The 72,089-nt window shown below is 40.3% G+C and overlaps 2 protein-coding genes across 5 annotated transcripts; one reads left to right on the top strand and one right to left on the bottom strand.

Moving 5' to 3' along the window:
* Positions 1-17,942: 17,942 nt before the first annotated feature.
* On the bottom strand, positions 17,943-21,101 carry rpl36 (ribosomal protein L36). The gene is made up of 4 exons (XM_084548724.1): positions 21,037-21,101; positions 18,899-18,993; positions 18,371-18,505; positions 17,943-18,097 (listed from the first exon to the last, which is right to left on the bottom strand). The coding sequence occupies exons 2-4, from the start codon at positions 18,989-18,991 to the stop codon at positions 18,008-18,010; spliced, it is 318 nt and encodes a 105-aa protein (XP_084404850.1). The 5' UTR covers positions 18,992-18,993; positions 21,037-21,101; the 3' UTR covers positions 17,943-18,007.
* A 4,216-nt stretch (positions 21,102-25,317) lies between these two features.
* pde6d (phosphodiesterase 6D, cGMP-specific, rod, delta) lies at positions 25,318-50,747 on the top strand. 4 transcript variants are annotated; one of them, XM_084548041.1, is made up of 6 exons: positions 25,318-25,581; positions 39,376-39,464; positions 41,178-41,303; positions 47,360-47,465; positions 48,923-48,983; positions 49,189-50,747. In XM_084548041.1, the coding sequence occupies exons 1-6, from the start codon at positions 25,532-25,534 to the stop codon at positions 49,411-49,413; spliced, it is 657 nt and encodes a 218-aa protein (XP_084404167.1). In that variant the 5' UTR covers positions 25,318-25,531; the 3' UTR covers positions 49,414-50,747. The 4 variants fall into 4 exon arrangements, with proteins under 4 accessions (XP_084404167.1, XP_084404169.1, XP_084404170.1 ...); XM_084548043.1 differs by having other exon boundaries at positions 48,923-49,050; positions 49,189-49,321; XM_084548044.1 differs by having other exon boundaries at positions 48,923-49,035; positions 49,189-49,234.
* Positions 50,748-72,089: the final 21,342 nt, after the last annotated feature.

Here is a 72,089-nt window from a genome sequence, read left to right as displayed (position 1 = left end):
TTGCCTGGGATTTTGGCACAAGGGATTATAACATCTTATCCTGTGTATTACTGAATCTTTCATCATTGCTAGAGTTTGATCCACTGCAGGGAGGATATGGCGTTCCCTTTTCACTGCTGCGTTTAAAGGTGTGAGGTCTACACATATTCTGGGTGGCTTTTTACCAGGTTTTGGGATAACAACTATGCCCAAACACCATGCTGTCGGCTCAGTGACTTTGGAGATAACTCCCGTCCCTTCCATTCTATCCCCTGTTGCAGATGGTGGATGACGCATTCCATCAAACAACACTCTCATTTTTAACCATGCGCTTAGCAGACATACCCACAGCCATGGGTCTGGATGCTGAGATCGGTCTGCGCGACGACGACGAATTAAGCAAAGGTTTCTTCCCACACCTTTTCAGTTCAGAGGCCCGCTGAAATTATGTAGGCTCTTACCCACCTCCAGACGCCTATAGCGTGGACCGAATGTCGGTGGAGACGATGAAAAAATTCACAACCTGGTACGCCACCAAGGATGGTTGTACATTTGATTTCAAAAAAGAGGTCGTGCTTTATTGCGACAAAGACACAGAAATCCTAGCAGCGTCTTGCTTAAAGTTTCATGAAGAATTCATCAAAGAGACACGCGTCGACCCTTTCACCTGCATTACGATCTCTTCCGCGTGCATGAAAGTTTTTAAAACAAACTTTCTTCCTCCCCACACTCTGGCTCTCCCGGCCACCAATAACTACAACCGCCAATTCAAAAACTACTCGAACGCGGGGATTCTGTGGTTAGAATGGATTTCACACAGCGAAAACATCGCTATTCAACACGCTCTCAACGGAGGTGAGAAGAGTCTGGGGAAATACGTTGTAGATGGGTATGCAGAAACTAATGGTGTAAAAAAGGTGTGGGAGTTTCTCGGCTGTTTCTTTCACGGGTGTCCCAAGTGTTTTTTCGCCCCACGAAGTTAACCCCCTGACAAAGATTCCCTTTAAGCAGCTCCACTCGGCCTGGCAAGAAAAGCTGTTAAACCTGCGGTCTAAGCTAAAGGTCTCAGTACAGTTCATATGGGAGCATGACTGGACCCGCATGACAAAGTCTGACAATCGAGGGAAACAGTTCCTGAGTCATTATCGCGCTCCGCAGCCTTTAACGCCTCGCGATGCGCTGTTTGGAGGTAGAACTTGTCCCATCTGTCTGAGGTACACGGCCAGTGACACTGAGCAGGTTTGTTACGTTGACGTCACATCCTCGAGGGTTATTTCTGCCGATTCTGCCTTACAAAACCGAGCTAGGTAAACTGGTGTTTACTCTCTGCCGCATGTGCGCTGAAATAAACAGTCAAACCGGCTCGTGCATGCATAGTGAGAAAGAGAGAGCTTTATCCAGCACCTGGCCGACCCCCAAATTCACAAAAGCCCTAGACGCTGGATATCGTGTCACTGAAATAACTGAAGTCTGGCATTTTGACAAAAAAAGTGACTCTGTCTTTAGGGGTTACATCAACACCTTTTTGAAAGGGAAACAGGAGGCTCCAGGCTACCCCCTCTGAAGCATTGGATGAGGCTAGCAGGGACAGGTACGTCAGAGACTACGCGGCTAACCAGGGTATCCAGTTAGATCCGGCTAAAATCCATCCTAAACCCGCCAAAAGACAGATAGCCAAATTGTGTCTCAACAGCTTTTGGGGTAAGTTTGCACAGAGAACCGATCTGGCTCAGACTAGCCTTGTCAGAAAACCTGAAGAATTTTTCAAGTTTCTGTTTTCAGAGCAGAAAAATAAAATTTTTAGATAAAATGTTCTTACCGACAGCCAGATCGCTCTCGTTTCTCTGACGGTCTGGGGTTTATGGGGTAAGGCAAATCTTCGGTGCTGGAGCTGTCATTCCCTTCTTCACCTTTCCAAATCAAATGTTAGAAAATATCATGACGAGTAACATCACTTACTTTAATCACTCACATTGTAAATAAAAATTTTAAAAATAAAACATAATTGATAAAATGTTCTTACCGGCAGTCGCCTCGCTCTGTTGTTTCTCCGGAGTGTCCGGTATGATGATTAAGGCCTTAGACAGACCATTGATGCTGGAGGATTTACGGCCTTCTTCGTCTTTTAAAATCAGACAGTCAGAAAATATGTTAAACTATCATGACGAGTAACGTCACTTACTTTAATCAGTCACATTGTAAATAATGCGCACATCATTGATAAAATGTTCTTACCGGCAGTCACATGGCTCTGTTGTTTCTCTGGAGTATCTGGTATGACGATTATAGGGTAAGATGGGTCCTGCTCATCAAGTCCCTGCTCGCCTTCTAACGTCGGTTCAACCTCTGTCAAAGAATAATTCAAATAAAAGTATAATACCAATGAAATACAATACAATACACATATAAATTCTGTGTGCGTGTGTGTGTGACAAAGAGTCGGCTACCTTCAGCAGTCTGAGGCATTGACCAGGCTACAGTCGAAGCAGGAAATGCTATAAACAGAAAAATAAAGTGTTTATAAATAAAGTAACTATAACTAACTAAAATTCTAAACTAAAATTAATTTCTAAAGTAGGATAAGATAGTTTAACTAACCATTCCGCACTGTTATGGAGGGTGTAGCGGGTATTACATCAGGGGTGTCTTGCATTAAATAAAAAGAAAAAGAAAATTGTCATGCAGCAGTTTTTTTTTTTTTTTTTTTTAAATATATGTAGTCGAATAAAATGACTGTCTTACTTAAGAGGCTCTGGCTGTCATCATCATCATCATATTCACGGAAAAAGATACCTCTTTTTTCAGTGTCTGGAAGAAAGGGCTTTATGTTATCCCTTTACCGTATTAATAAAATATGTATTTAATCATCTAGGTTTTAAAGGGGTTATGTACAAGAATCCATTATCGCTGCTTTCAAAAAATATTTCAAAGTGTCTGAAAAACTAATTTGGGAAGCTATGTTAGGTCTAATAAACAGAATTAACTGATAATAAATCGAAAGAAGTGACTTACCCAGTGATGTGCTTCTTTAGAGGCTTTCAGATAGTCGACACCACAAGATGTTTGTCGGCCTATGGTTCAATTCAATTCAATTCAATTTTATTTATATAGCGTCAATAACAATACAAATCATCTCAAGACGCTTTACAAAAACCTGGCCTGAAACCCCCAGAGCAAGCTTGAATGCGACGGTGGTTCTTGGGAGGCTTTCAAATAGTTGATAGTTTCACACCGCAGCAAGATGAAATGCATGTCTGACGCTCAGTGCCCCACAGTTTTATACAAGACTTTGTTTACTGAACCCCGCGAATGTATTTGTGGCGAGAGGGTCTCTTCCGTAGACGGGTTGAGGAGGTTAACTTTTCACACGTGTTTTACACAGGGGTCTATGTGCTCCTAAACATGACCTTTGACCACCAGCCTGCGACTGCTGACATCTACGTTTAAACACCCGTCGGCGGCTGCTGAAATCTGCACTTAAACACCATCAGTTTTCTCGGCGCCTTCCACACTGAGGATTCCTCAATGACGCTCACAGGCGTCTCACTAATGATCGTGGACATGTACGCTCTCTTGCTCATTTTTATTTTTTAAATCTGGCTCGGACTGAAGCATGAAGCAGCGAAACAATCTCATCGACTGAAACTATCTTTAGCTAACGTTAGCTTTTCAATGCACTCAGAACATGGACGGGCTCGGTTGTCATCACGTGACTGTATAGAAATATGTCTGCGCATGCTCATGAACTTCCAGTTAAACATGTCCGGGCTAGTCCCAGGAAGACTGTAAAGAAATATGTCTGTGCATGCTCATAAACTTTCGGTTAAACATGTCTGGAGTTGTCCTGAGAAGACTGGGAAGACGTATAGGGGGTGTGTGCGTGCATGTGTGTGTGTGCAAGTGGGTGTGGGTGTGTGTGTGTGTGTGTTTGCGTGTGCGCGTCTGCCTGTGTGGCAGAGGGGCACCCCCATATGGATCGAGTCACTCACAACTTTATCAAAATACTGATACGCTCAACTGTTTCACCTTTCACCTCATAAATAATTATATGAGTTTCTCCCGAGTACTCCCATATGTTCACCTTTGACCTCCATCAAAATATCATCCTTTTACTCTAAATATGGTCATTTCCGGTATCCTCCTATCCCACGCCACCTTTGACCTTAAAGTCAAAAGGTCATCCATCAAATTTTGACAGCCCAGTGCCAGTCCATATCCTCAACTCAACTCAACTGTATTTATAAAGCACTTTAAAAACAACCACAGCTGAAACAAAGTGCTGTACATAGGTGAGACAAACTATTAAAAACAATAAAACAATAAAACAATAAAAACAATAAAAGCACTAAACAAAAGCAGAAAAAACAGTGCTGATGTGTGAGGAAGGGCTTAACTTTTGCCAACCGCCTAAGGTGAAAAAAGCTGGACTTAACCACTGCACCAATTTGCCGATCCAATTTAAAATCACCGTCCATCTTGAAGCCCAAATTTGAGACTACTGGCTTCACATAGGGTGACAAGGAGCCCAAATCAACAGGGTAAGGTTATCCAGGGTCATCCAGGTTTTAATGTCTTCAGGACACAACAGGAGTGGTTTGAGCGAGAAAGCATCCTTCTTCTTTAGCAGCCTCTGCTAAGGACAAGAGCAGACTGCAGCGTGTCATTTCCTCAACCTAAGAAAAAAAACTTATGGCACAGATGAGTCTGGCGTACATAGGAGTTATGTCTATCTACCAATCTAGTGTTATCTAACTATGCAATGGACAAATGGACATACTATGAAATGGATAGATAAATATTATCTATTCATTTCTCTCTGTAACGTACTATATTCTCCACAAAATACACAATCTGATACAACACTACTTACTCTCAAAGCAACTAACACCAAGAACAGCAACAAACCAACCTTCTCTGCAAAGAAACATTCAAATGTACCACACACACCACACACCACACACACACGATCTCGCCAAGTGATTCACATGACAAACGAAAGGAGTCAACTGCTTGGAACGTCACTCAAGTGCTTCAAACGTCACTACTCACGTGACCGAACCACGCCTCGGCACAGTGGTTCGATATAATCGCTTCATGAGCTACTGCGCATGTGCTAGAGCCAGTCGGAGCCTCGGAGGACCATTAGTTGTGTGCGATACCGCTAGATTTGGTATCGATCTTAGACTTAGATTTAGACAAACTTTATTCATCCACAAGGGAAATTGCTTGGTCACAGTAGCTTAGTTGTACATAAAAAACACTCTTAAGAACCTCAGATAAAAGAAGATGAAATAAAATAGAAATAGCCTAAGTAAAATAAAATCTAGTAAAATAAAATAAAATAAAAATAGTATAAGCAAAAATGTACAAACTAGCATATTAGCATATGTACAAGAAATAGGTATGGAAGAATATATATTATATATACAGGATAAGGTGTAAGGTGCAATAGTGTCCATTAACATTAATAACATGGAGTTATCTGTTACAGAAAGGTGAGTTGTTGTAGAGCTGGACAGAGAATGGTATGAAAGTAGTCCTGTAGCGTTCAGTGTGGGAGCGGAGCTGGATCAGTCTGTTGGAGAATGAGCTCCGCTGCCCCTCTATAGTCTGGTGTAGTGGATGTGACGGATTGTCCATGATGGAGAGCAGTTTGTCCAGTGTCCTCCTGTCCCTCACTGAGACAAACGTCTCCAACTCACTGTCAATCACATGACCAGCCTTTCGGATCAATTTGTCGATCCTACTTATGTCCTTTTTGCTGGTGCTGCTCCCCCAACAAACCACAGCAAAGTACAGGGCACTCACAACAACAGACTGGTAGAAAATCTCCAGCAACTTGCTGCATACGTTAAAAGACCTAAACTTCCTCAGGAAGTAGAGTCTACTCAGTCCCTTCTTGTACACAGCAGTGGCGTCGTTAGGCCCGTTTTAGGGGGGCTTCAGTCCCATGTAATTAATGAAATGCTCCATGTTTGACAAATAAAAACCTGGCTTACACACTACAGACAATCTCTGCGCACATCTTACCTTTGTTGTTTTGGCTCAAAAGTTACATTCCAGCTGTAAAAGAGCGCTGCTACTTAGCTAGCTAGCTATAGCTAGTTAGTCTGAAATACCCTGTGAAGGTCCTGGTTGTTTATAGAGTTCAGTGTGACTCTCTTTACCATATCTTTGGGGTGACTTCCTTCTGGAGCATCAGCGGTGTTTCTCACTTTACGCATGGATGCACACCGTGAAACAGGAGCTGAGCTCATTCACGTATGATTATCATCAGTAGATAATAATAATAATAATAATAATAATAATTAGACTAATAATAATCACTCCACCACCCCTATTGGCCTGTAGGAGTCAGGGCAGAGGAGCACAGTGAGTGAGAGGGGAGAGACCTCGACTGGAAAGGTGAGTCTAAAGGATTTCACAGAATAGAGTCATTTGTGATGCAGACGGTCTTGGAATTGTATGGAACTCAACTTGAATATGAAATATGAAACATTTCAGTCAAGGTGAACCATAAGACTTATTTAACTTGAGCTTTTATTTGAGAGTAATAATTAAAAAGTGAAGAAAGCCAAGTTATATAAACATACACACACACATATGTATGTGTAAACCAGATTAGCCTGACCGAAAAATTACTTTAATTCAAGTAAGTAAGTAAGTAATATTTTTCAGGGCTTGAAATTACAACTATTTTAGTCACATATGTGCCCAAAATGTAATCTGTGTGACTTCAAAATATTTGGGAGCAAACAATTATTGTGTTCTGAGTGAAAGTCATGGCATTAGCCTCTATGTTGATCAGTTATTAATACAATTCATTGTGTATCTTGAAGGGTCAAAAAGGTAAAAACAGATGGCATTCTTTGATGCTTCCACCCACCAAGTAACTTGCAATTGTAGCCATTTTTTTCTTGTTAATGCTGTAAACATTCTGCTACTGTGCAAACCTTTGTTTATTGTCGTACTGTATTAAACAAACAGACTGATAATAACTACTAATAACTAATAAATTATTTCTCAGTCTTTGCTAGCTGTTTGTGAAATTTTGTGCTCGCGCGCTCGTTTGCTCACATCCTGTGCATCTCCTTGGGGCTAAGCCCCCCCTGTCCTGAAAACCTAGTGACGCCTCTGGTACACAGCATCCGATACCAAGTAAATACAGGACCAGTATAATAGATAGCGATATCGATATCGATACTTTTTTAATACAGACTGGCGACCTGTCCAGGGTGTACCCCCCTCCTCTCGCCCGATGACAGCTGAGATAGGCTCCAGCAGACCCCCGCAACCCTTAACAGGAATAAGCAGGTACAGAAGATGAATGTATGAATGAATGAATGAATACTTTTTTAATATGGTGGATGCATCATCAGTCTAAATCAGTCTAAATCTGAATGAATTTTCATGACCTTTAAGTGTTTTTGTGATTAAAATCCAGTACAGAATTTGGGCTAAGTTTCTAAGTAAATAGAAAATACTTTATTATCATAATGAAAGTTTTTGTTCAGAAATAACACAAAATTATCACTTCAGAACAAATGAAAACAAATTCTTTTTTTTTTTTTTAAGACAGACTGTTCAGAAACTACAATACAATTATAAAACTAAATCTCTCCCTTCATTGCACTTCTTTCTGGATTTGTCTCTTAAATAAACCAAGTGTACAAAATTATCACTCCACAACAAATTAAAAAAACAAAAACGTAAAACAAATAATTTTTCAAGTAGCATGTGTGTGTAGAAAGTACAATACAATACAAATATAAGACAGCATTTCTCCCCTTTAGTGCACTTCTTTCTTTTACCAAATCTAGCGGACACCACTACTAAGGACCATCACTAATCATCATTTTGGGGAACTTTATGCTTCTTCAGAAAGCTGCTCTCATTCTGTGGGGTAAAAAACATCAATCCCTAACACTCTTCCAGACTGGAAAACACAAAATCAAATTCTTTTTGTTGTGGTGTATCGCCCACCTGCTCTTTACTCTGAATGTTTAGCTGAATTTTTTGAAGTTTTTATATGATTTAGTGCTTAGAACAGATTAAGTCATTACAGTGGGTGAATTTAACATCCATGTTGATGTTGTCAGTGACAACCTTAGCTCTTCATTTACGTCATTATTAGATTCAATTGACTTTGTTCAGAATGTAAACAGATCAACTCACTCAGAATTTGTCATTCCATTCATTCTGAAGAAGCTCACATAGCTTGTAATAATATTAGAACAGCATATTATTATCCAGAAAAAACAAGAACAACCCCAGATTTCTTTTCAGCACTGTAGCCAGGCTGACAAAGAGCCACAGCTCTGTTGAGCCATCTATTCCTTTAGCCCTCAGAAATGAGTTTCCTTCGCAGGGTGCCTTAGAGATAGGGTAAGGAGCTTGGACATACGGGAGGAGCTCAGGGTAGAACCACTGCTCCTCCACATCGAGAGGAGTCAGTTGAGGTGGCTAGTAGAGGTGTGCGATACTGCTAGATTTGGTATCGATCCGATACCAAGTAAATACTGGGCCAGTATCGCCGATACTGATATCGATATCGATACCGATATCGATACTTTTTAATAATTAAGGTGGATGCACCATCAATCTGAAACAATCTAAATCTGAATGAATTTTCATGACATTTTAAGTGTTTTTGTGATTTTCCTTTTGAATTATTAATCAGTTAAAATCCAGTACAGAATTTGGGCAAAGTTTATAAGTAAATAGAAAATACTTTATTATCACAATAAATGTTTTTGTTCAGAAACAACACAATATGATCACTTGAGGACAAATAAAAACAAATTATTTTGTATATTATTTTGTTATCAGGCAGAGTGTTCAGAAACTACAATAAAACTAAATAACATAAAACTAAATCTCTCCCTTTATTGCACTTTCTTAAATAAACAAAGTGTACAAAATTATCACTCCACAACAAATACTATAAATCAGGGATGCGCAACCTAAATGATGGAGGGGGCCACAATTTTTCATCGACACTACCAGAGGGCCACATAGGACCGCACACTTAACCAGATATGATAAAACTGCCATTTTAAATATGTTTGTGAGTGTATAATTAGATTATGTTTATATATATATATATTTATGAATATATATATGTGTGTTTATTGAAGCAAACAAAAAATAACCACTTACTGAGATATATATATTTTTTTAAATTAATTAATTTGTGCATTTTTCCACCAAGAAAAGTCCGCTACGATAGCAGCCCTTGCAGCTTCAGTATACTTCTCGTATTTAGCTTTGTGCAACGTGTTGTAGCGGCAACTTAAATTGAAATCTTTCATGGCAGATAACGTCTCTAAACAGACTAAGCACGTAGGTTTGCCTTTACATTCTGTGAACAGATAACCTTCACCTGAAAGACACGATTTTCTCGAGCAAGTTTTCTCTCTCCTCCGCTCTTGGCCATGGTTCAAAGTCTCTTCTTCACTGGTAGAGAAGACTCGGTCAGAGAATGTCTAATAAGGGGAGAACTTCCACTCTCAGTGAACTTCCGGCTTCTGAACTGGTTGCAGTTCCACTCCGGGTCCATATGAGGGCGCTCTCAGGACGAGTGCAGAATGAATGGAGGTCTATGGAGCAATACCCCTCAAAATCCACTTTCCTCAGGATATAATTCTTTGTGCAGTAATTTGAATATTGTATTTGAAAGGAGATGCAAAGAAATTAGACATTGCTGGGTGTTAGATTTTTTAGAGTCACTTATTTGCTTTAAAAAGTATTTTAAAATGTCAACGACGTCATACACATCGTACGACCAGCTAGTGCTTTACGGCAATCCTTCAGTCACTGCTTTGGTGCTTTCGCGCTCTGCACTTTCTTTTCTCTTGAGGCATGGACAACACAGCTGACACAGGTAAATACATGTGCTAGAAGAGTTTTTGTTTTGTTGTTTTAAAAGTTGTTATGTTGAAAAAAAAACTTGGGCGAAAAAGTCCGCCTTAACATTCTGGTCCCGCTTCGGATGCCACGATGCCGTCAAGCGGGATCTGGTCGTAATCAGTCCTTCACTGACCAATCAGCGTTCATTAGCACAATGCTAGCGTGTTATGGGCAACAACAACTCAACCTGTAAGAAAACGAAAGGACATAAGTTCTCGTTCATTCAACTTTTGACCTATAACCCAAGTTGAACTTGCAAAACCTACAATCAAATCTGAGATTTCTCAACGACAATCGGGGGAAAGAGACACATTTAGCCGTTTAGCTCCATAGACTCCCATTCATGTTGCACTCATGGCGATCGCCCCCAGTGGAAATCTGGTGGAACTGCAACCAAAATTCGTTACAATGGGACTTAATAGAGAGTGGCAAGGCTCTCCGTAGACGGGCTCTGACTCGGTGGAAGCATGTAGGAGGCGGCATCTGCATTATAATTAATCGCCATCTAGTGGCCAACTGTGTCATTACAACTGATTCAGTGCCGCAGAGCAGTGCCATAGAGAGAGAGAGTTGCGACACTCCCATAGACCTCCGTTGTAAAAAATGGCGGCGCTTTTAACCGCCTACTTCCGGGATTTGAAAATCGGATTAGTTCCAAACACTGTCATTTGGGCGTTCGACCTCATTCACTTACATTGCTGTGCATCGGGTTGTTCCAGAGGTAAGTTGCTGAAATATCGACCTCTTTTGAATTGTCAACTGTCTATATTGTATCAGAGGCCCTTTGCGATGCTTATACTGGTCTTCATTTGTATATGCACAGCGTAATTATTTATATTTTATCTTGGTTGTTTCAACCAATTTTCTAGCATTGCGTGCTAGCTAATTAGCCAGCGTGACTTCCCCTGCTGTGAAGGTAGTTCGGTAATGAATCGCTACCACCTTTATAGCAACTTTTATTTAATTGAATTTTGGGATATACTAACTTTTCATTATGTGACGTGTTGGCTGTACTTAATTTGTTGTACTGTTCCTGTTCCATGTTCACTTGGCTAGTGTACAATTTGCCCAGCGCTACTTGCTGATGCTTGATGAGATGCTGATAGATTGCTATCCCATGCCATGAGCTTGTGATCAGGGTATGTCAAGGCATTGTCGTGACTCGTGATTTGAGCGAGGGTTATTTAATTAGGGATGACGGGAATTTTAGGATTGGCGAGTTTGGCGTTGTGGTCCTGGGGGTGGCCACTCATCAGAAGAAGTGAGCTAGCTTCTAGGCGAATTCTGAACGGACCGCCATGGCAGACCTCTTTGCGTTATCACGAAGGTAGGCTAATAGCTGAATCGGAATTTATAAGCAAAATCACGGGAATCAATAGCCTAATACAGCCCAGTTGTGCTCAAATGAATATCATGAGACGTCGACCATCAGACGAATGATATGGAAAAGTTAAGTTAGAGCCTCTAAAGCCAGTGCTACTTAGCCTGACATAGCCATACTCAATTCTAGTCAGAATGTGAGTCTGATACCGCTCCATTGGGCTGTGATTATGGGGCGTGTTTCAACCGAACTAGGAAAAAAAATGCCTCTGCACTCAATTGGATAGACCTATAACCAATCAGAGCAACGGAGTGTGTGATGTATGTTAAGCGACGCATAGTTGTCAACAGAACTCAACTGCACACACGCTGGAAGAAGTAGAAGAAGAAGATGAGTGTAAACGATTTTTGCCGGTGTTGTAAAAAGAATTTAAGGATACACGGAGTACTTACCAACACGGCCATCATTTTAGGAACGAGAGAAACTGAAACTTAAGTATCGATCTCATTACATTGGTATCGATCAATCTCGATACCAACGTTGGTATCGATATTATCGATATTTGGATCGATCCGCCCACCACCAATGACCTGGAGGCTAACTGTCATCATGCCGCCCAAAAAACACAAATAGGGGTATCAGAAAAAGAAAGAATGGAAAGAAAAAGAAATAGGGCAGAATGAGGGGAAGCAACTGTTAACTGCTTTCTTTCTGAAAGGTGAACCGAGTTTACTTGTTGTGTAACTGCATCCAATTAACGTTAACATTGTCATAGTCCAGATCAGTAAATTACATCCATACATCTCGTGTAAGGCTTTAGCAAGGCTTTATTTCTTTTTCTGCAAGCTGAAGAACAATTTTATTGAAAAATGAAATTTCATTTGATTCTCTGTGTACAGTTGCTGGCTCCTGTTCAAGAATAAATGTTTTTAAATCAAAATGTGTCACGTTAGTACACAAACCAGATGTAGCCTAATGTTTATAGGTGTTTGAGCACAATAAGAATGTACAGGGCCCAGAAGGTGCTATGCCCCCTCACGTTAACCCAGTGGTTCCTAAACTTTCTCTGCTGGGCCCCCCTTTGGTACATAAGAAAATCTTCACGAACCTCAAGATTAGCCTGAATTGCTAAGAGAGGTTGTTTTTTCTAAAATGGTGGTGTTGGGGTAAAGTGAGACACTGCAGATGATCCACCCCATGCAGATAATTCACTTGCTGATGCTAATCCATCCACTGCGCATGGTCCACATGGATGTGCCTTGCCAGCTGACTCAGATGTGCCACAAGTTCCCAGCAAACCTTGATATGTGTCTCCTCGTGAAATCCTACCACTTCCCAAACGTCCCCCCAGGACACAAACCAAACGAAAATGTGTAAAGACAGCCATCCTAACTGATACTCCTGAGAAGCAGGCAATTGAAAAGGCTTATAAAGAAAGACAAAAGAAACTTGCAGGGAAAAAGCAAGATAGCAAAGAAGATGGAAAACCCAAAAATAAAGCAACCAAAAAGAAAATCGTAGTTAGCAGCTCTGAGGAGAGTGATGTCCCTGTCCCTCTTAATAATGTGTCTGATGAAGAGTGCTCTGAGGATGAGAGAACTGATCCAGTAAACACAGATCTGTCCATGGGTGACTTTGTCATAGTTAACTTTTCAACCAGCAGGAGCATCCGCTACATTGGCATGATTGAGAAAGTTGAGGATGACAAAATACTGGTACAATTTCTCAGAAGAATCCACGGAAACATGAAAGAGTGGGAGAGACCCACGTTTGCTGTAAAGGAAAATGATGTGGCACATGTTCCTAAAAGTGATGTGGTGAAGAAGCTGCCTCAACCTAAAAGGCCTGGAGGAAGCACACGGAGTTAGAAACTCTTCATCTTTCCCTGTAACCTTCAGGGCTGGAATGTAGAGTAGGCCTAGTTGTAGAGAATGAGAGCTGATGTTCTTCCTGTGTTGTGGGTCCCAGGCTTTTCTAGCTGGCTCAAAGGGTCCTGTGTTCTGACTGGTTCTAATCTTGTATCTGTCATTTGAATGTTAATTAAAACATTTTGAATTATACTGTATTATGTTGTATTTGATTTTGTTTAGAGTTACTTTCAAGTGTTTAGGAAAAAAATGTGCTTAATTGACCAATCCCCACTTCTAAATGTTACGTGTCGTTATGCTAGTTTCAGAGTGGAAAAAGTAAGTGGATCACTTTACCTCAAGCTGGTTCACTTTAGGTAGAAAAGCACTATATAAAAGCAAGGCCATTTACCATTCATTCTGATAATTTCCACTGATAGGAAACATTCTGAATTAATGAAAAATGTGTACATTATACTGATATATCATTTTAGCTGCCTTAGAGGGGAGCAAATGTAAAAAATGTCTCACTTTACCCCACTCTCCCTACTAGGGCTAACCCGGCTGCCAAAATGGAGGAATCGGATGAAAGTGCGTTGCTAGGACGGATGGATGGCCAGTGTTGGGAACGTTACTTTAAAAAAGTAATTAGTTATAGTTACTTACTACTTGTTCCAAAAAGTAACTGAGTTAGTAACTGAATTACTCTATAATAAAAGTAACTCGTTACCAGGAAAGTACTATTTGCGTTAGCCTACTGTTAAAAAAAAAAAAAGTTGCTATATGTCAAAGAATTTGGATTTTTTTGAGCAGTTTTCACAAGTCAGTTGAAATGAGTAGAACAGACAGGTGTTTGTACATAACTTTCGATATTTATATATATATTTTATAATTATATTTATATTAAATTTATTTTTATAATATTTATATTTCGGTGGGGTTTAGACGGCGAGCTATCATCTGTGGTGGAGGTATCGGTGTTTTTGGCCACTAGCTTTGTAGATGCGTGTGTCGTTGTGAGATGCTTCATTAAATTAGAGTTGCTTACAACGGATGTCGAGAAAGTCTTCGCTCCTGGACATAATGTACACATTACATGCACGTTCCTCCCTTTGACCACAATGATTTTTTTTATTTATTGAAGTAGTGCTTATATCTCCACCTTGAAAATGCCAACTTTTCATCGGATTGCTCCTGACTCGCCATCTCTGCTGCTTCGTCGAATCTCTGTTTAGCTGTTGTGTGTGTGTGTGTGTGTGTGTGGCGCGTGTGCTGGCATGTGTGTAAAAACACTGGCTCTGATTGGCTACCATGAAACATGACTCTGCCTTAGCCAATCATAATCGCTTACCTCGTTATTAACCCACCTCCTCACTAGCGGTGAGCCAGGGGTGCGTTCGGATTACACAGTTTATTCAATCAATGCATAGTAACGCACCGCATTTAACCTCCAGTAACGTTAACGGCGTTGTAACGACGGGAAAAGTAATTAGTTAGATTACCCCGTTACTGAAAAAATAACGTCGTTACCTAACGCCGTTCTTTTAAACGGCGTTATTCCAAACACTGCCTACAGATATGAAAATTCCGTTGGCTAATTACAGGACCCAACGTGATGGAAATAAATAATAAGTGAACTTGGAACAGTTTTGTTGCAAAGCACAATCTTACGGTGAAATTAGATCTGGTGTTTGTTAAGACGAATTACTGTTAGCATTGCAAGCATCATAGCAAAAAGGCTAACAAACGTATAGCACCAGTTAACATTAGCCCTTCATTCATGACATGGATACTGTAATCATACAGAGAGAACATAGCATACCTTTATCTTTTCTTTTTCTGTCCATCTCTGCATTTATTTGACACTGGACAATCAACAGATTTCCATCCTCCAACGCTGTCACTCACGACCAGAAGTCAAGACTAAACCAATTCACCTTGGTGACCACATAATCGTTTTGTATTACCTATTTTTATTTGGCCATTTCACACAATTCATAAAAACAAAAACGTGCAGAACTTATAGGCCTGTATTTATAATATTATGAATGAAATGTGAGTTATATGGAAGAAAGTCAAGGTGTGACTGACTTTAACCCTTTTATACAGTGGACCCCCCCCCGTCCGTTCAATTTGGGAGAGACCCAGGTGAACTGCCCCCTCCTTCTCACACACAGCTTCGGTGCACGGCACCTTCTCAGCAAGCAGGGGCGACTGCAGCTGCAGGGGGGGCGCCAATTTGCCAGTTCCCCACACAGATAAGACAGATGATAGAAAACCATGTAGCGGCGAAGATTTATTTATTTTCCAAGTGCTCGTGCCGCCCCCCTTGTGTCATGAAAAAATGACACAAATGATTATGTTCGCCCATGCCTAAAACCGCTACTGGCGGTAGTCTAGAAAACTGGCGAGTTTTTTTTTTTTTTTTTGAATGCGCTCGTGCGCCCTCACATAGATTGCGCCCTGGGCGGTCGCCCACATTGCCCATAGCAAAAACCGGCCCTGCTGCTATGCCACTGCTCCAGCAGACCACTCCACACAGGATGGCCGACGCCACCACATAGCCTGCAGAGTGCGGCCAGTTCGAACGTCTTATATGGCAGTGATCTCACGTTGCCCATGGTAACGGAGGGGAGAACAGCGCTGAGAAGTGAAGCGTCTCTTCTCTTCTCGATGTTATTTTCCTGCTCGGCATCCACGGCGGGTCCCACGAAGCATCTCCGGGGGGATCCCATGTCCGTCCCGAGGGAACACCACAGTGCCACGCAGCGCGATCAGTCGCTCCCTCCTGTAACCAATGCGCACGCTGGCCGCTTCTTGCATAGTTACGCCGCCGGCTTCCTGCATAGTAACGCCGGCCGGTCTGGATGTTGTTAAAAAATATTTGGCTATGGCGAGAGTCCCAATAAAAAACAAAACTAAAAAAGTGCAATGCTGTCTGAAAAACTATATACAAAAGTAATCTCCACAAAAAGGGAAACAAAAAGTGAATTCGGAAAAAAGAGAGATCTAGTAAGAGCTGTTGCAAGCAGCTGCCAGCTTCAAACGGCGCAGCGAAAAAAAAAAAAGTTTATTGCAATTATTCTGCACAGAAGGATATGTACACACAAAGTAAAACCCTGAGAGCATGTCACCCCGAATGTAACGATACAACAGCCCTTGTAGTGCAAACTCATGTTGGTTCTGTGCTTGTAGCCTACACGTGGAACCAGTGGACAAGCACCAATGTTTTTTGTACAAAAAAAAGGAAGCAAGGAGGTTAGGAAACAGCGGTTAGCATGTAGCATGCTTAGAATGCAAAACAGGAAATGTCAGCAGTTTGCTCATAAGTTCTGTTCAGGGGCCCACTTTAAGATAAACTTTCACTGAAGTTATGCTGACTTAAGAACTCATGAGGGCTAAGAGGTCACATAAGCAAATGACAAATAGTCATGGTCATGACATCATGGTCCATATACACACCACTTCACATTTAAAATGTTCAAAATTGCCCACATTGTTACATTTGTGTCGTCCAGACTGGATTACTGTAATTCATTACTGTCTGCCTGTCCAAATAGCTCTTTAAAAAGCCTCCAATTGATTCAAAATGCCACAGCAAGAGCATTGACAGGAATAAGCGAGAGAGATCATATTACTCCAGTTTTAGCTTCTCTTCATTGGCTCCCTTTTAAGTCTAGAATAGAATTTAAAATCCTCCTCCTTACATACAAGGCCCTCAAAGGCCTAGCTCCATCGTATCTTAAAGACCTTATTGTACCATATCATCCCAACAGATCACTTCGGTCTGAAAGTGCAGGCCTACTTGTGGTTCCTAGAATTTCAAAAAGTAGAATGGGAGGTAGAGCTTTCAGCTATCAGGCTCCTCTCCTGTGGAACCAGCTCCCAGTTTGGGTTCAGGAGGCAGACACCCTCTCTATTGTTAAGGTCAGGCTTAAGACTTTCCTTTTTGATCAAGCTTATAGTTAGGGCTGGACTAAACCATCCCTTAGTTATGCTGCTATAGGCCTAGGCTGCTGGGGGACGATGCACCAAACACATGTCCTCCTTCTTTCTTCTCTCTCGCATCCTCCACTTTTTCTCTGGCACAGAGCTCTTGCCCTCTAATTTCCTATCTACTACTAGTCATGCAATTCTGTGCTATTACTATGTAGAATGTTTACTGCTGTGTGTCTCTCCCCTCCTCCTTGTGATCATCTCTGGCCTGGAGTTGTGCGTTTCCTGTGGAGCTCTATACTACATCTGTTGTCGTGGTCTCATCAGCCTGCCCAGTCTTCATGGAATCCTGCAGTTATCCACTCCTACCTGAATGAACAATTCTCCAACCTGCCTATGATTCCTCTTACATTTTCCAACTGTCATGTAACATCATCAGTGTGTATCATAAGATTCCACATGTACGCTTTAGTCAGATATGTGTATCTATGACAGATGTATGTTTGTCTTGCTGTTCTCTTCTCTCTTTCTTCTGTCTGTACCCGGCTGGCCTTAGGCAGATGGGTCCCTCCATATGAGCTGGGTTCTGCTAAAGGTTTCTTCCTGTTAAAAGGGAGTTTTTCCTTGCCACAGTCGCCTTCGGGATTGCTCTGGGGGTTTCAGGCCGGGTTTTTGTAACGCGTCTTGAGACAATTTGTATTGTTATTGACACTATATAAATTGAATTGAATTGAAAAATGCGCCAAGTGGTTATCGAAGGACCAAAAAGTATAATCTGTAACACAATCCTATACAACCACCTAATACTAAAACCTGCCTAGGGAAAATTGACAAGCCAACTGAGTCTATTAAGTGTATCGGTAATTTGTAGCAATGTTAAATAGTTACTTTAAAGAAAACGGCTTTAACTCTCATGACAGCTGACCAGCCGGAAAAACAAAGCGCAAGTGAACAGACGACAAATCTGGATTTTGTGGTTTAACAAGCTTTTTTTTTTTTATTATTAGGTGACAGTTTAGTCCTTCTTTGCAGCAGCCTTTCTCATGGCAGCCAGTACATTGCTCAGCTCCTCTCTCTTCCTTTTGGCCCGAATGTGAGTGCCAATCTGGGGGTAAAGGGCAAAATTAGACCATTTGTCTAGTGCATTAAGTCCAATGTGAGAAAATGGTTTCAATGGATTCAAAATTCTGAGACAATTCTATAAAAAAAATTAAGTGCAACAAACTAGTCACTGAAATTGTGTGCATGCTGTATATATACAGTATGTTTTCCCACACCTCAAGTTAACAAAGAGGTTAATTGGAAATTGCTGCTATGAATTGATTGTTTTACAATGGCATACAGCTTTTTTTGTTGTTACACAGAAATACAAACTCACCCTCTTCTTTATGAACTTGAGCGCTCTCTTGTCCTTGGACACTTTCAGCAGCTCCATGGCCCGCCTCTCATATGGAGCAAAACCACAAACTTCACGGATCATGTCTCTGACAAACTTGCTGTGTTTGGTCAAACGCTGTAAAGACATGGCATTAGCAAGCCAAACTGTTTTAAACACAATTCACCTTATAGGGTTAAACAATCCACAACACTTCTTCACAGACATTTTGGACAAGAGATAAACATAGTAAATCGAAAACATGCAAATCTGTAGAAAAATGCTTTTTTTTTTTTTTACTGAATTGCATAAGGTCTATACTTAAAAGTAATAAAACATCAGCTGCTTAAAAGTACCCATCTATAGAGTTGCTCAATAGCAGACACTCACCCCACGAAAACATGCAAATCTGTAGAAAAATGCTTTTTTTTTTTTTTTTACTGAATTGCATAAGGTCTATACTTAAAAGTAATAAAACGTCAGCTGCTTAAAAGTACCCATCTATAGAGTTGCTCAATAGCAGACACTCACCCCACGTCGGCGGCTGTGCTTGGGAGCAGTTATATTCTTGGTGACTGGATGACCTTTGTTAAGGCCGACAGCCATAGGGTAACGAATAGCCATGTCTGTAGAAGACCACAGACAATTGTTAATCATCTGCCTGGCCAAATGCCAAGTGAGGACATCACATCATTACATTGTAATTTTAGGTTTGTATACAGAAGAAACTATGGTGTACATCACAGGTCACCAACAGGAGGTCCAGGTCTAGAAGCTTTATGCTCTAGAAGGTTATGATTTGTAACAGGCAGTTCTATTTTAACTGGCACAGTTTCCGGTAGTGGTTTAGTGGATGAGCAAATGATTGCAGATTAATTGTAAGCAAGTTAAGCCATCCCATGTGATAGGACTCAGCCAATCAAGTCAGTGCATTCCAGGAGGTAAATATTGTGACTCTGCAGTCCAGACAGGTGAGACACATGAAAAGACATACAGAAAAAGAAAGATAGCAATACATGTAAAGAAAAAAGGGAAAGAAGACAAATGATTTGGAGAAAGCAAGAGAAAAAGGCGAGTGTTCGATTGTTAAGTTTTGAGATTTATCTGTAAAACTGGTTGAGACCGTTGTGTCAAGATATGGAATGGATGAGGGGAAATTCAAGCTTTTCCTCCCTTTTATTTTTCTGAAGTTAAGCACTTTAGTTGAACATGCACAAATTTCAAATTTTATGAAATGTGAATATTTATGTGAAATGTTATTGAAATGTAGCTCTTATTTAGTGAGGGCATGACAATGTATCTGCAGACATATATATTCAGTTCTATGTTACGCGACATTAAATGTTGTCAAATAGTTTCGTTTGATTACAAGCAGATGTTGATACAACTACTAGGCTACTTAAAAATTATTTATATATCACACTAGTTACTCATAATGATCTTCTGGACCTTTGCTTCAAGACTTTTTCTCTAACTGGACATCTTTAAAAAAAAAAAAAGTTGTTGAATATCCCCGATTCAGATCTAACAATTTGGCTGAGGTACTTTTCTGTGAGAGTTAGTGGTTCCAATTCTGAAGCTAGTGTACATGCCGACTCACTGAATTCAAGACTCAAAATGCGTATTGTGCAAAAACTAAGATACTAACTAGCAAAACAGTACCCTTCTTCCATCATACTGGAAGCATTGCAGGACATTTATTCAACCCAATTGTGTCAAATGAGCCATTTGGATAGTTCTATTATTCTCCAAAAAAGGAACACATCACTTTATCATTAGAAAGGAGTCTTGTCCTTTAAACTGTAATAGAAACCAATCAAACACTAATAAATGCAACTGTTGAATGCAAGTTAGCTTCTCTGTAATTTGAACATAATTGCAGTATTTATGTGGTTTGCTTACAGAGCATATGTTTAAGTTAACGAATGCTAATAATTAGAGTGAAGTTTACCAGTAGACATAATTATCCAACAAGTATTTTACGTAAGAGAGACTCCAAGCTTACTACATGGTCTAACACTTGAACAGAAGCACACCATACACACAATGAACAGCACGTCTCACGGTCTTATTGGTTGCTGTAATTCTAAAGTGGGTAGATACGTAATCAACTTTTCCTGTTATTTTGTATTAAATTGTTGAATAATTTGTTTTCCATGTGTTCATATCACTCAAATATGCATCTAATTCAATTCAGGTTCCAGTCAAATAGTTAAAAATTGTTTCACACACAAAAAAAAAAATTCACCACACGAGGAAGGGTGAAGGCAATCGGGTCGGCCGGCCCTGCCAATGAAGTGTCCCTTATTTATTTTTCAGGGAGTTGGCAACCATAATTCGTACAGGTCTGTTCAAAACTCACATCTCGAGAGTAGCACTTCCTTTTACAAAGTCACGAATGCCGGTTTACGGTTGATAATATTTTTTTACGCAATCTGTGAGCTTTTCAAACAACTACGATCTGGAGTTAGAAAATCAACGACGCGACTGAGTCAGTGACTCGTCTATAAATTTCCATGAGATTAGTTCCACAGTGTGTTACAATACTGGGCAGGGATGTAAAATGTAGTTAGTAGATAATAGATATTTCACTATATCCAAGAAAAACTGCCGGATGGCGAAGATTAGACTCGGGTTTCAACTGAGATCGATCTACATTAAAATCATACCTGGTGTCCGTGATGGCAGTAAAACCGGAAGGACTGTTGGTTGAGCGAAGCGGTGTAATGAAAGACTTTACCCGGAAGACACTTCGCTGACATCGGGATGACAGCGCCCCTGTCGGACTGGAATAGGTACTGTTACTCAGTGAAGCGTTTAAGACGAGACAACCAGGCACTGGAGGTGTTTGCTCACACAACTTCTCCCTCTTCCACATTTCTTGATTAATTAAAATGATCAGTTCAGTTCAATTCAATTTTATTTATATATCATCAATAACAATACAAATTATCTCAAGACACTTTACAAAATCCGGTCTGAAACCCCCAGAGCAAGCCTGAAGGCGACGGTGGCAGGAAAAACTCTGGTCTTTGTAAAATGGGATGATGATAGAAATACAACATATAGCTGATGATGTTACGTGTCAGTCTGAGAATCTAAGAGGAAGAGGTGTATAAAGTACTTGAAAAAAAATACTAAGTAAAAGTACAAATACCATAACTGAAAATGACTTTGGTAAAAGTTAAAGTCACCCATAAGAAAATCAGTTGAATAAAAGTCTTAAAGTAGCTCACATTAAATGTACTTAAGTATCAAAAGTATAAGTACAAGTAAAGTATTTTTATAGTACGCATAAAAAGAAGCAAAACAACCAAAAATGGTTCTCCCCTTGTTCTCTTTATTTCAATTTCAGGTGAATGAAATAGATGTGGTATAATAAAACCAAAACAAAAAAACACTTGTTGAGTGAGTGAATCAAGTGTCTGCCTGAGAACAAAATAAAGCGTCTGTCTGCCTAAGAACACAAAAAAGTGCCTCCTATCTCCTCGTCAAGGGTGACTGTCGTCTTCTACCGAAGGAGATGCTGTCAGTGTGTAGGTCATTCAATCTGCGCTCACTGACGTACTTGTCTTCGGCCGCTGTCTGTAGGCGGACTAAACCATTTTGCGTCTCCAAGAGGGGCCCCCCAGAATAATATGTTGGGAGGGCTGTGACACAAAGTTCATTCTCTCAGTTGAGGTAATCAGTATATTTGAAATACATTATGACACCAATTAATTGGAGGGCCCAATTCATTCCTTACTCGGGCCCTGGGTAGTCAGGTCCCCTTTTCCCCCCACTACTACCCATGCCCCTGAAATTATGTATGGTATGCTGAGCCTGTACATTGCTGCTGCAACAGTGAAATGCCCCAGTGTGGGATACATAAAGTATCAAAGTATCTGTCTATTTAATTATGTATCTGTCCTATTATTCATTAATAAATCAAGTGACCAAGACTGCCTTCTTTCACCTGTGTAATATTGTCAAATTTAGGAACATCCTGTCTAAGACCTCATTGAACCATATCATCCCAATTTAGCTTATAATTAGCGCTGCACTGAACCATCCCTTAGTTATGCTGCTATAGGCCTAAGCTGCTGTTGGATGATGCACTGAGCACATGTTCTTTACTTTCTTCTCTCTCGCACAAGGTCCTATCCTCTAATTTCTTCTCTGTTACTACTCATGCATTTGTGTGCTACTACAGTATTGCATGTTGCCGTCTGTCCCTCTCCCCATCTCCATTTCCCTCCCCTCCCCATATTCTCCAACCTGCCTATGATGCCTCTTACATTCAGTCATCATACCAGCTCAACTCACCTATACGAGAACTAGTGCTGTCACTAAGAGTTTATTTATATTCATTATCAAAATCTCATGAAACATCATCAGCTATATCTTGTATTTGTATCATTATTAGATTCATGTATGGTTTAGTCAGATATATGTACCTATGACAGATGTATGTTTATCTCATTCCTCCTGCTGTTCTCTTTTTCTGCCTCTACCTAACCTCAAGCAAATGGGTCCCTCCATATGAGCTGGGTTCTGCAGGGTTTGTTCCACTTTGTCTGCCACTGTCGCCTTCGTGCTTGCTCTGGGGGTTTCAGATCGTTTTTTGTAAAGCATCTTGAAACTATTTGTATAAATACCAGCAGCCCTGCAACCCTTCACAGGACAAGCGTCTATGTGATGAAGCTACTGGACACCAAATTTCCCTAAAATCGTACAGTCATTGCATTCATTTCCATCAGTTATCAAACTGGTAATTACATTACTCTTGTCTACTTTTTTTCTAAATTACAAATGAGGAATTCTTCTCACCTGGGCGGCACAGTGAGGAGGTGGTTAGCACTGATGCCTCACAGCAAGAAGGTCACCGGTTCGAATCCATGGGCCGGCTGGCCTCTCTGTGTGGAGTTTGCATGTTCTCCCTGTGTCTGCGTGGGTACTCTCCGGGTACTCCGGCTTTCTCCCACTATCCAAAGACATGCTCATTAGGTTAATTGGTGATTCTAAATTGCCCGTAGGTGTGAGTGTGGTTTTAGTTACCCTGTAAATCCATCAATCATTTTTTTCTGAATTATTTTATGTTCTCTCATTTTAAATGTAATAATTTCCCATTTATTAATATCACTCTCAAATTATTTCTTATCCTGTGATAATGCTCTCAACTTGCTACAATAGTCTTCATGATCTAAAGGGCTAGCATTAAATTTCCAATATTCCTTAGTCTTCATATTTTGGTTTGAAATAGGTTCCAAAACTTAATGTTTGGGAAAACGAAAATCTTGCCTAGGGCACCAAAAATGCCTAGAGCTGGCTCTGACTTCACCTGGGCGTTTGGTGAAACTTATTGCTTAACCTCCAGAGCGGTTTGACCCTTGATTGAATAAGTATCCTGTCTCCCTGCTGGTTAGTCCAAATCTTTTTTTTTTTTTCCCATCAACATCAGAAGAATTAACAAACAACGAAATTTCTGTCCTTTGTAAAACAAGTAAATCCTTGTGCTACTTGTGACACTTATAACAACAGGAAGTAGCGACAGCCTTGGAGGAACAGGACAGCCAATCCTATTAGAGATACTGGATAAGGAGGTGGGACCTGTGATAGAGAATGCGATCTGTTAACTGTTTGTGCACCAAGAACACTGAGGGAGGACAACAGACAGTTGTATTCATTTTTTAAAGATTTTTTTACTTCCGGAATATTCTGCCTGATTTAACACCTTTGTTTTTAAGCTCACAAAATCATATAAGACAACTATACAACAAGAAACATGGACACTTAATAGAATGGCGAAAGCAGAACATAAAAAAACAACACAAAATATTACAACAGAAGAGACTGAGAAATTGATGACAACATTTTTCTGGCCTTTTTGTTGATCTTTTCAACATACTTCAGTGATGTATAATAAAGCGTAAAATCTTGAATAAAAACACTGAATGAGGGTCAGCAGACTTTCTATTTATATTTATGTCCTATGATATTTACCCATAGTAATTACCAGATTAACTATGTTTAATACACTGGAATTTATTTTAAATTATATGCCTTTGTCGTGAAGCGAAAAAGAAAAGGTGCTAAGGTAAATATCCCACACAGAAAGTGTGGTATGCCTCAGAGATTAGGTAGAGATGGATGATGTTGTCATGCTTAGATGTCTTATCTATTATGAAGTGTTGCTAAGTAGCATGTGGCTTTTCTATCACTATAAATTACTTTATTCCTCTGTACGTTTCATTGAACTGTATTCATTGCACTGTATTCTGAAAAAACAGTCATACTGGTTTCATAATAACAATCAACACTGCACATACTTATTCTGTACATTTACATTTAATCTACTTAAACTATCAGTAATTCACATAGCCTACTTAATGCTGAATCTATATGGACCTACTACTTATCCACTGCCAACCATGAACACACTATCCATATTCAGTATCCTGTAAACATTCTGTACACACCTGCACTTTATGTAAATAATATCTTCTTTATACTTCTGGTTAGATAGTAACTGTATTTCATTGGCTTTGTACTGCTACTCTGTACCATAGACTACTTTCTAAAGCATATGCTCTGCACAATGACAGTAAAGTTTAATACCATCTAATAATGTGCCATGGAGTAAATTACTTGCTCATAAAATTAGATGCTGCAATTCAGCCTGATGAATGAAATTTGCTCATTCAAAAACATGTTCAGTGCTGTAAAATGAAAATCACTGGATCACTGGGGGGGGGGGGGGGGTACCTACAGTAGTTTGCAGACTCCCCCTTAATCGGAGCACCTTCGACGTACCCCAGTGTAGTAATGGTACTAACATCAGTGAATACACAGATGGCATTTGGCGTTGCCACTGGTGACGCGTCTCTAGCCATTTTAGTCCCACACGTGCTTCCTATTTCTACAGTGATTGGCTGGTAGGAGACACCCTTGGTTTTGACTGGCGAATGGAGCTGTCCGTTCGTTAGCTGGGTATATTTGGCTGATAGCATTATCGGATCAGTTTTAACCTGCAGCCCAACGGTACAGATATAACTTATGCATAGTGTGCGCTATCCCAAACGAGCATTAAGGGACATCGTTGTTAGCTAACAAGTTAAGCTAACGTGAAAAGGAACATAGGTATTTCTGCAAATTCTGGGTTCTCTGAAAGAAACAATTTCAGATATGTCTTCAGACGAAGACAGGGCCAAGGAGATTCTGAAAGGCTTCAAACTGTATCCTTTTTCCTGTTTGTTCGTTATGTTCCGCGAAAGTTAGGCTCCTAGTAATAATGTTGCTCTTTTCCAGCTCGCTAGATAATGTATAAGAAAGATGACTGTCACAGCTTGTGACTGCTTTTGGATCGACAGGCACAGGAAGGTTAGCTGCTTTGGCTAACCTGTCGAGTCTTCGCTCGCTTGATAATATCAACAGTAACAGCCTTACTTGTCATTATTTGATGAGACGAAATAAAAACGGCCGCGTGTTTCTAAAGCTAGACAGTTTACGAATAAATGACGGCCTACCAGCTAAAATGAGTGACCTTACCTCATGATATACTTGCTTGGCTTAGTGTTGAAAGCGCTTGTTGTGGCAGGAGCGATAAAAAAAAAAAGTAGGGCTACAACAGTTATATAGAATAAATGTCATGTGATAGGGAGAATGTTACTGACACAGCTGGTTGACGTATAGTGGTAGTTTGTTGTGAAACTTCTATGTGCTATTCGGAAGCTCCTGGAAGTTAAACGCAGATACATTTGCGTTAAGCATCACAAAAAAGTGTGTCTTTGCAGTGTTAAACCTTATACTAAGTCACTTCTAATTTGTATTTCTTCAGTTTACGGTGGTATTGTAAGTGGCTATTATGTGCAGTGAGTTCAGTGTTGGCAGCTGTTATTGTGAGAATTAGTTGCTGATGCAGTGACTATAAAGACAGCCTGGTTTTCTGCTTAGAATTACCGGTATGCTTCTCAGTAGAAAGCACATGGAAAAATCTCATCTTTTAATATAAAGTGTTAGATTAACATTTTTTATTTATTTATTAATTTATTAACCTTGGATTGGATTAGTAGATAGACTGGTTTAACAGAACACACAGTAAGTCTTAGTTTTCAAACACCACCTACCAACACATTTTTTTTTTTTTTTCCTCATACGTTTAATAAACGGTGGCAAGATGTCTTGGATATGAAAATAGATAGCAAGAGAAAAACCCTATGGTGCCAGTGTTCTACATGAGTGTGGCCTTTCAATTTTTTTAAATCAAACAGTCTGTCAGTTTGCATATGTATTTGTTGGAAGCAGGTCTACTATGAGTGTCATCTCTGTTCTCCGTTGAATCTGATGAAATGTTAATCTTAGTAATTGATCTGGTTTTATAATCTTAATGCCAAGTTGATATGGTCACCTTGTCAGGCAATGAACTAAATAATATGCATTAATATGCTTTTAGAAAGTGTCGTGTAAACACCATGCACTCTTATAACATTACAAAATGACTTGATGTTCATGGTAGATTATTAACAAGTTGCATTGTTCTCAGGCAAAACCCATCAAGACAATGTAGTACAAAATTGTACCATTAATGCTAGCTGTAACTTCTAGCATGAGCAGCAGAGCCCCTTGCTAATTTTTTTTGGAGTTCTACTGTGTCTAACACAGAAGACATAGCATGATAGCAGAACCTCAGTATATTCAGGTAGTAAGCTGACCTCATTCTTTGGGGACATAATGTTGCTGAACCTAGACCTGACTAACTACAGCAACCCCAGATCATAGCACTGCCCCCACAGGCTTGTACAGTAGGCACTAGGCATGATGGGTGCATCACTCCATCATAAATCTGGACTCATCAGACCACATGACCTTCTTCCATTGCTCCAGAGTCCAATCTTTATGCTCCCCAGCAAATTGAAACCTTTTTTCTGGTTAGTGGTTTACTTAAGGCTACACAGCTGTTCACTCCCAATCCCATGAGTTCCCTTCTCATTGTACGTGTGGAAATGCTCTTACATTTTAACTTTTAAACATAGCCCTGAGTTCTACTATTGTTGTTCTTCCATTTGATTTCACCAAATGTTTAAGTGATCGCCAATCAATCAGTCAGGATTTTTTTCCAACCACATTTTTTTCCTGGAAGACGATGGTTCCACACTATCGTTCCAGTTTTTAATAATGCGTTGGACAGTTCTTAACCCAATTTTAGTAGTTTCTACAATCTCCTTAGATGTTTTCTCTGCTTGATGCCTGCCAATAATTTGACCCTTCTCAAACAGACTAACATCTTTTCCATGACCACGGGATGTGTCTTTCGACATGGTTGTTTAAGAAATGAGAAGCTACTCATTGCATCAGTTGGGATTAAATAACCTACTTGCTTAGTTAAATCCAGGTGACGACTTTTGTTTTTGGCCAGGCAGTGTATATTTACCTGTGAACTATATTTATTATATAACCTACATAATGTAAGACCGGAAACCTCTTAAACCGGTTCCATGACTAAAATGGTAACTACTGAATATCCATTCGTGTGGTTGTCTTTGAGTCCTGAGCTTCAATGGAAACATCCCCTTAACCAAGGTTGTACAGTCATGTGAAAAAAGTACTTCTCATGGAAATTGTTGGACATTTTAAGGCATTTGTAGAAGCAAACCTTGATTATCTGTGAAACATTGCATATTAAAAACAGTGTTGTACTTTTCAGATAACCTATAAATTTTACATGCGGTAGTCATTGTCATAAAATAACAAAGTAATCAATCAAACAAACAAAACAGACCGATCGCATGGATTGACTAAAACCCTACACTGATCAGACATTTAAATCCATAAAACTAGAATTATACATATTAGATTAAGGATTAGAATGTTATTGGAAATGTAAATCTACCTATCTGATATATAGTAGTTTATAACGCGGATAAGGTGTGCTTTGCTACTGAAGATTAACTCTGTGGTAGTGATCTAAAAGGCCTCCCGGAAATAAGGAAACGTTGTGGCAAGGGACTTAAAAAGATTACCTGTATATTTGAAATGCAGCATTCCACTTTAAGGAAGACTATCTACAAATGGTGTAGATTTCAAATCCTAACAACTTCAGCCCAACAACAGACTGCAAGCGATCATAAAGGGGTCCGTGCTGTGGCACAGTCATCCCCGAGTGGGACGCAGAGGCATAAGCCACCAGTAATGCCCCTTATGGACCGTATTGCACGAAACTTGGTGGGCTTGTAAGGAGTCATCCACAGATAATTGTTGTCAAATTTCAAGCAGTTTACTGTGGTGGTTTGTGAGATATAAACATGTAGTCGTTGTAGCACCCCTACGGCCCAAATTTCACAAAAGTTGGCATGATTGTATGCAAGCATATTATAATGACGGTTGCTAAGTTTCATAAGGATTGGGTGAATAAAAGTTATATGCCTTAAAGTCATAAAATATTTGCGTGTCACGTGTAGCGCCCCCTGTAGACGTACTGTCACGCAACTTGATGGGCTTCTACACAATATGTTACAGATTGTGTATGCCAAATTTCATGAAGTTAGCTATTGCAGTTTTTGAGATATTGAAATGTTGCTTGTGTAGCGCCCCCTAGAGACCAAGGGTCACAAAAGTTGGGGTTCTTGTACAGCCGGGCTATTCAATTGGCGGCCCCCGGGCCGGGTCCAGCCCCTGAGGAATTTTGTACCGGCCCTTACAGTGTAGTGTTGTTATTACATATGGATAGTCTAATACAACGCATGACTATGGCTAATTGTACATTCTCTCGTGCAGAAGGAGATGGTATACACACGTCAGACCTATATTTTGAGGGACCACACATGACCAATCAAAGTCGCCGTTCGCCATTCGTGCTCGAGTGCAATGTTCTGAGCCCTGACTGTATATACGCCTGGCTCTGACCGCTCTGACTTCTTTCTTTCAAGCACGAAGGTTGGCTAACAAGACAAAATATCTCTCTCTACTGAAAAAAAAATAAAATGAATTCAGTAGTTGTCCATATCAAGAGGGTTGCCAACCGTCCCTTGAAAAACAGAATCGTTCCGTATTTAGAAACAAAAGTACGCGTCCCGTATTGAGCTGAAATGGGACGCATTTTGTCCCGTATTACCGTGAGAATCAAAAATAGTGTGTGAAATGTCAATGGAATGAATGAACAACAGGGCGCTTTATGTGAACATTTACGGTAAACTTATTCCCAGGCCGTCTCCTGCTCTGTGACCAATGAGCTGACAGCGGGAATCCTGCTCATCTCATTGGTCGAGGTACTGTTGTCTGCGAAGAAGATACTGGAAGACAACAAAGCAAACAACTTTTACTCACACTTTCTGTTTGAACTTTTCTTATTGCACAAGAGGAATGCTCTGCTTTCTATTGTTTTATATTAATTTATACAGTTTTAAGTTAAGCAGGACAGGTTTCTGTTAATTTTGTTATTTGATATTAAACATAAATTGTTGAATAATAATTAGTTTTGCACGTGTTCATATCACTCAAAAATATGAATCTAATTCAATTCAGGTTCGAGTCAAATAGTTCAAAAATTGTTTCACACACACAAAAAAAGCTAAAAAAAAAAATCACCACACCGGGAAGGGTGAAGGCAGTCGGGTTGGCTGGCCCTGCCAATGAGGTGTCCCTTATTTATTTTTCAGGGAGATGGCAACCCTTGCATTTACAAAATAGAATACACTGACTCCTTCAGTATGTTGTTGTAATTTCTTTATTTGTTACCATGACGCTTACTCTCTGGCCCCCTAGTTTGCCTCAGTTTCATGAGCTGGCCCCAATTCCCAATTAATTGAATTGCCCTGTTATACAGAATCACATTATTATCAATGATATAAAGTTTTTATTAAGTTTGGGTATATACTTCACAAAATATTAGCTTTTGAGTTATACTGTTGCACGCCATTTAAAAAAAAAAAAAAAAAAAAAATAGCCATTAACTTCAATAACCCTGTTAAAATTCTTTTTGACAACTTTTCTTTATCTTTGTCCATAGATGATACATGACAAGTTTGGTGAGAATTGGATGAACGGACTAGGAGTAGTTGGTTTTTGTTTGTGGTGCAATCTTTTCAAAATGGCGGGAACAAAATGGCAGGTGGAAATAGTCCATTAGAACCAGGACTTTATAAGGAATCGGAGGGAGAAAAAAATTTGTTTCTGGGGCACACGGTTCTCGAGATATGAGCCAAAACATAAATTGAGTTGTTATAGCGCCACCTAGCTGTATGCATGTGTATTGACACCTTGGCAAAGTAAAATACCAGGACTTCTACCAAGTTACCAGGTTTGATGCCTTTCGCCATTGCAGTTTGTCCTGGGCAGACGCTGTTAGCTAAGCAGAAAATTAAGGCGAAGGCACAGAAGAATAAAAATCAATAGGGATCCTGCAACTTCATTTGCATGGACCCCAACTATATAAACAAAACCAACCAAACTGAATAAAAGTGCAAAATGTCATCATAGCATATGCATAAAACATGTAATATAAAAATTTATAACAATGTCGCTGAAAACATCAGTGTTTAACCACTTGTTTATTGCAATATTTAACTTGTTACTTAGATTCACTGACTGGAGTGAAGCCAGAGTCTGAGTCCGCAGTGTTTCCGGTGATTCTTGTGACTCGAGTCAGTGAACCGGTTCAGCTGAATCATTGGAGTCTGTGGTGTTTCTGGTGAGTCTGCTAACTTACCTTATGTACTTAGCAGCAGCCAGCCAAATGACTCATAGGATCCTGGTCAATGGAGACCTCGGATTCCTGTTTCCTGATTCAGTATTTTTATTTTAATTCGGGTGATTTAGGAACTGACCTGCTCTAGTGCTGTCTAGAATTGTGCTGTCAAAGCTGTAGTGTAGGAGAGGGTAGCTCCCCTTGGCTCCAGAAGCTCCAAAAAACTGTAAAAACCTGTGTTCTCCACTCTGGAAATGTGCTAGTCATCTAACATCAAATCCTCCTCTTCGAAATATTTTTCACCTTGACATCGTCTCTCGGAAACTTTTTTAAATGTAGCATTCAGAGTTTGTTGTTGCTTCGTTGCCACCTTTGCCTGAATGTACTTGGCATATTCCATTTTTTTGGAGGTGATATTGAATGACATTCTTTTTTTTTTTTTGACAATCCACCTTGCCAAACATCCTTTTGCACAGTTTACACATTTCAGTCTGACTGACAGGAGGTAAAATACTATAATCCACACAGCAGACATGTTTAGTCCATTAGTCCATAGATGTGTGCTTCAGTGTTTTGGTTTGGCCTAAGTAGGGCTGGGTGATATGGCTGAAAAAAATGTATCACGATATAAGTGTTTCATATCAGTCAGTATCGATAATTATTGATTCGTTTTTTTAACCTATTCTAAATGAGGACCAGGAAAAAAAGGCTGAATTTAAATACTTTTATTTTAAACGTAACCTTTAACCTTTATAAAGAGGTCAACACAACTATGAAAAACAGTCAAATAAATAAACATATTGGTCAGTGTGCAAATATAGACATTAAATAAATGCTTAATGCTGCAAAATGTGCAAAGTATTTTGTAAATAAAAAATTAGTGTACAGCTGAGGTAGAACTAACATCTTTGGTTGGCATGAACGGCTTGACCACATGTCGGAGGTTGTCGCAAAGTGCTTTGCTGACAGCATCTCCTTTTCCACAGATTCTTTGCACATCATGTAAAGCTTAGGAATAGCCGTCTTGGAAAAGTGCTTTCGGCCTGGTAGAATGTAACGGGGGTCAAGCATGTGAATAAGATTCTTGTACCCAGACTTCTCAACTGTGCTGAGCAGGAGCATGTCCTTTGCTAAGTGATACACCACTGCCTCCGTTATTTCTTTATATTGCTTTGATGTTTTGTTGTAGGCACTGCTGCCGTGTACCTCTTGATGGTGGTCTGTTGCCGCTTTTGTGTTATTCCACTTATATCGGCAGATGTCGATGGCTGTGGCTCTTTGAGGCTGCTCTACTCCAGTGGCTGAGGTGATAAAATAAATTTGTCGTGTTGCCAGACTTGGCAGGGATGACGACCTTGCAAAGTTTGCAGACAACATCGGTCTGACTCTTGTCTGACTTAAAATAACCAAAATATTGCCAAACTGGTGACGTGACCTTTCCTTTTTTATCTACTATTTCCTCTCGCGCTGTTGCACTCATATTCTCCTTTCACTCCACGCCGTTCTTTTTTTTTTTTTTTTTTTTTTTTGCTGTTGTTGATGCCACCAACCTGGCTTAGCTGGGCCGTGATAGGTCGAGAGACCAAAGCCCTTACTCTGCCTACATCCCCCAGAATGACTTGCAGTTCTGGCTCAGGGTTTTCTTCCTATTTTTCTCTAACAGAGTTCAAGTGAAATTATCAAACATTCTGTCGCACCTATTTTCTATTGATATTTATCACGTGTCTATCGCGATAGATATTGTTATCGTTTTATTGCCCAGCACTAGGCCCAAGTCCCATCCGCAACCATGGAGGAGGTGAAGCTTATGACTTACTACTGCTGCCAGCCACTACAGGAGCGCTGCTTGCACTGGCTTCACTGTCGAGGAGCTTTTCCGTCGTCTATCTTTATACAGTCTATGGCTTAGTTAAGAGGTTTTGGATCATCATCTTCGAGTTTTGGCAGCTTTGACGCTAGCCAACTGCTGTTAAAACAGAATAAGACAAAGGCGCTTTGATGCTACAGTGACAAGGTTTTGGTTTACAGTAGACCTATAACTGTAAAAGTTTGGGATTGGTTGAAGCCTAGAACCGATCTCATCCAATCATTTAAAAAATGCCCGGATCGGCCCTATCAACGATCTTCCAGTACCGATCGGGCCATCCTACTCAGAGCACATAACGCTGTGGGCCAGTAGGACGCTTCGATGGTCCACCCTTGTAGATGGGCCTTACCCTGACTGAACCATGTTTGTACAGCCTTCTTGGCATTATCAATACTATCGTCACAATGGCTTCCTTCATTTTCATTTGATTTTTTTTCCTTCATCAATTTGTTGCAATAGATAGTCTGGTTCTGGTGAGAAAGATGCATCAGTGGTTAGTTTGCCACTTTTGACTCAGCTGAGACATTATATGCAACAACAATGAAACACACCATTGAGTGTAGATGGTGTGACCCTTGCACTTGACTAATGCCTAGCTCCCACAAACAACAAAACAAAAACCTGTTGGTACTCAAAGCACATTACAGTCACAGACACATCTACCCATTCGCACACACACATTCACACACCAGAGTGACTGGGGGTTCAGTTCGTTGCTCAAGGACACTCCAGCATGTGGCACATTCCGGGGATCGAACCACTAGCTCTCTGGTTTGTGGACAACCCGCTCTACCTACTGAGCCACAGCCGCCCCCGTTTGATGTTCAGTTGCTCAAACATCATGCAGATGAAAGAATTATACATTATTAGATGAGATTAAATTCAACTTTATTGTCATTACACATGTACAGGTATAGAGCAACAAAATGCAGTTTAGCATCTAACCAGAAGCGCAATAGGCAGTAAGTGCACGTGACATAAATACTATGGTATATAAGCAGTATTGTACAGGTTGTTTTTTACAGCATAAAGACAATATTTAAAGATCAAAACCTATGTACAGGTGAGACCATATATACAGGTGAATGAGCAGGATATACATATTGATTGAATGAGGTACTATGAACATATTATACAGATGGATTTGTTCGTTAAATGTGAGTAGACTATAAAAAGGAACTATAACATAACATAATTTACAATAATGGAGATGGGCAGATGATAAATGAGGCGATATAAAATCAGATAAAGTGAGCAATTAACAGTGCATAAACAATAAGCAGTAGCTACCTAATGTTACTAAAGTAGTGTCTGTGAAGGTTCTCAGTCATCCAGGTCATGGTATATCCAACAAAGGTTCAAAGAAAGGCTACTGGACTTGTAGAGTTTTTTGAGAAGACATTTCACCTCATCATCCGAGTAGCTTCTTCAGTTCTAGGGGACTGGTGGGACGTCTGAGGTTTAAATAGGAACTCCTCCTGAAAAAACTTGCTTGTTATGCTCATAACCAGAAACTGGTGCAGCTGATTTCCATTAACGACTGGGTACTTAACTGTTGTTGAGGGGGGACTGTTTTGTCCCTGTCCTCAGGGACAGGGCACGGACAAAACAGTCCCCCCTCAACAACAGCAGTCCAATAGTGCAGTGGTGATGGTGTAAAAGTCTTTGGTCAGTGAGGGAATGAGGACTTAAGGGATGTGAGTGAATTGGTGTGTAGGGGTCAGCTGGGGGAAGTGGGGGGCAGGGGTCACCGGGGAGACGCTGGGATATCTTGTGGGATATCTTGATGTAATTTTAAAGGCAAAACTTATTGCAAAATGGTAACTGTAGCGTTATATTACAAGTTATGCTTAAGCTTAAAAAGTGCTATATTAACACATTGTCCATTCATTTTTGTTATTTTAGTGTGTTGTTGGTGTAGAAAATAGGTTGCCTATACTTTCAGCCATTAAAATGTTTTTAAAAATAAAAACAGTAACAACAGCTTTTCACTGGGGGCTCATTAACTTGTGTGTATGTTCTGACAGACTTGTTCGGGCACCCTGGTGGATTACACACGTACGCCTTGCAGCAGGCCCCAGGGAGCCCATGGTACAACCTTGTATGCTGTTACTGGAGGTTAAATCAGTTCCTGTAGGCAATTTAGTTAGGTTAAGAGGAAGGTCAAATCATTGTCATGCATCAAGCAGAGAAAACATCTAAGGAGATTGCAGAAAATACTAAAACTAGGTTAAGAATTTTCCAACGCATTACTAAATGAATACAAATCGAAGAAAAACATCAGTAGAACTCAGGGCTATGTTTAATAGTGAAAGATTGCAGAAAATACTAAAAATAGGTTAAGAATTGTCCAACGCATTATTAAATGAAATGAAATCGAAGAAAAAAACATCAGTAGAACTCAGGGCTATGTTTAATAGTGAAAGTAAGAGCATTTTCACATGTACAATGAGAAGGGAACTCAAGGGATTGTGACTGAACAATAAACCACTAATCAGTGAGGCTAACCAGAAAAAAAGGCTTCAATTTGCTCGGGAACATAAAGATTGGACTCTGGAGCAATGGAAGAAGGTCATGTGGTCTGATGAGTCCAGATTTACCCTGTTTCATGGGCGTATCAGAAGAGAGGCAGATGAAGTGGTGCACCCATCATGCCTAGTGCCTACTGTACAAGCCTGCTATGAAATACAGTGTTCCTTCTTCACTTTGTGGTTCACTTTTTGCGGACTAGCTACTTCACGGGTTTTTAATTCATACATATCTAATTCTATATATCGCGGAAATTTCGCTATGGTGTGGGAAAATACGGCCAGTAAAATCACATCATCCTACGCATACACCAAGCGTTCAGCATCTCGCCTTGTCCATTTCACCTCGTGATCTTGCTGCGCGTAGTGTTTCTGTGCGTTGTTGTGTGTTGTGTGAACTTTCGGTAACAGTGTTGCAGTTAATTACTTAATTAATAGCCCTACGATGCCTCGTGTAGAGAGTGGTGGACATTGTTCACGATGGGCCGGAGTTTGTTCAAGGTCCTTGTATTTGCCACTGATGTCAGGGACTCCAGCTCTGTCCTTACCACAGAGCCCACCTTCTGTATCACTTTGTCCAGCTGCGAGGTGCCCTTATTCTTAGTGCTACCTCTCCAGCACACCACAGCGTAGAAGAGGCCACTGGCAACGATAGTCTGGTAAAACATGTCCAGCAGCTTTTGGCAGATATTAAACAACCTTAGCCTCCTGAATGAAATAGAGACAGCTCTGACCTTTTTTTGTATTCTGCGTCTATGTTAGCCGACAAGTCCAGTTTATGATCAAAATACAGACCAAGTTACTTATAGTTCTGAACCACTTCTACACACCCTGTTGATGGTTATGGGCTACAGATGGAGCCTGGACCTCCAGAAATCCACTACCATCACCTTGGTTTTAGGTGTATTAATCATAAGGTGGCACCATGAGACAAAGTTGTTCACCAGGTTCTTGTACTCCTGCTCTTGTCCATCCCTGATACACCCCACAATTGCAGTGTCATCTGAGAACTTCTGCATATGACTGTGTTGTACTTGAAGTCTGAGGTGTACAGGGTGGATAGGACAGGGGAAAGCACAGTCCCCTGTGGTGCTCCAGTGCTGCTGACGATAGTCCTGGACGTGCAGTTCCCCAACCTGACATACTGAGGTCTCCCAGTGAGATTGTCCGCTATCCAGGAAGTGAGTTGTGAATCCACTCCCATCTCTATTAGCTTGTCTCAGCATCAGGGGCTGGATAGTGTTGAATGCGCTGGAAAAGTCAAAAAACATGGTCCTCACAGCAGCATTCCCCTTGTCCAAGTGTGAGATAGTCCAATGGAGTAGGTAGACCTTTTCCTGGTACGCAAACTGCAATGGGTCTAGAGCGTGGTGGACGTGGGGCCTGATGTGATGGAGCAGCAAACGCTCCATGGTCTTCATGATGTTGGATGTCAGGGCAACCGGTCTGTAGTCATTCATCTCCCTCAGGTGTAGCTTCTTAGGGACAGGGATAATGCAGGATGTCTTCCACTGCAGGGGGAACCTCCTAAGGTGTAAGCTCAGGTTAAATACATGCTGAAATGCTTGAAATGGAGGCCTTTAACCTTCTGAAGTTTTTATAAATAAAGTCACAAGTCTCTATTTGAGCAAATATCGAAATATGACCTGCATAACATGTTCTTGGTGAAAATGCTGGCCATCTTTACAGTGGAACTTGCTCAGAAGTTTCTTATCTCTTTTTATCTTTCTTTCTTTTTTTTTTACTTCCCTACAACATGTTGAGTTGCTGAATTTATACTGTCAAACTCAATAGAATTAATTTAGGAAGAGTTCATAATGGTAACCAGACCCACTTGCAAATAAAATTTTGTAAATATAATATGTGTATTGGTAATATGGGTACACAGATTATTACACATACATTGAGGGTTTATAATATAGCATGGCCAATCAGAGACATGCAGGTTAGAAGCTGTATCTTTTGAGACAGTTGGTAGTGGTGCTGAGGTGGGTTGGAGGGCCTCACAGATGGTGTGAAGTTGAATGTGTGTGACACTAAGTAGTATCTAAGTAGAAGAGATCTTCTAGAACAGAGAGCTGTGGACTAATGTTTTTTACTGGTGTCCATCAATCTAATATTCATGTATTTATTTGTTATTATCTCCCTGTGACAGAATGCACAGAACACCATAGACTTTCACAGACTTAGGGAATATTCATTCATTCATTCATTTTCTATACCCGTTTAGTCCTGTTAAGGGTCACGGGGTCTGCTGGAGCCTATCCCAGCTGTCATCGGGCGAGAGGCAGGGGTACACCCTGGACAGGTCGCCAGTCCATCGCAGGGCTAACACAGAGAGACAGACAACCATTCACACTCACACGCACACCTACGGCCAATTTAAAGTCACCAATTAACCTAATGAGCATGTCTTTGGATGGTGAGAGGAAGCCGGAGTACCCGGAGAGAACCCACGCAGACACAGGGAGAACATGCAAACTCCACACAGAAAGGCGGCCCATGGATTCGAACCGGTGACCTTCTTGCTGTGAGGCATCAGTGCTAACCACCTCGCCACTGTGCCGCCCACTTAGGGAATATTGCCAGTTATATTCTTGTCATTTACACGCTCTGTGTCTGACATCTATATTGTGTTTATAGTGATTGTTGAGATCAGGAACAGCTGACAAACTGACAGATTGATGTGACAGCTTCCACTCAGCATCATCAGCACAAAGGCTTCTTCAGCTTCTCCACACAATGTTATCTTTAAGTTACCTATAAGATAGAAATATTTATTTCAGTTCTGGTCACTTCCCAGAGTAACTACCCACTGTGTGCTAAAGCTTTCCCAGCCTGATGTAGCCAAACTCAGTTCTTATCAAAATGTGAGTCTGGTAACACACCATTGAAGTTTCATTACTGGAAGTGTTTCGGTTTCATCCAGTACAGAGAAAATAAATAATTGTGCACACAACTGGATAGTTCTGTAACCAATCAGAGTAACAAAGTAAGTGACACTAAGCGATTAAGGCATTCTCGACAATCGTTAATAGTTTGTCTTTTTTGAGTTATTTCAGTATCAACATCTTTTAATGCAGCTCACTTCTCTGATGACAGCTATTTAGTTGTAAACAAATGCAACTCTACAGTACACAGATGATATGTATGACTACCTCCCTGTTAATCTATTGCCCTGCCCATATCAGATAACTCTGCAAGAGATACAACAGGATATACATAGCATACAGGCTCACTAAAGCCTGAACATCACTGTTGGTCCATTTCACTGTTTTGTTCCAGTCAGTGTAAACTTAAATGAATAAAAAAATCCTGTTGTGCTGGTAAAGTACCTAGCCAGAAGTAGTTCTAAGAACTATAGTTTTTCTCAGTTGCTGCACACAGAAAAATTATAGTTATAAGAACTATAAAAGTGTTCCTGCAGTCCCTATTACTTGCTTTTCACTTATCACTTTTTAAAATATATTTGCTACAGTGTTTCAAATAAAACGGAACCTTGTCAGATATCTCATAAAATGTATGATAATAATATGCAATAACAAGTAAGTTTTTTTTTTTTTTTTTTTTTTTTTTTTTTTTTTTTACTGATTCTGAACCATTCTGATATTTGCTCTTTTTTATGCCCATATTAGTTTGCCTTTTTTACTGCGTGAGTTTAAAACATTTGGATGAGGCCAGCAACCTTTTTTTCCTGGAACTTGAAAGTAATGCTTGTCTTTTTACTTTTTTATTCAATAATTTCTTTTCTCAGCTTCCAAAGAGGCTAATTTACTTATTCATTTGTTTAATTTATTATTTCTATTTGTGACAATAAATGACAAAACAGCTGGTAGTCAAACAGTTATAGAGATGACCTAGTAAACACATAATGTGAAAAATAACATTAAGCTGTATATAGAACATGTATATTTTTTAGTTTGGTTGTTGTCACTTAGCCTTTTCCTGGTAGAAACTGGATGAATCTTCGGGATGCCGAAACGGGCAAAGTGCTGTGGCAGGGAACGGAAGATCTCTCTGTGCCAGGAGTAGAACATGAAGGTACTTTCACACACCAAACGTAAAATTTGTTATTGTGTTTGCACACTAACACTTGTTATTTTAACTGTTTATCGAAACAACTTCATGTTACTGTTAATGACACGGGCTCAGAGTACAGACTCTGAGCTTTAACTTAAAGGTATTTTCATCCAAATTGGAGGATATGTATTGGCATTGCAAACGTTTCTATACAAAGGCCCTTATTTTCAGGCCCTCAAAAGTCATGGGAAGACATACCTTTATTATTATTATTATTATTACCAATTTAGCAAGTCAAAGTAGAGTAGAAGTGGAGTTGGTTACAAGTGTGGCATTTACATTTGAAAGCTGTTGATGCTGCTCTCCCTGCTCTCTCTGTTCCACTCTTACTACTCATAGCACTTACCACCTTGGGTCAATTACATTGCGTTTAAGTGTGCTATATAAATAAACGTGACTTGACTTGACTTGACTACTATAATTATTAGATTACCTAAATTGTTAGACAATTGACAGAGGTCTCTCAAAAATTTGTGGATTGACAAAGGCTAGTAAAAAAATGATTATTTCCATTAGATATTATAGAAAAATACATATTATATACCAAGCTCACAAGTTTTTAAATACCCATAGTTATGCCCATGTGGCTTGCACCAGCATCATTAGGCAATACGTCCTTGAGCTATTAGCCGTCAGGTTATTGGAGCAATATTTTTCTGACTAGAACCTTTGATTGCAATTCTGGGAGTTATAGACTCTTACGTAATAGATGAAACAGATATCATTTGCCAGCCTGTAAGCACTAAGATGGGTCTTACTTAACTGGAAATAGAAAACAGCAGAATAAGGTGGATAAATCCCTAGATCAGTACAGAGGGATTACAACAAGGTGCAAGCTGTTCATAACAGTCAAGAATAAAATGGCCAGATTAGACTGCCAAAAAGCACCTAAAAACGCCAGACTAGTTCTGGAACGGCATTCTTTGGACAGCTGAAACTATGACCAGTCTATACCAGAATGACAAGGAGAGTTTCAGTGTGATGTATGGGGAGGCATGGCATCCAGTGGCACTTAATAACTAGAATTTATTGATGATGCGACAGAAGACAGATGTGACCAATGGAATTCTGTAGTGCATAGAGATATATTGTCTTCTCAGATTCAGTCAAATAAACAGTGAGGTAGAAGATTGGACAGTGCTTCATGGTACAGATAGACAACAATCTAAAATGTACTGTGAAAGCAACCCAGGAGTTTTTGAAGATACAGAAATGGAATATTCTTAAATGGCTGAGTCAGTCACTTGATCTCAATCCAATAAAGCAATCATGGGTATACTAACAGATCCTACTGCATATACTATATTAATATTAGTACTACACTTGTTCTTTTCATATATATATATATACTATTACTGTAAAGTACTATCTTACTATAGGCTTTTTAGTCATAGCCTTTTACATATTATTGAGTAAATTTGCATTTTTTGCTATTTGCATTTCTGGTTAGATGCCAAACTGCATTTCATTGTGTATGCACCTGTGCTATATGCAATGACAATAAAGTTGAATCTAATCTAATTTAATCCACTCCAGCTGCAGTTTACAATAACACACACTTTGAATCCCACATTACGATCTTAATTGTCTTGCAAATGAACCTTGATTGTACATTTTCAGAATGAACTTGGTGTGGTCATCGTAGTTGATTATAGTTTCATACTCTGTCTTCAGCTCGTGTTCCGAAGAAGATCCTAAAGTGTAAAGCGGTGTCCAGAGAACTGAACTTTTCTTCCTCTGAGAAACTGGAGAAGTTCAGACTGGAGCAGAAAGTTTTCTTCAAGGGACAGTGTCTAGAAGGTAATCTGCAAAAACAGACAAGTAAATGGTAAATGGCCTTGCTTTTACATAACGTTTTCTACCTATTGATACTTAAAGCGCTTTACAGTCACAGACACATCTACCCATTGGCTCACACAAGCACACACACATTCACACAGCAACTGGGGGTTCAGTGTCTTGCTCAAAGACACTTCAGCATGTGTCACATTCTGGGGATCGAACCGCTAACCCGCTCTACTTACTGAGCCCAAAAAATGTATTTTAGTGGACAACTAAATCAAATAATAGACAGACATGACTACCATATATTTAGACATGAATATTGTAAACTCAAGCTCTTTTAATGTCTGGAAAGTTTGGGCTGCCGACACGTCTCCATACTCTGACCGGGACTGCTAGTGCTAACAGCTCCGGAGGTTTCTGTGCTCACTGCAACATGCTTTGCATTTAGAGGCCACCGTAGGGATGAAGTGCTTCAGTGGTATACTACCTGTATTTTTTGTAGCCATTACCCGAGCTCTGAAGTGTGCATCAGTGTAATCGGTGTACCAGGAAATCTTGCACTCAGAATAATCCCATATATATATCTATAGATCTCTCTCTCTCTCTCTCTCTCTCTCTCTCTCTCTCTCTCTCTCTCTCTCTCTCATATATACAGTATATATATCTATATCTATATCTATATATATATATATATCTATATATATATATAGATATAGATATATATAGATAGATATACAGTATATCTATATATGGTGAGCTCTTTGATATTAACGGCTTATTGCTCAGCTATGAGAGATTCCTTCACACTAAGTCCTTTCCTGTAACAAGCAGAGAATTTAATTCCATGATGAAAGCTATCCCTAAGAGTCATCACCTGGATTTAACCAAGCAAATCGGTATGAGCCTCCTATTGGATATTTACTGCATGGGTCATTATCTTTCAGCTGGCAACAAGTTATTTAATAACAACAGATGCAATGAGTAGCTTCTCATTTCTTAAACAACCATGTCAGTCTGTTTGAGAAAGGTCAAATCATTGGCATGCATCAAGCAGATAAAACATGTAAGGAGATTGTAAGGTGATTGACTAAAATTGGGTTACGATCCGTCCAACGCATTATTAAAAGCTGGAAGGAAAGTGGGGGAACCATCGTCTTTTTGAGGAACAGCTGTGTAGTGACAATGCCAGGATTCATGGGGCTCAAATTGTGAAAGAGTGGTTCAGGGAGCATGAGACATCATTTTCACACATAGATTGACCACCACAGAGTCCAGACCTTAACCCCATTGAGAATCTTTGGGATGTGCTGGAGAAGGCTTTGTGCAGTGGTCAGACTCTCCCATCATCAATACAAAATCTTGGTGAAAATTGAATGCAACACTGGATGGAAAAAAATCTTTGACATTGCAGAAGCTTATCGAGACAATGCCACAGCAAATGCATGCTGTACTTAAAGCTAAGGGCAGCCCAATGAAACACCCCAACGATAGTAATAATCACATTCATCTAAGGACAAGCAGATGAGGAGCTTAAACTATGTCATAACTCATTCAAAAACCTCACTCTTAGTCTCTCACACACTGCTACTTACAGAGTTTTTTTCTGGTAATTTCCTGCTTAATACACGTAAAGTAATTATAGTGGGTGACTTTAATATGTACAGTACATAGATGTTTACAACGACATTCTCAGCTCTTCCTTTAATCCATTCAGTTGACTTATTTCATAATGTAATCACCGTTTAAATGACCGTCTTAATCTTGATGTGACATATGGCATAGATACTGACATGTGGACGAAAAAAAATCCTGATTGATCGTGATCAGCGATCACTTAAATGTTTGGTGAAATCAAATGGAAGAAAAACAACAGTAGAACTCAGGGCTATATTTAGTAGTGAAAGTAAGAGCATTTCCATATGTACAATGTGAAGAGAACTCAAGGTATTGTGACTGAACAGCTGTGTAGCCTTAAGAAAACCACTAATCAGTGAGGCTAACCAGAAAAAATGGCATCAATTTCCTATGGAAAATAAAGAGTGGACTCTGGAGCAATGGAATAAGGCCATGCGGTTTGATGAGTCCAGATTTACCCTGTTCCAGAGTGATGGGGGCATCAGGGTAAGACGAGAGGCAGATGAAGTGATGCACCCATCATGCCTAGTGCCTACTGTACAAGCCTGTGGGGGCAGTGCTATGATCTGGGTTTGCTGCAGTTGGTCAGGTCTAGGTTCAGCAACATTATGTGCCCAGAGAATGAGGTCAGCTGACCTCATTCTTTGGGCACATAAAGTTGTGAAAGAGTGGATCAGGGAGCATACTGAAAGACCAGGTTATTCCATCAATGGATTTTCTTCTTCCCTGATGGAACAGGATGACAATGCCAGGATTCATGGGGCTCAAGTTGTGAAAGAGTGGATCAGGGAGCATGCAACATCATTTTCACATATGGATTGGCCACCACAGAGTCCAGACCTTAACCCCATTGAGAATGTTTGGGATATGCTGGAGAAGGCTTTGTGCAGTGGTCCGACTCTCCCATCATCAATACAAGATCTTGGTGAAAAAAATGAATGCAACACTGGATGGTAATAAATCTTGCAGAAGCTTATTGAAACAATGCCACAGTGCATTCAATTTAGTTCAATTCAATTTTATTTATATAGCGTCAATAACAATACAAATCGTCTCATGACGCTTTACAAAACCCAGCCTGGGACCCCCAGAGCAAGCCTGAAGGCAACGGTGGCAAGGAAAAACTCCCTTTTAACAGGAAGAAACCTCGAGCAGAACCCAGCTCATATGGAGGGACCCATTTACATTTTCAAACTCATGTAACATCATCAGTTTGTATCATAAGATTCCACATATACACTTTAGTCAGATATGTGTATTTATGACAGATGTATGTTTATCTTGCTGTTCTCTTCTCTCTTTCTTCTGTCTGTATCCGGCTGTTACGGCTGTTACAGTATTTTATGATGGTACAATAACATAACGCAAGTTACAAAAATTACCTTATAATATTTATTTATTTATCTGTACACTGTGTCAGTTGCTGGCACTAGCATTCTGCATACAATCACCTGATTATCAGGATAGATTAATAAAATGAGCTGAGATAACATCTGCAACAACTTACAACGATTTCCAAAGTCAGTTTATTAACTCAGTAACTCAACATTTAAACAAGACTGCTCTGTCTGATGCTACAAATGATTCACTGGGGTATCGTGTGAGATTTTTTGCACCTTGCGATGTGGTGGGCAACTTTGTGCGAGGCTGCTTGTTTATCGTTCAAGCTTGAATAAAGACACTAATACTGAAAGTCCCCCTGCCCCTCGCGCCCCCCCAATACCTCACTGTGCCACTATTTGAGAAGCATTGCCCTTTATTTTTATGTTGAAAGTTGCCCAGCAGATGTCGCCATTTTTAGTTGTGTCAAATGCTTTCAAATAGAACCATTTCAACACAATTGCATCATATTAATTCAGTGGTACAGGTGGTTAGCACGGATGCCTCACAGCGAGAAGGTCCCGGGTTCATTAGGTTAATTGGTGATCCTAAATTGGCCGTAGCTGTGCATGTGAGTGTGAATGGTTGTCTGTCTCTCTGTGTTAGTCCTGCGATAGACTGACACCCTGTACAGGGTGTACCCTGCCTCTCGCCCAATGGCAGCTGGTAACGCTGCCCCACCGTGACTCTTCACAGGAACAAGCGGTTACAGAAGATGAATGAATGATTCAGTGGTTCAGAAAGCTTTGATTTCTCCATCACTACTGATTAGGCAGGACCTATGTAACCTCAGTTATACCATATCACACCCCAAGAGGACAGCAGGGATTCAGTGGTTTTGTTTTTTCTTGTTATCTCAGTCCACCGATTGTGTTGTTCGTGTCAAAAAACATATTAATATAATTTGTGCAAATTTTCATTATTAAATGTTTTAAGATTATTTACAATGATTGTTAAGTTCATGGGCTAAAGAAATATTTTTTGACCATTGATCCAATTAAGCCTATAAAAACCACTGGATGTAAGCCATTCACAGCGAGAATGAGAGACTGCAAACTCCTTTTGTCCTTCTTTCTTTTGTCACTATGGAGTACAATGGATTAAAAGCCAAGGAAACACTAATGCATCTGTATTTAGGTTCCATAAGCAAATAAACTCCAGATACAGCTACTGGCCAGGTGGTCTGTGAGAGGGCCAGTCAAGCTCTGTGACACATCCGTGCTGGCTTTGCTGCTTCAGGACCTGTATGACTTGCTGTGATTGATGGAACCATACATTCTGATCTCTGCCAAAAAATCTTGAAGGAGAGTGTTTGGCCATCAGTTTGTGACTTGAAGTTAAAGTGCACTTGGGTTGTATAGTAGGACAATGACTCAGTGTTTTAGTTTTAGGGGGCATTTTTCTTTTCTTGCGTTAGCTTTGTCTAATATTTAAATTTCTTTGATCATCTGAAAAATTTAAGTGTGACAAATATGCAAAATTATAAGAAATCGGAAAGGGGCCAAAACATCACGTCACCATGAATAGCATTTTTAATACCTTTTGTCAACATTGAATGAGTGAAAAATTTACAACTCTTCCAGCAGGCCAGTTCATTTCACAACTAAAGAACACAGAGGACTTCATTAGTAACATCATATTAATTATAACAAAACAACCTCTAACTTTTGTGGCGTGATGTTACAACATGTTGGAAACCGTCCTTGATGAAATCGTAGTAGAATCAGATGTGTCAATTGCCGTACTCTGGGCTCTTGCCCACATTGGGCTCTTTGTCAACCTGACAAAGTCTGTGAAGTTACGCAGGCAATCCTGTATTTTTCTTTAATGAAATGTCTTTCCATTTTCAGTATAGTCCGTTATTATAGATGTTAAGAAAAGGTCAGTCATATGAGGATTTTGAGGAAATAAGATCAAAAACTAACCAAAGGCATTGTGGCTTGTTTGAAACTTCAGCTGCCTTTGTTTTAACTTTGTTTCAAATATACTATGGCCGGGTTGACAGACAAACAGTCTATCTTATGCTCAGTATCTATGCCATATGTCAGAACAAGATTAAGACGGTCAATTAAACGGTGATTACATTATGAAATAAGTCAACTGAATGGATTAAAGGAAGAGCTGAGAATGTCGTTGTAAACATCTATGTACTGTACATATTAAAGTCACCCACTATAATTACTTTACGTGTATTAAGCAGGAAATTACCAGAAAACAACTCTGTAAGTAGCAGTGTGTGAGAGACTAAGAGTGAGGTTTTTGAATGAGCTATGACATAGTTTAAGCTCCTCATCTGCTTGTCCTTAGATGAATGTGATTATTACTATCGTTGGGGTGTTTCATTGGGCTGCCCTTAGCTTTAAGTACAGCATGCATTTGCTGTGGCATTGTCTCGATAAGCTTCTGCAATGTCAAAGATTTATTTCCATCCAGTGTTGCATTCAATTTTCACCAAGATTTTGTATTGATGATGGGAGAGTCTGACCACTGCGCAAAGCCTTCTCCAGCACATCCCAAAGATTCTCAATGGGGTTAAGGTCTGGACTCTGTGGTGGTCAATCTATGTGTGAAAATGATGTCTCATGCTCCCTGAACCACTCTTTCACAATCTGAGCCCCATGAATCCTGGCATTGTCACTACACAGCTGTTCCTCGAAGACGATGGTTCCCCCACTTTCCTTCCAGATTTTAATAATGCGTTGGACAGTTCTTAACCCAATTTTAGTAGTTTCTACAACCTCCTTAGATGTTTTCTCTGCTTGTTGCATGCCAATGATTTGACCCTTCTCAAACAGACTAACATCTCCCGACCACGGGATGTGTCTTTCGACATGGTTGTTTAAGAAATGAGAAGCTATTCATTGCATCAGTTGGGGTTAAATAACTTGTTGCCAGCTGAAAGATAATCACCCGTGCAGTAATTATCCAATAGGAGGCTCATACCTATTTGCTTACTTAAATCCAGGTGGTGTATTTATAATGTTGCGGCCACATTTAACAAATACATTACTGCTGCATTTATCTTTTAATTGTTCTCTCTGTGTGTCTCTGTACAGAGTGGTTCTTTGAGTTTGGTTTTGTTATCCCCAACTCCACCAATACATGGCAGTCTCTGATAGAAGCAGCTCCAGAGTCCCAGATGATGCCAGCTAATGTTTTAACGTGAGTCTCCTCTTGGTGATCATTATCTCTTCTTTCATCTCTGTTTATGTGTATTCTAATATAACCTATGTAATGTTACTTAATGCACTCATTTCTAGTGGTTTATTATGATGATATTTTATGTTTTATTGGAAAATATTTGGCAGTAATTGCAAATGTGTACAATTTTACAAATGAACAGGAACTGTTTAAAGGACATCTTTATTATAGCTCAAATTTTTTATAGTTCTGTTCATCATTTCTATTTGTTATAGCACTATTATTAATAGCTGTCATAAAGATCTGGCAACATGGTGACATTGCTTCAGTGAGGTTTGGAAATTAAAACAAAGGTGAAATAATTTTTTATTGAAAGCCATAGTTGACAAGTAGGGGTGTAACGGTACACACAAGTCACGGTTTGGTACGTACCTCAAAGTGGGGCTCACGGTTCGGTACAACGGAAAAAAGCAACAAAAACTAGCTTTTTTCATTTATTTGAACAGACACCAGTAGAAACTAAACTAAAAACCACCTCCTGTTACAAAAGTAAAAAATAGAATAAAACATAAAACATAAAACAAATGCATTAGGAGGGTTCTCAAACCATTCATTCATTTTGTTCATTCGGAGGAAAAGAAAAGGCACAGTTTCTTGTAGGGATAAACTTAGGCAGTCGGGTACGACTGGCAACTTTAGTAACTTCATTATAAGAAACTAACTAAAGTAACTTGTTGCACACCTCGCACCAGTGACAGACATATGGGGGTGATGCCGTCTTATGTGCGTTAGCACGTTTGACGTGTTTCCAGTGATGTACCGCACCTCCATGAAACATCATTGGCAGACAGTCTTTGTCTGGTCCACCACTCACGCGCAATCGCTGTTATGTTGCACCGGGAAACCAAAGTGTTCCCACACTGGTGATTTAAATGAAGCCGGCGGCTCTTCCAACTCCACACTTCTCTTAGTACATCCTTCCATGCTCCACACCATTACTTTTCTTCTTCGTCTGTCTTTCTTCTTCTCTAGGCTAATAATGTTAGCTGGCAGCTTTTAGGCTCATTACTGCCACCTGGACTGAAGTGAGGACTCGTCTTTTTCTTTTTTTTAATAGGCTACTCGCTCAGACATATTCGCTGCGTGACTGCGTGCACTGAACCGTGAAGCCCATACCGTGACACCGCGGGACGAATGCATGTACCGTTACACCCCTAATGACAAGCCATTGACACCAAGAATGTCAAACTGGATAGTTGAACTTTTTCATAGAAAAATATTACACATAAAATATTATTCAAAGCAAGTTATTCCATAGAACTTATCTGGTGAGTACAATGCAACCAAAGCTGAAAAGATTAAAAAGATGGATGGATACTTGACAGTGACATATAGCGTCTATGTTTTTGCAGATAGCTGTGAATTGTCTGAAAGATTAAATTTAGCATTTAAAGTTGACATGTGCCTTTGTATTCCAGTGGTAATGTGATCATTGAGACCAAGTTCTACGATGATGACCTTCATGTCAGTACTTCCAGGGTACGACTTTTCTACGTCTGACCTACCTTCCAAAATGCTGACATCTGCCATGGTATAAATTACCAAGGTTAGCTACATTTTGCAGCAGTAAAGTTCATGCTGACTTGGGATCAGCATGTTTGAAAGTAACTCAGCTGTGGTGTCACAATAATTGAAGTGAGCTTTGTGTTTGGTTGTTTTGTGTTGGCTTGAACACTTCTTCTAGACCTTGGGAGAAGATGAAGAGAGAAAATTCCACTGTCCACTGTTCAAGGATCTTTCTCTGCATGTACCCTTACAGACTGTTACACTATACTGTAAATACATGACCACTGATCTCAAGTCAGCCATGGAGCCACTCAGAAATTACAAGATTTTTTTAAAAAAAATGATGCCCTCTGTCACTCTAAGGTTGCATTTGCTCAGGAACCGACCAAAAAGACATTATTAGATCTTCTCTATCTTTGACACTGTTCTCCAAGTCTCTTCCACTTCAACACGGCTGTCAGTGTAGAGGGAGGATGATGTATTCAAGAGGTCATCATACACACAGTAAGAGCTTTTATTGTTATTGTAGGTGCTCAGACAAAAAATTGTTGGGCAACTCTCAGATAAAGAAAAGATAATATATAAATACATTACAATAAACACTATATATTATACATAATTCAGTTGAAACATAATTTCTTGAGTTCTGTCCCAATCTAGAGGTTACCAGCTGTAAAGTCTTAAGATCCGAATGGAGTATATTATAAGACTCACACTCCAAAGACACAGTGTCCACCTTTTGTTTACATTTGAGTGACGGAGTTGGTATGATCTATGTACTCTTTCTAATTCTCAGCATCCCACTTTTACAGATCAGGCTTTTCTGCTTGTTATCAAAGAAATAGAAGTAATTCAGATTTATGTGGACCAAATCAAACAGCTAAACCTTTAAAATTTCACTTTAATGAGTTGACCAGAACTACATGAATGCACTGTTAACAGTGGTCTCTGTGAGGCCAAGTATTGAACTGCTAAGGTAACTTTAGCCCTTTAAAGGACACACCTTTGCAAGCGGCCTCTGAAGTGAGACACACATTCCAAACAAATCTTTTCTGTTTTATGACTACATAATCTAGTATAGAGCAGTGGTTTTCAGTGTAGTGCAATTTTTACTTTCACTCTGCCACAAGATCCACTAGTTTGACCGGATTGTTTCATGAAATACAAACTTGATTGTGGGACAGCCATCAGCAAAAACAAAGGGTTTATTACACTGATTTATATGCTGGTATTTGAGTTTCAGGGGTATACTTACTTCAACTATTCAACTGTCAACTAAATCATCAGCTGTAGATTGCAAAATGTATAAATTATTCTCAGTAGTTGACTTGTTTACAGTTTATCCCAGCCTCAACTCAGTTGTTAACAGCTGCTAAAGGTATTTACAACAGCTTTGCTCTGTTCCCCCTGGCAAGATTTTTATCTTCTCATTAATTGTCTTAGCTGTGTAGAGTTGTTTAAATATGTTGTAGATTAAAGTCATACAGTGCTGTAATAACAGGATGTGTGTTAAGTCTTTATTGTGCTGATTTTCAATGAAATTGGGACATTTAGAAAACACACAAAGAATTACTTTGTTACAGTATTGGTTTAGCAGCAGTAAGAAGTTCTAGGGACCAGCTGAGGGCATAACTACTAACGGACGTATTTATCAAGTCACTTGAAAAGGGACATGCTTCCAGAAAATTCCTGACCATATATCTCTGATTTTATAGAAAGATACACCTTCTGACCTCTGCACATCTTGTAGACCAATACGTTTTCTTGGTTGATTGCACTGGAGGAAGTCCCATCCATTTTAAAAATAGACATTAAGGATAAGAGCCCGCTTCCTGACCCTAGTCACGTTACTAGCCATTGCAGGGGTGGCGCAGGGCACAGATGAAATTAGAGGGTGATAATTTTTCGGGACTCAATTTCACTGTTGTCTGTGAAAGTTCTCAGTCATCCAGGTCATGGTATATCCAACAAAGGTTCAAAAAAGGCCACTGGACTTGGAGAGTTTTTTTTGATTAGACGTTTCACCACTCATCCGAGTAGCTTCTTCAGTTCTGGGACTGGTAGGAAGTTTGAGGTTTAAATAGGAACTCCTCCTGAAAAATTGCTTGTTATGCTAACAACCAGAAACTGGTGCAGCTAATTTCCATTAACGATTGGGTACTTTCCTGTTGCTGAGGGGGGACTGCAGCCCCCCCAATAGCGATGAGATGGACAAGTTTTTGACGGGCTCCAACGCAAATACAAACCTGTTACACTGAACATAATTACACAGTAAGTTTACTTTTATTTGTTCAAAAAAGGTTGAGGTTTGTATTAATTACAATGTGTGAAATAAACTACAATGTAGTCTGAAAACAAAATATATTGTTTTGGGGGGAGGGGGGGCATGAAGATTTTCTTATGTACCAAAGGGGGGCCCAGGAGAGAAAGTTTGGAAGCCACTGATGTAGTCGTTGTAGCGCCCCCTACAGCCCGAATTTCACGAACTTGCCATGATTGTACACAAGCATGTTACAATGATGGTCACTAAGTTTCATAAGGATTGGGTGAATACCTCCAAAGTTATAGGCCTTAAAGTCATATGAAATGTTTCCATGTCACCTGTAGTGCCCCCTGTTGACGTAGTATCACGCAATTTGATGGGCGTCTACACAATATGTTACAGATTGTGTATGCCAAATTTCATGAAGTTAGCTATTACAGTTTTTGAGATATTGAAATGTTGCCTTTGTAGCAGTGCGAACTAGAGACCAAGGGTCACAAAAGTTGGGGTGCTTGTACAGAATCACATTATTATCAATGATCTGAAGTTTGATTAACCCTCATACCTGATTTTAAAATTGTTACGTTGTTACCATTAAGGGACAAAAGTGTCCTCTTTAAAAATGCCATAAAAATAGCATATGTTAATATTTTCTTCTGCTTTTTTTTTTACATAAATCTTTTAATCTACTTCAGTCCTAATCATAAATACCAAATGTTTGATTATTTTCGATATTTTAATCCTTTATATGATAGTGTTTGCACACACTGCATCAGGTATGGCAGCACTACGGCCATGGACCCCAAACGCCTGCAGAGAGTGGTGAAGACTGCTGAGAGGATCACCAGGGGCCTCATGTACGAACGTTGCGTAAGTACAAAAACGTTACGTAAGTACTCGCTCACGTAAAAGTTCAGATGTATCAAGAGTGAAAGGTCCGTAACTTACGTACATTCCTACGGCAACTATTTGGCTGGCGTAAGTAGGATTCTACAGATGTCGATCCTTTGGCGACACTTAGAGGTGATGCCGGGAAACTCATCAATGTGAAAACTATTACTCCGACCGATCGGGACTGTGCCGGTCGACCCTGAGCAGATCTATGTAAGCCGCGTGGGACGGAGGTATCCGCATGTCAGCCAGGTATATCAGATACCCACAATGCATCTGAACAGGTCAACATTAAAGAGCAATTTGCAGCGAGAGACGGTTTTCTGACTGTAATCAGAGCTATCGACTGCACACACATTGCTATAAAAGCGCCATCGCATGAATTTGTAAATGTCAACAGGAAACATTTTCATTCGATCAGTGTGCAGATCATACGTGATGCGCAAATTCAAGTAAACATTGTGGCAGCGTGCCAAAGAACACATTTTACGCATCCCCACTCCAGTGAGTAGCGTCTCCAATTCTATTTCTGTGAAGTTCTTCTTCTTTCCCGTCTTACTCATTCTTATGTTTTCGTTTTCTGATCGCGCAGAGATGGGAATCTCAGGTGCAGAGTCAATTTAAATATAATTTCCATATTTAAAATGGGCGTGGACAAGGAGTTGCATATTTAAAAAGGGCGTGGACATGATTTGCATATTTAAAGGGGGCGTGGACAGGATTTGCATATTTAAACAGGGCGTGGACAGGGAGGAGTCGGGTACGTTCAATCGGGATGTACAAAGGAAATGTGCTTCGAAATGCTTCTAAATCTGAACTTACGTCACGATTTAGAAGGAAATCTACGCAACTGTTAGTACATGAGGCCCCAGGACTCTACTGCCCTCTCTGCAGAATATCTACAAGCATAGAGTCCGCAGGAGCTGCCTCCATCACTAAGGACCCCACCCACCTCCAACACAGACTGTTCACACTCCTGCCCTCAGGAAGGAGGTACAGGAGTGTGAAATGTAGGACCTCAAGACTGAAGAAGTCCTTTTTCCACCCTGCCATCAGACTCCTCAACAGCTTACAGGAGTGTAGAATCACAGACTACTTCATGCCACATAATGCACTGTTCACTTTTCAGCTTCTGTTTACATTTTTCAGTACATTGTTTTCATTCCCATTTGCACATCGATATTTGCACTAGTTATCTTATATTTTTGTATTATACAGTCCCTGACAAAAGTCTTGTCACTTATCCATTTTGTAGAAACAACAGTTTATAACCTGACTTTTAATTAATCCATTGGTTTTAGAAATGGCTCATATGAAAGCTAAAACCCTCCCAAATTATGTTTGATATGCTAAAATAAATTTGCCTCACTGAAGAAAGATTGATCATTTAATGAACACAGAAAGGTCAGATTTTGGCAAGACAAAAGTTTTGTCGCCTACAGAAAGTAATGTGAAAATTGAACAAATCATTTACTTCAAATACAAAAATATGATGCATAACATCAGTGAATGAAGTACTGGTGCTGTGAGATCCATATTTAATATCTTGTATGACTTCCATGAGCTTGAAGGACTGCATCCATGCAGTTCGACAATGATTCATACAATTTATTGATGAAGTCATCAGGAATAGCAAAGAAAGCAGTCTTACATGCCTCCCAGAGTTCATCAAGATGCTTTGGTTTCGTCTTCCATGCTTCCTCTTTCATTCTTCCCCAGACATGCTCAATGATGTTCATGTCTGGTGACTGGGCTGGCCAGTCCTGGAGCACCTTGATTTTCTTCGCCTTGAGGAACTTTGATGTAGAGATGGAAGTATGCGATGGAGCACCATCCTACTGCAAAATTTGACCCCTTTTATGGTTGGGAATGTAAGAGGTAGCTAATACTTCTTGATATTTTACGCTATTGATATTGCCTTCCACCCTGCAAATCTCTTGCACACCCCCATACTGGATGTAACCCCAGACCATGATTTTTCCGCCACCAAATTTAACTGTTTTCTGGGTGAATCTCGGATCCATGCGAGCTCCAGTAGGTCTCCTGCAATATTTGCCGCGGCTGTGATGTAATTCAACCGAAGATTCATCTGAGAAATCCACCTTCTGCCACTTTTCCAGCGTCCATCCTTTTAGCAGGCTGTGGGCCTTGGCAAATGCCACACGTTTTTTTAATTGCCTTTTGTTTAGTGCTGGTTTCTGGGCACTGATTCTACCATGGAGGCCATTTCGAGACAGAATTCTACAAACTGTTCTGGTTGACACGGGGACTTGAGGTGACCAGGCCTGGTGGAGCTCTGCTGCAGTGGAAAAGGGGCTGGCCTTGGATTTTCGAGCCAACAAACGGTCCTCCCGAGCAGTTGTCTTGCGGGGTCTGCCGGACCTGGGCTTGTCAAAAACATCTCCAGTCTCTTCAAATCTTTTTCTTATTCTTTGAGGCAATCTAGGATTGGGTGCATCATATGACAATCGACAAGACTTTTGTCTTTGCAAAAACTGACTCAGTGGGCTTTACCAAGCTGTGAACGTTAGAATGCTTTTCAGCAGTTTTGTTTGGCACCAAAACATTATTTCAAAAGCTGTTGGAATTGTAATTAGCCATTGCTTGTAAAACAAATTGATAATACATATATTTGAGGGGCACTTAGGGTCAACTTGTACCCAAGCGACAAGACTTTTGTCTTGCCAAAATCTGACCTTTCTGTGTTCATTAAATGATCAATCTTTCTTCAGTGAAGCAAATTTATTTTAGTATATCAAACATAATTTGGGAGGGTTTTAGCATTCATATGAGCCATTTCTAAAACCAATGGATTAATTAAAAGTCAGGTTATAAACTGTTGTTTCTACAAAATGGATGAGTGACAAGACTTTTGTCAGGGACTGTATGTATCTCTTTATATTCTATTTGTAAGATTTTTTATATTGCATTTGGGTGGACGGCAAAAGAAGAATTTCATTGTACAGGGAAACATGTTTCTACACTGAGCACATGAAAATAAACTCTTTGAATCTTGAATATACACACACACACACACACAAAATCAATGCAGGGATCACTAGGAATCCCTTTCTCCTCATGACCAATAACATCACGTTCATATCATGAGAAACTTGGGAGCTGCAAATCACAGCAACTGTGGAAAATACATTTACAAAGTTCACACATTCCTTTGCTGCAGTTCCTGTGTATGAGGGTGAACTGAACTCACACACGTACACACACGCACAAACACAAACAACATTCCTCATGCGCTGAGGTACTTTTCTGTTCCACGTTTTTAAATATTTATGTATTTATGTTTTATTTCTAGAGCAATCTAAGTTGTTGGACACTGCACTCCTAATTGTATGCATTGTATGTATTGCATTGTGATGCCATCACAAACACTGGCATATAAAGGGTTAAAATATTGAAAATAATCAAACATTTGGTATTCATGATGAGGACTGAAGTTGATTAAAAGATTTATGTGGAGAAAAAAAAGCAGAAAAATATTAACATATGCTATTTTTATGGCATTTTTGAAAAGGACACTTTTGTCCCTTAATGGTAACAACGGAACAGTTTAGGTTACACAGTGTAAAAATAGAGTATTATGCGATTTGTTTTTGAAATATCAAAATTTGTTAAAAAATGCACACCTTTACCAAATATCATAGCAGCAAATATAATATAACCAACACGTTTTAAGTAATCAAAAAAAAAAAACTTGAAAAGGACACTTTTGTCCATATCAAGTATGAGGGTTAGGTATGTACTTCACAAAATATTAGCTTTGGAGTTGTACTGCGCCACGCCATAAAAAGTAATTAGCCATTAACTTTGTAATCAATAACCCTAATAAAGTTCTTTTGAGAACTTTTCATTATCTTTGTCCATAAATGATACATGCCAAGTTTGGTGAGAATTGGATGAATGGGCTAGGAGGAATTGATTTTGCTTTGAGGTGCAATTTTTTCAAAATGGCGGGAAAAAAATAGCAGTTAATTGGAACCAGTGCTATCTCAGGAATCAGAGGGAGAAAGAACTTTGTTTCTAGGGCACACGGTTCTTGAGATATGAGGCAAAACGTTAATTGGCTTATTATAGCACCACCTAGCTGCATGCATGTGTATTGACACCTTGGCAAAGTGACATGCTAGGACTTCTACCAAGTTACCAGGTTTGATGCCTTTCACCCTTGCAGTTTGTCCTGGGCAGACACTTTAGCTACGCATACACAGAAAAAGAGAAATCATTATAATAATAATAATAATAAGAAGAAGAAAAATCTCAACAAAATCAATAGGGTTCCCTGCAAATTCATTTGCATGGACCCCTAATAATCCAGCCACTACCTTGCTGGCACATTACCTGGAGGATCCTCTACCCAGTAAGAACATATGGTGCGAGGAAACCAAGAGGATCATATATAGAGGTAACAGTGGACAAAATACCTCTACGTGTCTCTGGCTGGTCTGTCAAAGAATTATCACACCTGAAGCTGTCGTTTTCTATGCACCAGTGAATCCCCAGTGCCTGTTCCTGTGGTATGTCACTGAAGGTCAGAAAAAAATATGTGAAAACTCAGGCCCACTTGCACAGTATTCACATGTTGATAGTTATATTTATTTGCTTACATTCATTTACCATGCTGGTCATTTTATCCATTTGGTATTAATGGTTCAGCTTTCATCAGTTTCTGTGATTGCTAACCGGCTGATAAGAAGTAGTGTTGGTTGGCATTCAAATCTTACACAAACCGAACAGCAATGGAGAAGAAAGGAAGTTGGAAACCCAACTGGACAGAGGAACAGTGTTTGCTTCTGGCTCAACTGGTCATGGAGAATAACAGTGTTTAAGAGGTAGATTTGGCCCCATTGTCACTACAAACCAAGAAGCAGGCATGTCAAAATATAGCACAACAGATAAATGCCTCCTTTCCGCCATTTTCTCCTCTGCTTAAGAAACTCATAAGCCTCTTAAAAGTCCTCCTTCCTGCTCTTAACAGATCTCACCTTAGGAGCACTCTTAAGAGCTAAGATTCTTTAGGAATACCTTTTCTATTTACCAGGATCTACTCTTAACTTTGAGGGGAAATTGTTAGAAAACATCATGATTCTAAGAATTTTCTTAGAATTTGGCCACTAGGAGCAACTCTTTGTGCTAAGAATCTTTATCAATATGGGCCCTGGTCTTTTGAATTGGTGTCTCTTGCACATATTCGATATTCCTGAGGTCATGTGCTTGTATCGCCGTCTTTTCATGGAACATGGAACTGGTGGAACATTTTTTCTATGTGACACAGTGTTGGGAGGGTTACTTTTAAAATGTATTCCCCTACAGATTACTGATTACATGTCCTAAAATGTAATCTCTAATGTATTCCCTTGGATTACTCAAGTAAAGTTTTGGATTACTTTTAGCTCACTTCAAAATTGTCTAGCTGTGCGTGTTTATCTGGGACACTGACACTGCTTTAGAGAACGATCTAATTACTGTCTTCAAAGAAAAAGTTCTGCAAGTATACAAAACACAAATGTGGTCCGTTTTGTCCTACAACTGACACTATTTAAAGAAAAATTACATCCAAGTCACCTTTATTAATTTCCACAGCTCAGAAATGAGGGAAATTAAAGTGCAACATGGCTGCTTTAACAAGCAGGTGTATAACAAAGCACAAACAGCTTTGAATGTGCATAAAATAAAAATTGTAAATTGCAATGAGAACAATACAGGGTGCAATCATGGACTTCGTGAACTCACAGCAAACACATTATGCATGGTCAAAAGCTAATGCTTTGTTGATGCGCTGCATCAGTCTTCCTGCACATGGGAGTTTTCCACCACTGATTCCTTCTATCAGCTTACGTAAGTAAGGTTGTGCACTGCCAATTACGAAGTCAAAAATCAGCGCATTAACTTTGTTCTGGGTAGCGATGGCAGGTGCTGTGATGAGCTTTGCTTGTTTCTGATGAGGTCCAGAAGTTGTACTGGTAGTGGCGCTGCATTTGTCACTGTCATCAGCAGTCATCATTTTCTTAGTCCTTTTAGCTGCTGTCCTCTTCATGGCTTTGGGGTGCTTTCTCTGAATATAAATAAAAATAAATAAATGCAAACAGAGCGAAAAAAAAAAGAGAATCATAATCAGTTGTTTAGGCACATTTTAATGGTTACAATAATGTTACATAATTAGCCCAGTGCTGATGAACATAATATTTTCATCAGCCATACCATATTATGGTACCTAGTGGTGCCAAAACATTTAATGACTCCATTAAATGGAGGGGCTACTGGTGGACAAATGGTGAGGTTTATCTCTTTAAACACTGGGGGCTTGAATGCCGCATTAAAATGAACAAAGATTATGACTTATATCGAAAATCTGAAAGCTGATGTAATACTTCTTCAGGAGACACACCTGCTGAGGTCTGAACATGGAAAGTTGAGCCGGCCATGGATAGGACTAATCTTTCACTTTCAATTTAATTGCAAAACAAGAGGTACATCTATATTGATCAGGAAAAACATTCAATTTGCAGAAGGACGTTATACAATTATTACTGGTATATTATACCAGAAGCCTGTAGTCTTAGCATCAATCTTAGCCCCTAACTGGGATGATCATAGCTTCTTCGATTCAGTATTATCTCTAAGAAGAAAAAGTGAGGAAAGCAGTTGGACTGGATGGTATCCGCTCCAGGCTCTTAAGTCCTGTGCAAACAAACTGTCTGAAGTTATTGAGCATGTCTTCAACCTGAGCCTGGGGCTGAGAGTGTCTCTGCCTGGGGACGACTTGGCCACGGCATGGACCCCTTTATGATCGCTTGCGATCATCTAGTTAGGGGTCCATGCAACGACGTTGTAGGATCCCTATTGATTTTATTGCGATTTTTCTTCTTCTTCGCCTTTGTCTTTTCTGCGTACCTGCAAATGTCTGCCCAGACAAACTGCAAGGGCAAAAGGCATCAAATCTGCTAACTTGGTAGAAGTCCCGCCATTCCACGTTGCCAAGGTGTTAATACGCTTCAGAGGCACCGCATCAACCAACTAGCTTCAGCTTCCCAGGAAGGCCGTTTGGAAAAGAAACGTTTTGTCATTCATTCAATGCGAGCTGGTTTACCAAATGGAGATGGCTGCATTATATTGAGGACGGTGATCGCGTTATTTGTCTGTTTCAGCTGTGTCAAAGCAGTGGAGTGTGATGCAGGCGGTAAGTCACGTTTCTTTTTCAAATGCTGCAACCGCGCAGCACGCCTTTACGCACGGTGTTCAGCACCACAGTTACATGGACAGCTGTGACAAATTGTTTACTGTTGCCAAAGTGATCAGCACCATGAACAGTTACACGGACTCTGTGACACATTGTTTGTTCTGGTTCCACTATGTATGTGTATGTAATATTGTTTTGTGAAAGTTAAGATTTTTGCACGCTTAATTAATGTGGCCGAGGCTCCGGGTTCATTGTCATTACAAACCTACGACCAATGAGCTCTGAATTATCTTTGAATTAAAAGTTCCTTTCGGTTTTCGATTGAGAACTGATCTCATGTCTTGCGTTTCATGATTTTCTCTTTATTTCTAATAATGAGATTCATATCAATGTGTATACTACATGTCGGCTACATATGCTTCACTTGTATCATTGTGTATTTTCTGGGTGGCTTCGTGAATAAATAACGCAGTTGACTATGTGTCACCGCTGCATGTAACAATATTGCCATGGTGTAGGAGTCAAGCCGCGCTGGTATTTTATTTTTTTTTATTAATGTAGCGAGTTGCAGCGCAGAGCTTTTTTTTTTCTCAGCACCCCCTGCTGAGAATATGTTCCCGCGGCTATGACTGTTTTTGACGTGATTTAACATAATATTTTGATCGAACGGGTTGCACAAATCTGCACATGATTAGGGAAGTGAGGACTGCGTTTGTAACGTGATCAAACATAATATTTTGTCTGTGCCCAGGGCCCCTTACTGGTCCTGTGCCCCTGGGCAAGTGCCCAGTTGCCCTAATGGTTAATCCGGCCCTGATTCTAAGGGGCCGTCCACACGGAAACGCAAAAACGCAGAAACACAGAAATTTTTCATCGTTTTGGCCGATCGTCCACATGTATCCTGTAAACGCATAGCCCTAAAACGCACTTTTCTGAAAACGGGTCCCAGGGTGGAGAAATTCGCAAACGCAACTCTTGCGTTTCTGTGTAGACGGCGAAAACGGCAAAAACGATGATGTCATCGCCACACCCCCGAGCAGCCTTCCACATCCCGCAAGACGTCTCGTAACAACATCAACAACAATGGCGGACTACATGCTAGTTTTCCTGCTGGAGAAGATATTGAGCCTATTAGGGTTACTAGGGCAAAATATCATGCTCCTGTGCCACCACGCTGAGCAAAAAAGGCGATTTGTAAACAGCGCTCAAGATTTGTGCGCATGCTCCGCCTCTTCCTCTCCGTTTTTGGTGAATTTCTGAAACTGAAACAGCGCCACCTATAGGCCTGGAATATGAAGTAGTGTTTTCGGTCGTGCTGAAACGGACCTGTGTGGACGCGGATATTTCTTGAAACGATGCCCTCGAAAACGGAGAGGGAAAAGACCGTTTTCATACGTGTGGACGTGGCCTAAGTTGGCCGTAGGTGTGAATGGTTGTTTCCCTCTCTCTCTGTTACCTGAGATAGACTGGCGACCTGGTCAGGGTGTACCCCGCCTCTCGCCCGATGACAGCTGGGATAAGCTCCAGCAGTCCCCACGACCCTTTTTGAGATTTTGTGAAGAATGATAATGTATTTTTAAACAAACCAGTTGACTGTAAAGTATTGTGAAAGTAGTCTTAACAGTTTTTCAATAAGAGCACAAAACTGTAAATTTTAGTGACAGTAAAAATATGTTTATTTTACAGGAAAATTTTTAACAGTGTAGGCATGAAGGGGTTAAAAAGTCTGATGCAGAGCAGCAAATTACAACATGCAAGGTTTGCTAAATAGTGCATAAAAAGGACAGTAACACCACTAATTTGTTCCACCACCTCAAAGAGTCTGGTAAAAAAAAAACAACTCAGACAAAACTTGCCGATGTGTTATAGTCAAAAAGATTAGGCTGAATTGGTGTTTATTTATCGTCATTTTTATCGTTACCGTGATAAATACCAGAAATTATCGGGATAAAATTTTTAGTCCATATCGCCCATCCCTACTGCGCATAGGGCATATGAGCAAAGATTGCGATGAGCGCTTGATTTGCAAATTGTGCAGCCAAAAGCATCCTAGTGTTCTCCATATCAAACAAAAACAGCGAGCAGTCAACACAAACTCAAAGTACCAGCTAAAGGAACCATCAGTGAGTAGCACACTTGTCTCACTGAAAACATGTGATCATACAGGGGCCAGAAGCTGCGACAGGATCATACCCATTCTACCAGTACAGGTTAAGTCTAACAAAGGTGATAAAGTCATACAAACATATGCATTTCTGGATCCGGGAAGTACAGCCACATTTTGTTCAGAACACTTGATGAGGAGGCTCAACCTGAATGGAAGGAAGGTCCAAATCAGATTACGAACAATGGGCTCAAAGTCATCAGTTTCTAGCTACAGGTTGACAGGTTTGAAGATTTCTAGTCTTACTGAAAGAAGTTTCTATGGTCTACCTGAGGTCTACACACAGGAGAGGATGCCTGTGAGCACAGATAATCTCATCAAAGAAGAGAAGTTATCTAAATGGCTGTACCTAGATGGTGTTCACATTCCTCACATTCAAGCCGACATGGAGCTGTTGATAGGTACCAACGCCTCCAAACTGCTTGTACCTTGGGAGATAATTAACAGCCAGGGAAATGGTCCCTATGCCATTAGGACTCTATTGGGGTGGGTTATTAATGGACCCCTGCAAGGATCTCTTGAAAAGCAGTGTGCTACTGCTTTTCAGTGTGAAAAGCAGTAGCTACCCGACTGCTACTGTTAACAGGATCGCCATAGAAAACCTGACAGAATTGCAAAAGAATCAGTACAATCATGATTTTAAATCATGAAGGAGACAGGTAAACTTCAAGATGGACATTATACATACAGAAACAAAATTCTTTCTATACCCAAACTTAATCAAACTTCAGATAATTGATAATAATATCATTCCATACAAGCACCCCAAATTTTGTGACCCGTGGTATCTAGGGGGCGCTACAAAAGCAACATTTCAATATCTCAAAAACTGCAATAGCTAACTTCATGAAATTTGGCATACACAGTCTGTAAAACATTGTGTACACACCCATAAAGTTGCCTGACATTACGTCTACAGGGGGCGCTACAGGTGACACAGAAACATTTCATATGACTTTAAGGCCTACTTTTGAAGTATTCACCCAATCCTTATGACACTACAACAACCACATGTTTATTTCTCACAAACCACCACAGTAAACTGCTATTTTTCCCTAGTCACACTTGACCTCCTGTCAGGTCTTTTCCCACCTGCTTTCGCCTATAACTTCCTCTAGTGGCAGAGCCCACCAAATTTTGTTGCTTCCAACCCGCCTGACTCTCATTCACTTGTCAGCCAAAGGATTCCTCCGCTGACACTTTCCCTCCTTTTGGGCCATGTCTGACCCGCTTATGCCTCTCTCGCTCGGCGACGACTTCGCCACGGCATGGAGCCCTTTATGATTGCTTGCAATCATCTAGCTAGCCATTAACTTTGCAATCAATAACCCTGCTGAAGTTCTTTTGAAACCTTTTCATTATCTTTGTGCATAAATGATACATGCCAAGTTTGGTGAGAATTGGATGAACGGGCTTGGAGGAGTTTATTTTGCTTTGCATTTTTTCAAAATGGCGGAAAAGAATGGCAGACGGAAATGGATGTGGCCTAGTCCATTAGAAACAGGGCTATGTAAGGAATCAGAGGCAGAAAGAAGATTTTGTCTCTAGGGCACAGATATGAGCTTATTATATAAATTTGCTTATTATAGTGCCACCTAGCTGTAGGCAAGTGTATTGACACCTTGTAAAATTGAAATGCTAGGACTTCTACCAAGTTACCAGGTTTTGATAGCTTTGGCCCTTGCAGTTTGTCCTGGGAAGACACTTTTAGCTAAGCAGAAAATTAAGGCAAAGAAGAAGAATAAAAATCGGAAGAACAACAATAGGGATCCTGCAGCCTCATTGCATGGACCCCTAAAAATTGCAACAAAATCAATAGGGATCCTGCAACTTCGCTGCATGGACCTCTAACAATCGTTTGGCACTATAATAGGCAAGACAAGACTGATTCTACACCCTTTGTACAGATGGGTTTCAGACCCGATGTTGTAAAGCTTCTTGAGACAGTTTGTATTGTTACTGAAGCTACATAAAAAAAAAAAAATGAATTGACATTCGCTCTGTTCTCAATTTCTTGCTTAGTCTGTATGCAGTAAGCCCATGTTTTCAGAACTGGATATATAATTTAAACCAATTTTGACACAGAAGTTTTCTAGGCTACGCCTTGTCCAACACAATTGGCAATACGCTAAAGCGTGTTTGCACTCCAACAAGATGGACACAAACAAGCTAACGTTGTTGATTTCCTTGGAATATCACAGAATGCGGTCTATAATATCCTCAAACTTCTTCGAGAAGAGGGTCATTTGAAGTCACAAAAACCTCCCAGACAACCACAGTACCAGACAAGATGATCAGCTGCTTAATCTGTGTTGTAGAAACTGGAAAATGTCAACGAGTTACCTTCATTTGTAGAGAAGACACCAAGTACAACCTTTCCCACCAAACTGTAAATCTAAGAAGGGTCTATGGTAACAATTTTGGCTGCAAGACCACAACAAAAGAGCACATAGGGCAGCTGCAGTGAGAGAATATATTGATGCAGAGGGGGTTCAGCAGATGCCATGGCCTGCTTGCTCCCCTGATATGAACCCTATCAAGCATGCCTGGGATAGCTCAGGCTGAGCCCTTAATGAGAAGGACAATATTCCTTGGAGAGGTGTCGTGGTTTGCACTGACACCTCACAGCATTAAGGTTCTGAGTTCAAATACATCAGCCGACTGGGGCTCTTCTGTGTCTAGTTTGTTCTCCCTGTGTCTGTGTGCGTTCTCTCCGGGTAGTCCATCCAAAGACATCCTCGTTAGGTTCATTGGTGATTTTAAATTGGCCGTAGGTGTAAGTGTGAATGGTTGTATGTCTCTCTGTGTTATCCCTGTGATAGACTGGCGACCCTCGCAACTCTCCCAAGGACAAGCAGTTACAGAAAATTAATCAATGAATATTCCCCAGAGTGTACAGGAATTAGCCTGGGATCTGACCGAAGAGTGGGAAACACTGCCCACTGACAAACATATGAAATCCCCTTGAATATGTTTCCTGTTAAACAGACCAAGGTTGAAATTTTAAACAAAACTCTTAATCCTACTGTTCAAAACCCCAATGATATGTAACCCTGAATACACAGTTAGCAACAGTTAACTGTGGTTTAATTTTCACTGATATGTGTGTGTTTTTTTAAGGTGTTTTTTTAAGGTGTTTTTTTAAGGTGTGGGGAATTGGGGGTGCGTCAGGGGAACGTAGAAGGGGGTGCATGGCCAAAAATGTTTGGGAACTGCTGCTATAATGTGTCGACTCCTTGCTGCAAGTAAAACTTTTAAACGAGACTGCAGTGTTATTCTTGATTAAAGAATTTCCCTAACAACTTGGTCCTTCGAGCCGGATCTCAACAGCCCTCCGTCCAGGGTTTGGGGAGTGACACCGTGCATGGGACTCCTACAGAAAGACCTCCAACTGAATTGTTGTGTAAAGAGGCTAGTACCTGTTGGGAGAAGGAAGGGTGATGGGATCCTAAAGAGAACACAGTGGACTCACTGGACTCTTGGGTAGGTCAATTTAAGTGAATTATTGAGAAACAAGAGAAAAGGATAACCCTGTTGAAAAACACAGAGAGAGATAATTTTGTCGAAAAATACAGAGACTAGTTCTGTTTAAAAGGTTAAGTGTAAGACAAAAAGGTGAGGAGGGGCAACCTAACTGTGACAACAAACTCTCCGACCACGGAAACCTAACGGTGATACCAGAAGTGGTGCTCACTAAAACTGGACCAGTTGCTCGGGTGAACTCTATACAAACTGGTTGGCTACAACCAAGACGAAATAAAATAAGATCAAAGCAGATAAATTAAGAAAATGGGGAACTTACGTTGTAAAGCTAAAACTGTAGAATTAGATGGAGATGCACAATACATGAGATAGAGAGATGACAAGAATGTCATGTCAACATTTGAAGAAAGCCTTGGCCTTGTTTTTATATAGCACTTTTCTACCTATTGGTACTCAAAGCGCTTTAGAGTCACAGACACTAGGCTAGCACCGCCCCTGCATGTGACACACACAGGAGATAAAAGGAAGCAGAACTAGAGAAGTAATTGCTAATTGCTAAGCTAACAGACCAAAAATAGCAGCTAAAGTGAGAGTTTACATTACAAATTTACAAGGAGCTGGGGAGGACAGGGGCTTGAGTAAGATGCACTACATGTATGTCAACAAGTAGGATTTGACAGGCAAACATCTTTACTGGCAAACTCCAGCCCCTGCATGGTGACCTGACAGCACAGAGGAGCAGCTTCAGTGACAGGCATCTTCATCCTCGCTGTGTGATGGAAAGATTCAGAAGGTCCTTCCTGCTGCTATTAGGCTCTACAACGAACATTCTTAATATGTGCAATATTATTACACCTCAAGGTTCAACACTTTTACTATTTACTATGTACTGTGTACAACTTCATAACCCAGTTACACCCAGTCCATCTGTGCAATATCTGACAATCATCTGTGCAATTCAATACTTTTTGTATATATGCCAGTACTTGTATTTTTTTATTCTATATTATATAATTATTTATCTTTTATAACCTACACTTTTTACTCTTGATATTTTTTTCTGCCCTTTTGTATGCTGTTGTAAACTGCAATTTCCCCATTGTGGGACAAATAAAGTTTTTTTTCCTTTTTTCTTTCTTCTTAAACTGCTCAAGCTCTGTCAGATTGCTTGGTGATTGGATATGAATAGCACTTTTCAAGTCTAGAGTTTCTCTTTTGCATTTTGTTCTGGGCAATGGTGTCTTCACCCACATCATAGTTGTTGTGCAGACTGAATCACATTGTCCTTGATGGTTCTCTTACATTTTGCTTTACCTTTACCATAACAATCGTCCCAAGGTCTGCTGCAGAGGAGCATCCAGACAGCATCCACACACCTTTCTTTATAGTGTCATGCAGAGGTTGGTATCCACCAAATATAGGGTCTAGCACCTGTTGGAGAAGACCGTTTACAATCCCTTTTTGTCCTCGTTCCTCTTCTCCAAGCGTTAATTTAATGGACGACGCTGCACGCTTCTATTTCTCAATTTGAGTAATTTATTGAAAGCAACACAAAGAAACAAGCTGACAGAGCTCTGGCCCAAATCTTCCTGTCCCTGACAAACAACAAAGTCGTGTCAGTTCATGAAGTCTGACTCCCTATCTTTCCCTGACACAGTTCTAATATACTACTACAGAAAGTTGTGTAGGATGCAGGCGAACTTGGGTGTGTCATCTTCTGATTTGCTCGTAATCCGACTCCATCACTCCACTGGAGTCAGATGGCATCTGACTCCATCCTCGCTCCGTCTCCTCGAGTGAGTGCCTGCACACAACAACCTTGACAAACAATACACTATCTTCCCTTATATGGGCATGTGGTTAATCTAGCGTTGGGTCATCTCGACCTGCTGCATCCCCTTCCTTTATCTGTTATTGACATTCTTCTGTTTCTGCACGGCCTGGAACATTCTGTGGTTAGTAAGATACATTAAGCAGAACACACTCTTAACTACCATACATTTTGTAACAGTAATTATCACACCATGTTATTAAACTATGATTATCTCCTCAGGTATTTTCATCAATTATATCTACACACCAAATAGGGTCTGGCCAAAAAGTTCCATGCTGGTCTCATCAACAAATAATTGTTTGTGGCTCTGACACAGCAGAAGAGATCCTTTAGAGACAACATTTTTTACAATATTTTACTCTGCCCCTAATGATGTTAGTGTTTATTTGCATACAAAGCACAAAACTGAAATTGGATCTCAAGCAGAGGCAAATTTAGACCCTTTTTGTGTGCTCAAGCAGTTGTCTATTGCACAGTGTTTGTTTAAGTCATTAGATCAGTGTTTTTCAACCTTGGGGTCGCGATCCCACGTGGGGTTTCAAATGGGGTCGAATGAAATGTCTAGTAATTGATAAAAAAAATTACTGATAAAAATATTTTTTTCAACTAATTATCATTCTTTTTAAAATTATGATTAAAAACACCACACACACAATCTTTAACAACTGTATTCTTTCAATTTTCATGAATATAAATTGAGTTCAAAATATCTGCCCTGGCGCATCTTGGTTGATGGCTGTGATCACGTGACTGCACAAGCGACACCTATCTTTCATATGACAAAGCGCATCAGCGATTACATTCGTGAGTGCCAGTGGAGGAATTCTGGTTTGGAGCAAGAGATGAGTGCCCAGAGATCTCACTGTGTGCTCTAAAACGGTTGGTTCCTTTTGCAAATACATATCTGTGTGAAGCTGGATTTAGTGCAGGGTTTCCGCTAGAAAAAATTGGCACCCGACAACGTGACTGGCAGGTTTTCAATTTACCGGATAATAAAATATTTTCTGAATTTATTGAGCTTAAAATGCTGATATGCAGGCTATATAAGAATGATATTAAAGCATGCAATTTATAATCGTTTTATTGAAAGTGCTGTTTTGTCACTTTTTATGCATTTTGTTAAGTGTGCAGCAGCTGAATTTTTGCTGCAGCGCTGTTTTGATTCGGTTCTAAACCCGGATCTATCGAGAGATTCGGATCATTCCGAGTCAATATGAGCCGGGTTGTGCGAGTGTTTCCAGTACATTCAGACATGCATAGTAAACACCAAATAACGTAGTATTACAGTTACCTAGCTGTTATTGCCATTCATCAGTTGGTTAAGTTTCGCTTCTCTATAGTGCTTAAAGGGGAACTCCGGCGCAAAATGAACCTGGGGTTAATAACACCTGTGTACCGAGTTCTAACGTTCTCTGGTATTTGTTTTCATGTATTTGTTTTGTTAGTCAAATGTGACCAGTTTTCTTGCAAACCGCTATTTAGCGTATAACGCTAGCCTTCGGGGCACACCTACACATAAAAAGAAATCGCTATTTCTATACCACTAACAAGGCTCACAATATCACCACACTTACACGGTAGCATAACTAGGGTCTCTACATGTAAACCGAAGCATTGAGAACTTTGCAAGTATACAGGCAGTTTATTAAAAAAGGAATACAGTACCGTTCGCGTCCGGCTCGCATATCCAGGCAGGCGCCATCTTGGGGAAACTGAACTCTCTTCGTTCAGTGCTTCTCTATGCTCTCAGTGCTTTCTTCCGGCAACAGACAGTTCAGTTTCCCCAAGATGGCGCCCGCCTGGATAAGCGAGCTGGATGCGAACGGTACTGTATTCCTTTTTTAATAAACTGCCTGTATACTTGCAAAGTTCTCAATGCTTCGGTTTACATGTAGAGACCCTAGTTATGCTACCGTGTAAGTGTGGTGATATTGTGAGCCTTGTTAGTGGTATAGAAATAGCGATTTCTTTTTATGTGTCGGTGTGCCCCGAAGGCTAGCGTTATACGCTAAATAGCGGTTTGCAAGAAAACTGGTCACATTTGACTAACAAAACAAATACATGAAAACAAATACCAGAGAACGGTCGAACTCGGTACACATGTGTTATTAACCCCAGGTTCATTTTGCGCCGGAGTTCCCCTTTAAGTCAGTGAGCGGCTGTCAAGTCAGGTAGTAGGCTACATTTTGTTTCTCTGCCGAGTGAGAGAATGGTGCCGTTTATTGATTATATATCAATCAAATGTGGTAGGACTCAACAGAGCCGGTTAAATATATATCTAGATTCATGATTCTTGAGTCGTCTTCGATGGCCGGTTATATGAGCCAGATCCCGAATCTTTTTTTCCACCGCTATTCTGCAGAGAGAAACCTCTCTCTGCTGGCACACTGGAGACGGGGATCACGCAGCACGCAGACTATCTTGGCCAATTTAGCCCACTCCGGGTAGATTTCGCTGAAATCTCTGATAAGAACTTCGCAGGCTGTTGAGAAGTTCAATCCTCCAGCGGTGGAGTCTCCTTGTAGCCTAGAATCTAGACTGCCCCTAGCAGCAGCAAATTACATTTGCTTCCAGGGTCAGTCTAGTTACTCTCCGTTGACTTGAGATTTCGAAAAATCCAAGATGTACCGGACCAATCACGAGTCGGTGGGCGGGCTTAACATGATGACGACTGACCTGCGAGAGAACTATGGCTGTCTCCTTGTTGAGCTTTACCGTCTTCTTGAAAGACAACCGTTTATCCCACCCCTCCGGTTGAGCCCTGTCTATGGAGAGTGCCCAGATGTTGAGTCTATCGATAATTACGATGAGGGGAGTCACCTCCACCTGTTATGTGACGTCATTTTCCTTATATGGAAGTCGCACTCCAGGTGAGGGGGGTGTTCCCAATGTTTAAAGCTGAGCCATGGAAACGCGCGAGGCGTGCTCCATAGACTGACAAGATTCTTTTGTCTCCCCTTCCCCTTCCCCCATAAGTTTAGTTTGTAAAGAAATAGGCAATAAAAGAGCAAAACGAAAGGACTGCCTAAGGACTGTTTTTTTCCCTGCATCTAACAAAGTGGTGCCGAAACCCGGGATCTAATCCGACAGACAATGAAGAAGATTATGTTGGATTACGAATTTGACTGAAGTTGCGGGGACAAAGAAAAGGAGAAGCATGGCTGAAGGAGCTTCGCGATTGAGGAGGATAAGGGGAGCAGTACGATCAGCCACAACGAGGCTATTAAATAAGATTGACGGGGAACTTTCCAAAGAGGAACCAGATCTTTATGTTTTGGAAGAAAATATGGACCAGTTGATGAGTAAGGAACAAAGTTTAATTGGATATGACAGAGACATTGAAGCATTGACTGGTGAAGACGAACTTGATGACGAAATAAATTCGGCCATAGAGTATATGGATGGCATAAGTATACGAAAAACAAGAATCCGACGCGTAATGCGCACGGATGGAGAATCAAGCAGCGCAAGTGTTTCCAGTCAGAGGAACAGTGGACAAAGAATCAATACAGTCAAACTTCCCAAACTAGTCATGCAGAAGTTTTCTGGGGAGATAAGTGAGTGGCAAGGGTTCTGGAGTCAATATGAAACGGCCATACACAGAAACGAAAGTTTGAGTAAAACGGACAAATTTAGTTACTTAAAGTCATTTTTAATGGGTACCGCTGCGAGCGCAGTAGCAGGCCTTGCATTATCTGATGATAATTATGATAGTGCAGTTAACATGCTAACAAGACGATTTGGCCGCAAGGACCTGGTGATAAATGCACATATGAATAAATTACTAAATATGACTCCTGTAAGAAAGGCCACTGATGTAGTGTATTTGCGCAAACTGTATGACGATTGTGAAGTACAAGTACGTAGTCTTGATGCTATGGGTGTTGTGTCTGACACTTATGGAAGTCTGTTATGCCCTATATTATTAAAAATGATCCCAGAAGAAATTGCACTTGAATTCACCCGACAAGAAGCTGATAATGTGCTCAAAGCAAAAGATTTGATGGAGTTTCTAAAACTGGAAGTGGAAAGCAGAGAGAGAACGGCAAATCTCACCCAAAAGAAAGGAGGATATCAGCCCGAGGAAAGAAATGCTGGCCGCGACAAGGAGCGCAGAATGAGAAGGCCAAATATGGGCGCAACGGCTTCAGCTGCAACTTTCCACACCTGGAGTCCAAATGATAACGGTAACTGTCTGTTTTGCGGTATGGCCGATCATAAGTCATCCGAGTGCACAGAACTCACTGTTGATATCCGAAGAGATAAACTGAAACGATTTGGCAGGTGTTTTATATGTCTAGGACCCAGACACATTGCGCGTAATTGCAAGGCGCAAGGCATTGGATGCGACTCATGTGGCAAAAGACATTATAAAACTGTTTGCACTCAACAGCCAAAATGTGCACGTGAGGATAAAGTTACCGAACCCACACCTGCAGATACTGTAGTGTCAGTTTCCCCAAGTAATTCGGAAGACAACACTGTATTGTTACAAACTGCTACTATATGGATTGATGCCCCTAGACAAACCCAATTAGCCAAGTGTTTATTAGATGGTGGGAGTCAGCGCAGTTTTATTCGTGAAGATATTTCTAGGGCTTTAAATTTACCAATTGTGGGAACAGAAGTAATAAAGCTACACACATTTGGTTCTATAACTCACAAAAGAGTAGTAGCAAAGAAAGTCAAGGCATTCTTGAGAAATTTAAGAACAAATGAAGCGGTAGAGGTGGAGTTACTGGAAACACCAACTGTATGCTCTTCGAAAATACAAATGGCAGATGAAAAAATAAGACGGTCTCTGGAAGAAAAGGGTCTACAGGTCGCCGACACTCCGGTGAGAGGCATGGAAAAGGAAGGCCTCGGGATCTTAATTGGAGGCGACCAGTATTGGAATGTGGTGTCAGGACGCACGGAGAGACTTACCAATGGACTTGTAGCTGTAGAAAGCAAGTTTGGATGGCTGATTCAAGGTGTTGTGTCCATTCCTGTTATGAATGTTACGGCAGAACCTGTGGATGTTGATGTTTTGCACCTGAGTGTTGGAGAGGAGCAAAACCTGAACGACCAACTGCGCAGTTTCTGGGAGACAGAGTCGCTGGGGATTCATATGAAAACTGAACAGATCCCGGAAGCAGAAGCAGTTTGGAAATTCAACGAGTCAGTAAAATACCAGCAAGGTAGATATGAAGTTTGTTTGCCTTGGAAAGAAAAGAATGTGAAATTGGCTACTAATTATTGTACAGCGC

This window comes from Chelon labrosus (genome assembly GCF_963514085.1).
Source record: "Chelon labrosus genome assembly, chromosome: 7".
NCBI classification, from domain to species: Eukaryota; Metazoa; Chordata; class Actinopteri; order Mugiliformes; family Mugilidae; genus Chelon; species Chelon labrosus.
The sequence above is the reverse complement of the archived record's forward strand: the minus strand, read 5'-3'. Positions and strand labels throughout refer to the sequence as shown.

Excerpts from the sequence above, each read along its gene's own strand:
- rpl36 (XM_084548724.1), bottom strand. The coding sequence starts at position 18,991 with ATGGCTATTCGTTACCCTATGGCTGTCGGCCTTAACAAAGGTCATCCA. Across the intron at positions 18,506-18,898 it reads AGCACAGCCGCCGACGTGGG|CGTTTGACCAAACACAGCAA; the intron begins GTGAGTGTCTGC and ends ATGTCTTTACAG. Across the intron at positions 18,098-18,370 it reads TCAAGTTCATAAAGAAGAGG|ATTGGCACTCACATTCGGGC; the intron begins GTGAGTTTGTAT and ends CTTTACCCCCAG.
- pde6d (XM_084548041.1), top strand. The coding sequence starts at position 25,532 with ATGTCTTCAGACGAAGACAGGGCCAAGGAGATTCTGAAAGGCTTCAAA. Across the intron at positions 25,582-39,375 it reads ATTCTGAAAGGCTTCAAACT|AAACTGGATGAATCTTCGGG; the intron begins GTATCCTTTTTC and ends TTTTCCTGGTAG. Across the intron at positions 47,466-48,922 it reads ATGCCAGCTAATGTTTTAAC|TGGTAATGTGATCATTGAGA; the intron begins GTGAGTCTCCTC and ends TTTGTATTCCAG.